The sequence below is a fragment of the Papaver somniferum genome, chromosome 1, assembly GCF_003573695.1.
Source record: "Papaver somniferum cultivar HN1 chromosome 1, ASM357369v1, whole genome shotgun sequence".
Lineage (NCBI taxonomy): Eukaryota > Viridiplantae > Streptophyta > Magnoliopsida > Ranunculales > Papaveraceae > Papaver > Papaver somniferum.
In genome coordinates, this window is record NC_039358.1 from 243,757,804 (window position 1) to 243,829,892 (window position 72,089).

At 37.3% G+C, this 72,089-nt stretch overlaps 4 protein-coding genes across 6 annotated transcripts; 3 read left to right on the plus strand and 1 right to left on the minus strand.

Moving 5' to 3' along the window:
- The first annotated feature begins 10,921 nt into the window (after positions 1 to 10,921).
- LOC113322668 (importin subunit beta-1-like) lies at positions 10,922 to 15,606 on the plus strand. Its single transcript, XM_026570806.1, has 3 exons — positions 10,922 to 11,128; positions 11,632 to 14,058; positions 14,188 to 15,606. The coding sequence occupies exons 2-3, from the start codon at positions 11,639 to 11,641 to the stop codon at positions 14,384 to 14,386; spliced, it is 2,619 nt and encodes an 872-aa protein (XP_026426591.1). The 5' UTR covers positions 10,922 to 11,128; positions 11,632 to 11,638; the 3' UTR covers positions 14,387 to 15,606.
- Positions 15,607 to 16,116: 510 nt separating this feature from the next.
- Positions 16,117 to 21,950, minus strand: LOC113322676. 2 transcript variants are annotated; one of them, XM_026570818.1, is made up of 18 exons: positions 21,287 to 21,950; positions 21,030 to 21,088; positions 20,799 to 20,930; positions 20,391 to 20,531; positions 20,219 to 20,275; positions 19,848 to 19,942; positions 19,489 to 19,621; positions 19,176 to 19,355; positions 18,885 to 19,069; positions 18,735 to 18,801; positions 18,388 to 18,521; positions 18,067 to 18,133; positions 17,816 to 17,878; positions 17,446 to 17,699; positions 17,230 to 17,359; positions 16,927 to 17,019; positions 16,600 to 16,803; positions 16,117 to 16,497 (listed from the first exon to the last, which is right to left on the minus strand). In XM_026570818.1, exons 1-18 carry the CDS (start codon positions 21,672 to 21,674, stop codon positions 16,204 to 16,206), a joined length of 2,676 nt encoding a protein of 891 aa, XP_026426603.1. In that variant the 5' UTR covers positions 21,675 to 21,950; the 3' UTR covers positions 16,117 to 16,203. The 2 variants fall into 2 exon arrangements, with proteins under 2 accessions (XP_026426603.1, XP_026426609.1); XM_026570824.1 differs by having other exon boundaries at positions 20,799 to 20,934; positions 21,287 to 21,949.
- Positions 21,951 to 30,557: 8,607 nt separating this feature from the next.
- LOC113322692 (arabinosyltransferase XEG113-like) lies at positions 30,558 to 34,810 on the plus strand. The gene is made up of 12 exons (XM_026570834.1): positions 30,558 to 31,115; positions 31,314 to 31,783; positions 31,869 to 31,974; positions 32,057 to 32,313; positions 32,432 to 32,567; positions 33,000 to 33,094; positions 33,195 to 33,248; positions 33,374 to 33,487; positions 33,760 to 33,858; positions 33,946 to 34,065; positions 34,149 to 34,235; positions 34,335 to 34,810. Exons 1-12 carry the CDS (start codon positions 30,890 to 30,892, stop codon positions 34,500 to 34,502), a joined length of 1,932 nt encoding a protein of 643 aa, XP_026426619.1. The 5' UTR covers positions 30,558 to 30,889; the 3' UTR covers positions 34,503 to 34,810.
- Positions 34,811 to 35,729: 919 nt separating this feature from the next.
- Positions 35,730 to 40,479, plus strand: LOC113322701 (arabinosyltransferase XEG113-like). Of its 2 annotated transcripts, none has more exons than XM_026570852.1 (10): positions 35,730 to 36,041; positions 36,829 to 37,108; positions 37,230 to 37,302; positions 38,650 to 38,749; positions 38,859 to 39,074; positions 39,170 to 39,283; positions 39,542 to 39,643; positions 39,733 to 39,852; positions 39,937 to 40,023; positions 40,107 to 40,479. In XM_026570852.1, the coding sequence occupies exons 6-10, from the start codon at positions 39,173 to 39,175 to the stop codon at positions 40,167 to 40,169; spliced, it is 483 nt and encodes a 160-aa protein (XP_026426637.1). In that variant the 5' UTR covers positions 35,730 to 36,041; positions 36,829 to 37,108; positions 37,230 to 37,302; positions 38,650 to 38,749; positions 38,859 to 39,074; positions 39,170 to 39,172; the 3' UTR covers positions 40,170 to 40,479. The 2 variants fall into 2 exon arrangements, with proteins under 2 accessions (XP_026426637.1, XP_026426630.1); XM_026570845.1 differs by having other exon boundaries at positions 39,202 to 39,283.
- Positions 40,480 to 72,089: the final 31,610 nt, after the last annotated feature.

Consider the following 72,089-nt stretch of genomic DNA (forward strand, 5'->3'; position numbering starts at 1 on the left):
CTGAAACCAAGAACACGAAGAACACTTCGGTTATCATGAATTTAGTTTTTCGAATTCGCAAAAAATAGTTTTAACTGAACTCCTCACTGAAAACCAATATATTGTGTTCGGTTGGTCCCCAAAAAATTCTAAAACTAGTTAGTAACCGAACTCTACCCATAATACCCAACAGAAAAAAACAATCACTACGGGAAAAACAGTAATCTACAACTGTAACTTCACAACTCGTATATTTAAGGTTGTGAAAAGTGGTATGTTTGACAACTTTTGTCAAACAAAAGTTGTCAAAGTATAAAAACGTCCAACTCTTAGGAACAAAGAGTCCTGACGAGAATTAATATCACAACGTTTTTGTCAAAAGAGTAGTGACCACCTTTAGACTTTAACAACTCATCTTGTTAAGGTAGTGAATAACAGTACGACAACACTTATAAGGGTTGTTGAAGATAAAAAAAAATATCATTTGGAGAAATGGTGTTTGAGAGATTCGAACATCATTTGGAGAAATGGTGTTTGAGAGATTCGAACACAAGCCTACTAGGTGTTAGCACAAGCCATGAACCATCACGATAATGATCAGTGTATGATCACTCTCCTAAACTAAACATCAATCAAGATAGAACTATCATCACGACTTATCCTAAAATTCTGATTGAACTAATCGACAGTATACCAAAATACTTGATCCCACATAATATTTGGATTAATATGAGCTATAGGAAATAGTTTGTTTCCTTTATTGCTCCAACAACATGTTCATAATATTCAGAGTCTGTTGAAACTTTGGTGATTCAAGTTTCGAGTTACATGTGCAATTCTGCAATCTTTAAGAGTGCCAAAGGAAGATAATACGTACATCACTCTGTAGTGTTACAACCGGTGCCTCCTAAGGTATTGTAGATTCATATGTAGTTGGCTAAATAGTTGTTGTTGTTTTCTTGTAACAATCGACGTCTCTTAATCCCCATGCCGCGTCATCTCTTAAACCCCATGAATATGTATCAAACTGATTGCCATACTTCACAAACTGGTGAATGTCTTAACACGGTGGGTACACTGAGTCCACTATCCAATGCCCCTTATAAAAAGAACTTTACTTTAAGCTAGTCATTGTTATCTTGGTATTTTGGGAGCACCAGATACATATATAGTTGCGGCCTTTGTTCTGATAAGACCAACATTGAGTAGACCTCATAATGGCCTCGTACTCTCTGTGGATTCAACTGATAAATCCTCTCCGCGTGTCTGCGGTGTAAGAACATGAATCCGTCAATATCCTCATGCACTGGACAAAATAGCAATACGATAACAATGTTTAAACTTGACGAATAGCTCAAAAATCCTTCAGAAATGAAGACTTTTACATTTTCAACATCATGTAATTAAGGTTGTCTGCATCAATATACTTACAGTAACAATGCGATAACAATGTTTAAACTTGACGAATAACTCAAAAATCCTTCAGAAAGGAAGACTTTTACATTTTCAACATCATTTAATTAAGGTTGTCTGCATCAATATCTTACAGATCCCTTTTCATCATAGATTTGATTAAGAAGATAAATGACCTGTCTATCGTAGTGCCAGAGATAGGATCTAATTAAAAATGTCTTGATTAAAAACGAAGAGGTGCAGTAGTCACTATACCCGTGCTCTGTCGGATCAGATCAGAGCGAACCAAAAATCTTTTCTATTCGATCAATACCATAACCAAAACTTTGCGGTATTGTAGTTGTGAACAAAATCATTGAAAGGAGAACATGAAACGTAGTTGTGCAGTATGGGAAACAAAACCCTAAGAAGCATATATGTATTACCGAAGAGTGGTAGCAAATTTTAAATCTAACTTCACCTTTACAAACCTGTTTAGGTATTTTCCTTTTTATTCTTCAACTACAGAGCAGGAGCGGGTTCTTCTTCGCTCTCTTGCTTCGGTGTCTTTTATTTGTACTAACAACCTAAAAACCTTTTGGAGGGAAGAAAGCGTATGCGGCGATTCAAAATGTCTTTTCATCTTTTCCCAAAAGTATACTCATATATGAAAGGGAAGGAAAACTTAAACTAAAAGACATATCCTTTCGGATACCTGTTGAGTGAGGAATTTTTCCGAGGAACACATATATACCTATTGGCTAAAAGAAATGGCCACTGAAAATATTATGTGGCAATTAGTGTACGCTGATGTGGCACTATAGTAATTCAGAATTCTTGAAAGTGAATATGGTGTTGACACATCAGCCTCAACATCCACCTTTATATTAAAAAAAGTATTGATTGATTCTTCTGTTTTGATTAGAAATCGAAAATGTTAGTTGGAGAGGAGAATATGGAGATGGAGATTAGGGAATCAAATAGCATTGCTGATTAGAAATTCATTTTTGAGAAATTGTGGATATAAAAAAATGTGTGGCCAAAAATATGCGAGATTCCATAAAAAGCCATTTCTTGCCTCCACAGAATACTTTTTTCATGGAATTATGTTCTTTTCTTACTAGGAGGGACAGATTCGGGGTTGATTTTTTTTTTCAGGCCTAGATTAACCCTTTCGTAGGTCCATCCGCGCCTACTATATATCATGTACAACCTTAGGATTTCCGGTGTGCAGTGAAGAAAAACGGACCATATAAGCTTATAACTAGTAGAACCATAATAATACCTTTAGATATTATCAAAGGTTTAGATGTTTATAAAAGACAACATTTATGATGTAATAAAAATTGATCAAAGCAATAATGAGAGTGAATATTTTAAAATATATTTTATACTCCATGTAAAACAAGAAAACCAACCTTGATCGACTCCATTGGCGTTTCAATTTTCCTAAAAGACCTAGCACACGAATTTTGTTGCTCTTTGATATGAACATTCGCCCATATATTTAGTGCCCGTTATCTTTTTCATCAACTAAACTTTACAGCTTGGTCAAATTTCTATACAGTGGAAGCACCATTATTACATTGTAACGCCATATATCCACCACACATCTTTAGCGGCTATTTTCCCGGGTTTCATTTACGGCTTGTTAGTACTAACCAGTCTTCACTTCAGCTTTTCTTTCACAAAAACATTTCATCTCGCTAGTATTTGACCACATTTGCTTCTTCTTTTCTGACTGTGCACCCAATCTGACACGTATGATATAACTTCAAATAATAACTATAGCCGGACATGAGAAAAATTTACGATACGTTCATCATTCATTGATTATGATATTTTCATCAGTCACATGCTCATTGATTTGTACATCGCGTGTTTCATATATAAAACCAAGTATCCTACAAATTCTTTCGTAATTCCATCTCCCTTACAGTAATTGCATGTTATTAAATTTGTTTTTACTTGAAACACCTACCTGGATTTCTTCTTTTTTTTCCATTGAGTTTTGCTTTTTGCGATTTACTTGTCGTTTTCATGGGCATGTTAGCGGCTATGATCCCCGTGAGCAACTCCGGACAGCACAACGCTTATCATGATTGGTCGGAGGGAATGAATGGAACCGAGAAATTCCCCTTCTTTGTTTAATTTTATACGAATTGGAACCGGTATTCCTTTGTGGAGATGTGAGCTAGGATTGTTTTTCTGTTATCTGGTGTGCAGTCCATCAAAGTATGAGGAAATTACCGAGAGCTGTAGTAGTATTTATATATATATATATATATGCAAGCCGATGGAAACGCCTTGAATTCCTTCCGACGAAATTTTACATTTTAGCATCCACAATGGCGCTGCTATACATGCACCAATACTGGGGACTATCTTTCCCACTGGCCTTGTAGTGTCGATCCCCTTTCTCAATTTCCTGTTCTCAATTTCCTGGCATGAGGTGTTGCCTCTCTAATTTTATCTACGAGTGTAATTAAGAAGTGGCATCCAAAAATCCATCATACAACTTGACGGCTGTAGTTTTATCTAAGTACCTAGAAAAATCTTAGAGTCACCATCATTAGAGCAGTTCCTATGGATGTTCAAATCAACAAATCTATTGCTTTGAACATTGAGTCAGAACATTTAGCGCACGTCTGTGGTAAGGACGCGCGAGCCTAGATAATTCGCGCGAGCCAAGAAAAAACGCGGGCGTTCCTACCACAAACTCCGGCGTTTCTACCACGAAAGCTCACTGCAAATTCTGTTATTTTATTAATATTTATCTTACTTTATCCTATTTTATCTCACTTCATCCTACTTTATCTCACCAAAATATTATATTTTATATTTTAACTTTATCCTACAAAGCATTTTATATTAAAAAGACCAGGACTTAACCAGTACCGTAACGGCACGAAATGTTTTGTCTCTAATACGATATTGTTCAAACTCGTCTTGCTTCATTTTTTTGGTGGGTAACTATTTTGATATTCAAATAGCTTTTGAGCAGGAAAAGAATGGGTTACCTCATCTTTTCATTCTACTTAAGCATGTTATTATTTGGATGGAGTAACGATGTTGTTCCAACATGAAATTATTTTTAGGTATTTTCCCCATTTAAAATTCCACCCCACTGCATTTTTAAATTTCAAAAAGAATATTCCATCTAATAGTACATATACGCCCAAACCACCGATCCAACTCCATGACGTTTATGAATACATGGATTCCGAAGTTATTGATAACTAAGGTTCTACTGAGTGAAGCAAAAATCCATAATATTTTCCCTATTATAGACAAAAACTATTACTGTTTTTTTTTTTTGTAAATGTGAGAGTTATAAAAATGAAGAACTCTTGGCTATTGGAAGGCTGAGATATACATGTGTTAGCCCATAAACTCATAAAAGTAAATCAAAACATGTGTATCATATTGATAACATAAAATTGAAGAAATTTGTGGATTAAAAAATTTCACACCAACTATGCTAAGTAGTGCATGAGTGGCATTCTCACATCTAGTGTTACTCAAGTAATTTGGAGCAATAAAGAAAATAGTCATATTGATATTTGTATCTACATAAATTCAACTAACCTTATGAAGAAAAATTATTAGTTTCAAGGTAGAGCCGACACAAACTTCTGTCGCCTGCAATTCGTCAAACACACACTGAGTTTAATCGACCTTGAGATTAAACAAATACCCCATCATTAGTCAAATAATATCTGCAAATATGTGATCGAAACATGGTGTTATAACGGGAAAAAAATGAGAGACTAACATCAGTGTTACAAATAGAATACCCTATATGTATCAAATTCTGTTAACCAAGCATGTATTCAAATTAAAAAGTCATCTAACTTAACACAAAAATATAAAATAACCCAAGTTAAGTCAATACTTGCACAAACAAAACTTATAAGAGAATTTTGTAATTATTAAATACCTTTAAAAATCACTATTATAGATTAAATTGCATGCCTCGTCAAAGATTACGGTAGGACGAAACACCAAGTTAATCTGTAGAAATTTCACTGTACATGTAGCAATCAGAGAAGTGTATACTCGTGGTGATGCGCTCCATCTAAGTGTTGTTTGCTTGATTTTTTTTTTCTTTTTTTTTATAAGGTTTCGATTTGCATTGGAGAAACCGAGAGGGAGCGTTTCATTATATTCATTATCATTCAGAAATCCAAGAGCCAACCCGCTCTTTGCTTACGGGATCTTAATACAACCGTAGATTTATCCATTGGAGGGAGAAATCTTGATACTAAATATGTAATTTTTAGTGTTCATTATATAACGTGACATCCAAGTGTTTTTTTAAAATGTCGTGTACTTTAACCGAGTTTGTTTTAGCATTAAGACGATTAACCACATTTCTATTTCATAGTGTTACTCTTTTGTAGGCACATAATTAACATAGTCAATTGCTACTAATCAATACCTGCAAGCACCACAAAACCACCAGATATCACTTCTTTCTCTACCACCACCACTGCTCATCCCTCTTATAATATTGGGCGCACTTATAATTTTTAACCACAGACGTCATGTATGAAGTTTAGGTTGATCAAACTTAAGTCATCAATTAATTTATTCAACTATATGTTTTTTTGTTAAAACTGAAAACCATGCGTAAAAACGATGACCAAAGATAACAATGGTACCATTTGATCCAACGATCATGATCATTTTATCTTATATGATTCGGTATCATGCACTAAATATTTGTTACCCGCCTTTATTAATCATGTCAAAAACAACCAACTATATTTTTCACAATACAATGTTACCCGTCATGTAAAAATGTTTCTTTTATTATTTTTGATTCAAAAAGAAAAAGCCAATACCACCACCATTAAAACCATCCAGCGCCACTATTTCTTCCATCAAAACTAATGTTACCGCCTCCACCACTTAATAACACCCGTCACGGCTTCCACCACATACTACTTCTTCTACTACCACCACCACTAATATCTATTGAAATAATTTTTTGTCAAAATTATTTATTGATGGATATATGTATTAACACATTAATTAAGGGACATTTATGATGTAAAATTAATAAATCATTTACTTATAATGAGAAATTAATGAGACACCGATTAATAAAACACTTATGCTAATTAATATTTAAGTTGAACTAACCATGACCATAGATTTATCTTCTGTCTACACAAATCTGGACCACCACTTATATAGGAAAACTTAGCCAAACTGTGTTATGTATTCTTGAAATACTAGTGGGGCCCTAGAAAACCAAATCTGTTCATTTTGCCCTACTTTACCATAATGGGAAAACTTGTTTGACCATCCACGTGGCTCAACAAAATTTTGAGTTTGAACATTACCATAGGAACTGCTTTTATCCCATAGAAACAAGTTAAAAGCTATCCCCTCACATAAAGGCGGGACCCACCCTTCTGGGACTTAAGGGGAGTCCAGTTTTCGGGCGCATCATGGTAACAAAAGTGAGGGGACGATTTTTAGATTTTTTTTTCAAGCGGTACGTTTCGATTTACCAAAAAATCTTTTATCAATGTAAAAAGCAAGTGAGAGATGGGATCTCAATTCCTAATTCCCTGCAATTTATTCCATCGAATTGATTATCTTTTATAATTTTGTTTTCTTGTTTGATTAAAAATTGATTTGCAAGGAATTTTGGGCACATACTATAAAAAGTGTGGCCAAAAATTGGATTTGAACTTAATTCGTTAGAATTCATGGAAATCATCCTTGTCTCCCCTGAAGAAATTTCTTCATGCAAACAGCCTTACGATGTGTTTGGTACTAAGGAAAGAAAAAGATTCCATATATTTCGTAGAGACAGTTTCCAAGGATAGGTAAGGAAAAAGTTTCCATGGAATTCCTAGGAATTAAGTTAAAAACAAAATTCACACCATGCTTTTTACTAAATGCGCCCACGATACCATTGTAGTGAATTTGTTATCAAATAAGGGAAGACATGTTATTTATCTGGAAAGATGGCTGATTTTGGCGTGCAGGAAAACAAACAAACAATATAATTATAATTAGAGCTAGAAATGATACACTTACATAAGACAACATGACGAATCTCTGCAAAGCACAAGTTTTACATGTTTATATTACAACAACACATACAATTTAATGGAAACTTAGCAGAGTGACATCATAGCAATGAACATTTTGAATATACAGTATTTTTTAAATTTTGATACTACATATTTCTGAGGAGATAAAGTAAACAAACAAACAAACAAAAAAATCACTTTTTGTCATCTCGATCTACATACCAGTTTTTCTGTTATACGTATTGCACAACTTATATTTCTTATATGTCAACCTTCGCTCATGTAGTGCAAAGCCTATAATCAAATTCACTGAACTAAGCTCAACCATAACATTAGAGTTTCAGTACAAGAACCTTTCTTATAGTGCAACCATCACATATCGATCTGCTCCATATTCATAGTTCATATTTCGATTAGTTTCCTCCAACATTTCAGTTATCCACGAAATAAGAAAACATTTGATCTATTGATATTTGACCACATTTTTCTTCTCTTTTTAAATTGTGCACCAAATCCGACAACTTTCCTAATATTAATTTTTTTCTATAACTGCTTCCCAAAGTAAGTGGGTTTTTATTTGTCCTCTTGGTTGCACATAAAAATGGCTTAAAAACTAAATAACTACCTTGACATGAAAATGGTTAACCATTTATTTTTCACAAGTCATTGAAAATGAATTGGTTTTCTTTGTAACTCAAACAATGACTTTGATCGGCAAGTCACATATACATATTCGAACAAAATCGGTATGAACTCAACAGAAATCATGTGTATTGAAACTAACAAAAGTAACATATGTATGGTGTTTTATAAGTTTTTGGTTTTTTTCCCATGGGAAAAAGGGAGTTATTAACAATTGTGCTTGCTATGATATATCATATAGACAAATGTTATCACGCAAGACTTTGCGGGAGGACTTCCCGTTCAAGCGGCTTCTAAGGCGTTGGATGATCAAATAAACGATTGGATTTGCATTCAGTCTAGGACACACCACTTTCAGTTCAGGACCCACCATTTTCTCTAAAGGGTTCAAGGTATCCAGATTTTGGTTTTAGATGTGGGACACAATGACCTAACGTTCTAGAGGCCACTTGAGTAGGACGACATCCCGCAAAGTCGTGCGGGATAACACAGTTCTATCACGTAAACAACCTAGTGTACCATATACAGAAAGACAAAAACTAGGTCATATAGGTTGTTAAAAGGACGACCTTTTTGTCAACCCACAACCCTCTTAAAAAATTTAACTATCCTTTGAATTAGTTAAATTTTTTAACTGCCTTACTTTTTTTTTTGATAATTAATGAAACTTTTTCATTAATAGGAAATCAAGGTTGCAACGAGTTGAAGTACAAATTCAAGAAATGACAACGAAACATATTGTAATCGATCGATGCCGAGAATTCCGACTAGAGAAGGAGAAGGAATACGGAGATTATAAAATACAAATATGAAAGATATGATTGAATCGCAGAAATGATGGTTTTTTCGGAATATGATTATAAAATACAACCATTAGATTGTTTGTCTTCATGAAGAAGAGATGCTCCAAATGAGTGATTTCCCAATTTGTCTTCTTGAATTGATAGATGGAGACCAGAAATATTTGTCGACGAGCTTCAAACCCAACATAAATAACCAAGAACACTCGTTAAAAGCAACAAGAATCACCATAAAAGTGAAGATAAAAGCACCATAAAAATGCAGAGGCCTTGCAGAACGACAAATGAAAAACATAAACCCTAAATAAACTGTAAAAACTAAACCCTAACTTATCTACCAAGAACTAACTAAAAGATGGACTAAAATTATTGTTACTGCCAGATCTAGTAGGATCAATAAAAATCTAGCAGAACTGAGAAGTTTGATGGTTGCCGAAAGAGGTTTTCTTTTGATGGTACCCCCTTTATTTCTTTTTAATTTACTTGGGATACGGAAGAATTTGTCGATATTTCTGATTTAATGTTCTTGTTCCTGAATGCTTCATAGGAATAAATGGCTATTCTGTTCCTATACAGAAAAACATTTCTTCCGAGTCACAAAAACCGTCTATTTTGGAATATCTTTATGTGATTCCAATATTTCTATTATAAATCTACAATTACAATCTACATCAGATCGTGGTTTCATGTACCAAATATTTCCATATCAAGGCATCCGATCTTTTTGGTTCGACAATGGGATAGAGAACGGATGTGAGAAAAAAAGAGACTTTCATTTCCAGTTTACTATTGTATTTCATTCATTTAGGGACAGAGACAAAAAAAAAGGGGGATTTTCCCTTTTTTCGGGCAGATAAAGGGAAAAAAGGCAATGTCTTTTTCTTTTGGTCGGAAAAAATCGCCTCTAAAGTGGAGAGAAGAAAGAGAGAGAAAGTCTTACTTGATTAACCAATTCTTTAAGAGCAAGTCTTATCCATCTTCTATGAGATTGTTCATGAAATCTCAAGTCATAGGGTGAAATCATAGAAACACTAAGAATAGGGATTGACTTGGTCAATGTTATTTGACCAAACTATTTGTATGGTTGAAATTAAAAGTGTCTTTATGCATTTGACTTATGCCAAAAGACAAAAAAAACTATTTTGAATAACGTTTTTTTTAAAGCTATTGAGAATAACATTTTTCGTATTTTAGCACGCTATTTAGAATAACATTTTCTTTGGATGCCACACATCATTCCACAAAACCATGAAACATGGCTTGAAAAAAGTTTGGATGGAACCAACTTAAAATTCATTGGACTTGACATTCCAAATTTTTTCCAAGCTTAGAATATGTTAGATTCCACCGTAAGACTTGCTCTTATAACTTCCAAACCCATCATCTCGAACGACCAACTCCCACTAGCAAAACTTAGTTTGGAGGAAATGAAATAACTTTCAAGTAAATACAATTACATTCTTAGAAATAGATTTACAAGGTGAATGATAACGGGATTTTCTCCAGATTCAACCATCCAAACATGCTCTTCTTGTAGAAAAATGACTTCCCGTTTAATCCATTCCGAAAGGTGTTTCTCCGGGTGCGATCCATTGTTCCATGGAGCCATGTAACAAGCCATAAAATTAGTTTTTCCACGAATTTATGCAGCATGAATTGAATTATTATTGCAATAAATAATTCCCCCACATATTTGGTAGTAGTGGAATGACGGGCACATCCTATAATTCTCCCCCCAGGAGGACCCCAAATGGCAATAATGAACCACACACCCCTTGAACACAATATAATATCCTACTTACCTAAAAAGCATCATTATGATTACTCCTCCTCGACCGTCAGATCCCTCATCATCAAACTCGATCCCACTTCCAAATTTGATATGTACTTGAAACCGTCGATCCAGAGTGGTCCCGGTGATAAAGCTGGGTCCATCATAACGTGGCAAAATCGAAGAGGTTTTCACACCTGGTACAGGTATTAATGAGTCATAAGATAATGACTCCTTTTATATAACAAATTAGGTCATCAAATGGATGAAGAAAAATTCAGAAATCCAGCTCACTTCCCAAATTCTTTTTCTTTTTCTTTTTCTTCTTCTTCTTCTTCTTCTTCCTTTTCTCTCTTAGGGTTTCACAGAAGAAGAACAAAACCTTCTGTGACCACCACCTCCACCACCGCTACAGCCACCACCGCCGGTGTTTCATCACTGATTACAGACCATAAACCAACCAGTTTGAAGAGATCTCTCTTCTATTTTATGTAAGTTTTCGATTTCTTTTTCTTCAGATTTTGTTATTTTTCCGTTATTTTTCCGATCTAGTTGTATTTTTGTAATGAGCGATACATCAATCTTGATTTGATCTCAGTATTTGTTAATCTGTTTGTTAAACTAGTTGGTTTTGATGTAGGTTTTACTGTAATTAGTGATGATTTTTTATTAACTAGGTTATTGTTTGTGGATAGAGAAGACCGACACTGTCTATTTTGATTGATTTTACTGGCATTAGTTGTTGATTTTGAATAAGTAACATCTTGATCTCCGATCCTTTGTTGTTCCATTGATGTAACTTCTGTTGAATTGATTTTGTTCTGTGAAATTTTGTTTTTATTGCCCTGATTAAAGGATTGTTTGTTTAAGGTTGACTGTAGATTTCTCTGATAATTTTGGTTGAATTTTTATGTATTGATTTTGAGGTTTCGAGTTTTTACTTAGTTGTGAAGTAATCATGTGATCTAACGGTTAGATCTGTATGTTTTTGTAGACAGAAGATGGCGATGGAAGTCACACAAGTGCTTCTCAATGCACAAGCAGTAGATGGTGCAGTGCGTAAACATGCTGAGGAAAGTCTTATGCAGTTTCAGGAGCAGAACCTACTTAGTTTCTTGCTATCGCTTTCAAGTGAATTAGCGAACGATGAAAAGCCTATTGAAAGTCGTAAACTAGCAGGTTTGATATTAAAGAATGCTTTGGATGCTAAGGAACAGCATAGGAAGTTTGAACTGGTACAGAGATGGTTGTCGCTTGATAATGCTGCTAAAGCTCAGATTAAAGCGTCTTTGTTAAAGACTCTTACTTCTACTGTACATGATGCACGGTCAACTGCGTCTCAAGTCATTGCAAAGGTTGCTGGAATCGAGATGCCACATAATCAGTGGCCAGAGCTTGTGAGTTCGCTCTTGGGTAATATTCACCAGCTCCCTGCTCATGTCAAGCAGGCTACTCTTGAGACTCTTGGTTATTTGTGCGAAGAGGTATCTCCAGACGTCGTAGATCAAGATCAAGTAAACAAGATACTTACAGCAGTTGTTCAGGGTATGAACTCTACAGAAACAAACAATGAAGTCAGGCTTGCTGCTACACGAGCATTATATAATGCCTTGGGTTTTGCTCAGGCTAACTTCACCAATGATATGGAGCGGGACTACATCATGAGGGTTGTTTGTGAAGCAACTTTATCACCTGAGGTGAAGATACGCCAGGCGGCTTTTGAGTGTCTGGTTTCCATCTCGTCAACCTACTACGACAAGCTAGCCATGTACATGCAAGACATCTTTAATATTACTGCAAAGGCTGTGAGGGAAGATGAGGAGCCTGTTGCCCTTCAGGCTATTGAGTTTTGGAGCTCTATTTGTGATGAAGAGATAGATATCCTAGAAGAATATGGAGGTGATTTCAGTGGTGACTCAGATATTCCCTGCTCTTACTTTATCAAGAAGGCTCTTCCTGCTCTTGTTCCTATGCTATTGGAGACTCTTCTTAAACAGGAGGAGGATCAGGATCAGGACGAAGGGGCTTGGAATCTTGCAATGGCTGGGGGTACATGCTTGGGTTTGGTTGCTCGTACAGTAGGAGACGACATTGTTCCACTTGTCATGCCTTTCATTGAAGAGAACATAACAAAAGCAGATTGGAGGCAGAGAGAGGCAGCCACATATGCCTTTGGTTCCATCCTGGAGGGCCCCGCTCCAGACAAGCTTATTTCCATTGTTAATATTGCTCTAAACTTCATGCTCAGTGCCTTGACAACAGATCCAAACAACCATGTGAAGGACACCACTGCATGGACCCTTGGAAGAATATTTGAATTCCTTCATGGATCGACTACAGATACACCCATCATTACCAATGCAAACTGTCAACAAATTATAACTGTTCTACTTCAGAGCATGAGAGACGTTCCTAATGTTGCTGAGAAGGCATGTGGGGCTCTCTATTTCTTGGCTCAGGGTTTTGAAGATGTTGACACGATGTCCTCTCCTTTGACTCCTTTCTTTCAGGAGATTGTAAAGGCCCTTCTTGCAGTTACCCATAGAGAAGATGCTACAGAATCTCGCCTACGTACTGCTGCATATGAGACTTTGAATGAAGTTGTTAGGTGTTCAACAGATGAGACGGCTCCACTGGTGGTGCAATTGGTTCCCGTGATAATGATGGAGCTCCACCAAACACTTGAAGCACAGAAGCTCTCATCCGATGAGAGAGAGAAGCAGGCTGAGTTTCAAGGACTTCTTTGTGGGTGCTTGCAGGTCATCATTCAGAAGTTGGGTGCATCTGAAACAACCAAACATCCATTCATGCAGTTTGCTGATCAGATGATGGGTCTTTTCTTGAGAGTATTTGCTTGCAGAAGTGCAACGGTGCATGAGGAGGCGATGCTTGCAATTGGAGCTCTTGCGTACTCTACTGGGCCAGATTTTGCCAAGTATATGCCAGAGTTTTACAAGTATTTGGAAATGGGTCTTCAGAATTTTGAGGAGTATCAGGTGTGTACCATCACAGTTGGCGTGGTCGGAGATATATGCAGGGCACTGGAAGAAAAGATTCTTCCTTATTGCGATGGCATAATGACACAACTTCTGAAGAACTTGTCGAGCAACCAATTACATCGATCCGTGAAACCACCCATTTTTTCATGCTTCGGTGACATCGCCCTGGCAATCGGAGAGAACTTTGAGAAGTACTTGGCCTATGCCATGCCAATGCTTAAAAGTGCAGCAGAGGTTTCAGCCCATGCATCTGGCTCTGATGATGAGATAATTGAGTACACCAACCTCCTAAGAAATGGAATCTTGGAGGCATTTTCAGGAATTTTCCAAGGCTTTAAGGGATCTCCAAAGACTCATCTTTTGCTGCCGTACTCCCCTCACATTCTTCAGTTCTTGGATAGCTTGTACTTGGTGAAAGACATGTGAGTTTTCTTACCAGAACATATCCCTAACTTTATGTTTATTTCTGAGTATAAACTACTTGCTACCACTGTGTAAGGCAAAGTTTATTTAGTTGCTGACCTTGTCTATGTGTTGTTATGTTTGAGCAGGGATGATGTTGTTATGAAGACTGCGATTGGGGTACTTGGAGATCTAGCTGACACTCTGGGTAGTAATGCTAGTCCTTTGATTCAGCAGTCTGTGTCAAGTAAAGACTTTTTAAATGAATGCTTGTCATCTGATGACCATTTGATTAAGGAATCTGCTGAATGGGCTAAGTTGGCTATTAGTCGAGCTGTTTCTGGTTGAGGGGCAGATGATGCTCTCTTGGCCTCACCTCGATCTATCTTTACAGTTTTAGAAGTCTGTCCCTGCATGCATTGCATTGCATTGGGGGTGTGTCGTCATGCAAAGGTTCAGGATTGGATTTCTGCATACCACCATCATGTGTCACGCTGCTAATCATCATTTTCATCGCCACAACAGTGAGTCAGGGTTGTCAGTTAGTCGGTCAGTCACTAACTCTGGTGTCAGTACACACCACGGAGGAGTCAGGGTTCTTCTCAGGGGGGGAAGCAGGTTGATGAACTCACATAACCACACACCAAAGGAGATGGAAACAAAGTGTGGAGGAGTGAGGCAAAGTTGAAACTGTGTTCTATTGGGTTAATCTCAGCTGTGTCCAGTTTCTCGTCGCCACAGCCTAGGTCTTTGCCAGGGTGGGTCTTTTGCATTTCATATCTTACTATCACCACCCCCATCAAGTGTTGCTTCCACTGGGTGTAATTATTCGATCACGGTTCCAAGTTCGCTTGGATGGGAAGGATGACACCCTATAGAGTCAGTTGAGGCGTTGCAGATCTTAAGACCACCTCCTGCGGCAGCTACACATTCACCATTCTCATTCCTATTAACTTTTTTTTTTTTCTTTTTCACTCCATTTCTTTTTTGGTCCCCAAAAAGATTATGTATTGTGTCTTGCATTATTAGAGTCAAGTCAGTCAGTCAGTCGGTTGCATTTCACCTCTTTCACACACACAAACACAAGTCTTTATATTTTTATAAATATACTTGCTCATACAATGTGGTGGATTATTGTATTTTTTTTTTACCCACATCCAGGTTTGAGCTCTGTCAAGTTTCATTCAGGTTGTTACTTTAGTAGGTTGTCTCTGTTTGAAAGTCAAGTGTTAAATATCATGCATTCATTTCATCAAATCATATGCTTTATTGTTCCAGTCTTTGTTGCAATTATTATTTCTATATTTTTGTTTCTTTTAAAAGGATGTGTAATCATCATCAGACTTGTGATCATTTCTCTAGAGTGTTTTTTTGTCAGAAGTTTCAAGAGGAATGAAGAAAGGCAAAACCAAACATAAAAAAGGAAAGAAGATTTTCTGTCCGGTCTGTTTTTTTCTTTTGTTATAATACGTCAGTCATCTTTGAGGATGGGAACTTTTGTCCATCTCTTGCAAGTTTGGCTTAGCTTGTTCGGATTCCAAAGTGAAATATAATTTCAATATTTTTTTTTGCATTTTATGATTTTACTTCACTTTCTCTGAGAGCCAGACTAGAAACTATGTGCGCTAGAAAATGGAATGTCATGCTCAGTAGGTGAATTATATGGGGAACAGTTAGCTGGCTCTGTCTCTTTCTTTCTTAGGTTTCCCTAGATATTCATGGATATTTTTAACAACAGAACAGTATGATGCTTAGTTGTTATTGATTGAGAATCATATCTTTTAGCATATCACCAGCTGCCTAATCCTGTCTCTCTCATATATTGATGAAGTCATAGGGGATGGGTGAGATGACATGAGGAGAATGATTGAGGTTGATAGCAAACTCATTTTGTTATGGTCCAGCACCATCATGTCCATGTCCTAAAAACAAAACAAAAATTCCGACCTCCATTATTTCCTTCAGTGGAAGATGATGAAATTCTAAACACGTGATGAATGCGCTTCATTTTCTCCTTCTTTTCTGTTTTAGTACCATTTTAGCATCGGGTTTTATTTGTTCTGTGCATTGCTTTTCTGGGAATTTTATCGGTCGAGTCTCTTAGTGGGACTAATTTACAAGAATCCTTCTTCATTCATTTTGTACAAATATACATGAAACCAGTTTCAAGATTTCAAAGTCTTGACTTCAACAATGTCGCCATCCCTGAGCTCAGTATGTGGCAATGCAAGTTGACCATTTACAAGTACCAATTTGCCTTCCAGTCCTACTCTAATGGCTATATCAGCAGCAGTACTACCACTTCTCATCCTCATTATGTCACCATTGGGCCAGCATACAATTGCCACTTCACACAGCACAGCTGATTTTCCGCTGTCATTTTTTGTTCGAATAAGGCCGCCGCCTGCTTCAAACTTCACCTGCTCCTCCCACTGAAGCATTTCCCTCAGTAGTCTTACCTGATCATTTTCACCATAACAAAGGCAACAGCAATCAGTTACAAAAATCACTCGAACCTGACAGTAAATAAGAAACTAGGGAATGGTTGGGATATGGCCAACCTTGTTATTTACGCTGGTCTCAATGGGACTGGAAATAAGAGACTTGGAGGTTAGCCTCTCAGAGAAGCTTGAGCTCACTGGGATAGATGAAACCTGTTTGCCCTCTAAAACAGCTGAGACAACCGTCCAGTATTCCAACTCTTCTTTCTCCGTCAGATCGATAACTTGGATAAAAGTCGGGCGTAGTCTATCAAATTGATCTTGCTGCACATATTCAGAGCAGTGGTATGTGTCAATAGGAAGTTATTGCACAGAGAATTAAGCTTTTACGAAGTTGGTATGCTTCTTGGACTCTCACTGAAATGGACTATTTGTATACTGACATACCTTGTGATATATACCGTCTTTACATAGTACGTACTTTTCTAGACAAGTACACAAATCACCATGTCCTGGAGCAAACCACCATTGATCAGAAACCTGAAATACCCGTTTGAATGGAACAGATCAGATAACAATTACTTTCGCGCGCCATATACGAACTATCGTGCACAAAAAGATTTTTCCTAATAGTGGATTATGGAGGTTTTCGGTCTTTCTATGGCATCTGAATCTAAGTTATGTGAATAAAGAAATGCCATGCTAGAACAGGCTAGTAACTTTGATAGATAAAACTACTGAAATGGGAACCTTTTTGTGGAGATTTGCATATGCTTCCCATCGTTTTATCTGGAAAGAGGATCTCCTATCAGCTACCGCTTCTGAAGCCCCCAATCCAAAGCTCACAGCCACAAGCAGTTCTCTACCACCGTTGTCTACACTGCAGAACTTAAGCTTCATTCCCTGATTTCTTATGAAGACTCATTACACACAAAAAATAAAAATGAATAGAAGGGATTACGAAACCTGACAATAACTGAAGCAAGAAGGTGACTTCCTTCAATCCTGAGAACTGGATGCCCTTTTTTCAAGGACCTATACTTGCAAAGTTCATCATCATTATCGTCATTCGTTTCTGTTTCATCCTCTACCCGTTTGGACTGGAATGGAGATGTGTCAGCCTTGGGTACATGGATAGGTGCTGACTGTGGCACTTTGTTCTCGGATTCTTTATAAAGCCAATGTGCTGCAAGACCATATTCGGCATGCTCGTGCATCGTCTGCAAAGACAGAGAAAATTCTACAACCAAGTTTAAACTTTTCCTATTAGGAAAAACAACAGTAACTTGGATTCTTTTTAATTTTAATGTACACGTAAAACTGGAAAGTGCAGCACCTGTGTCCTTATCTGCACTTCCAACGGTGATCTATCAGGACCTTGTATCGCTGTGTGGAGAGACTGCATTGGTAAGAACAACAGAAACAAAATGAGAACCGAATGATGGTCTTCATAATAATCTCAGTAAGTTGAAACTTGAACGAAAGAGAATATACCCAATAAGTATCCATTCTCCATTTTTTGTTCATCTCAACTTCTTATTTTAAATATGCAATCAAAACATTTAAGAATGGAAGAAAGAAATTCACCTGATAGCCACTATTTTTCGGATTCACAATGTAATCATCAAACTCACCATCAATTGGGGTCCAAAGTCTACAAGAGGAAAAGCCATTGGATGACAATTAGTTTTATCTGTATAACATAAGTTGCAAAAGTGTCGCTTCATCTATGCTAAGTAAGTATATTTTCCTGATACATATGCCAAAGACTTTCAAGTTCTTTAAGGAAAGAAAAACGGAACAACAGTTCAACATCAAAGTAGAATATGTAAACTCACTCTATGTTTTGGTACTTAAAGATTTTATATATGGATAGACATAAGGACAGAAATTTCAAGTTTTTATTACCCGTGTACAATGTCAAGAATATTGTAGCAACATGTTACAGCAGCTCCATGCAGCCTTCCATTCTTATCCCCAACTACGACCCTCAATGCCCGTGCATCGTAAATTTTCTTAATGTCCACATCTTTACGTTTCATCTGTGAAAAATTTGCAAACATATAAAGAAAAATGGAGCATTCAGTTGACTTCAAAATCATTTCCCAACAATATACACAAAAGACCAATTCTAAGAGACTCGAAGTATCAAGACATTACATGAGAGTGATTTTTGGAATCGAAAGTTGGAATTTCTCGAGCAATCTCTCAAACATGAGGAGGTAACAAGAAATTAGAGGATAACTCAAGCATACCTTGGAATAGATGCTATACAAGCTTTTTAAGCGACTTGACAAAGTTACTTCCATTCCTGGAACATAACTACATTCGACAATAACAAATTAAATTTAGTTGGTACAAGATCATGTACAGAAACAACTTTAGAATTACGATATGGAACTTACGAAGTTGATATAAGTAATTCTTGTTCAAGTGCTTCCTCACAAAGGGCTAGAGATGCCAAGGCAACGCTAGCATCACTCACAACTTTTGGTTTTGTCTGAGAACCCTTGCTGACATCATAAAGAAATTTTGTGCGCTTTTCTCGATTTTGTAACAGATCAAAAGGTAATACAGCTTCCAAAAGATCCTAGAAAACAGTATATGGGGATATGAGCTTTCTGAACTCTTTTGATCTTGAACAAACATCGCTACACATGTAGTAGATTAGATATCAATAGGAGAATATGCCCCACCTTCATAGATGCCAGATCTTCCTCGCTAGCCACTGACACATCCAAGTCAGTAACTATTACACTTTTATCCAAGGGTTCAACCAAATCAGATTTTGCAAGCACTCTCCGCAAATTTCTTGGTCTATTGCCAGGCTTCCACATGGAAGCCAGCTCAGCTCTCATTTGACGAAATGTTTGAGGCTGTAGTGATAGTAAGTAATAGTGTCAAAATTAAACATGATAATCACCCGCTGTCTCACATAATAACTGAATTTCTTTCAGATGATCAACATGTGGTTAAAAGACTAAAATTAACGTTTTCAGGATCAGCGACCTGAAGAACAGCGAAGCACAAATCCTCGAGTTCAGCTTTTAAAGCCCATACACCTAATCTGGAAGCAAGTGAGCACCATACAGCTAACGTTTCTTGTGCGACAGCTTGGGCTTTTGGTGATGACAAAGCATGACTGTAAAAGACGCAATTAGGAGCTAGCCGTATGATAACATAGTTTTGTAAAACTGGGTTGGCAAACAATAGCATAGCATAGCACGAAACAATCTGTTAACATTAATCCCATATAACATCCCTAGCTATGAATTGTTGAATGATGTAACTTGCACAAAGTAATGCTTGGCTAAATACAGGAATGTGCTAGTTATAAGAAAAATATTGAAGTAGGACATAAATATTACATGGTTCTCATGTTATGCAGACGGTCCGCAAGCTTGATAAGAACCACTCGAGGATCGTCAACCATCCCCAAAAGCATCACTCGTAAACTGTTCGCCTGTAAGGAGATGGAGAACGCTTCATGTGTAAAGGCTATTTACCAATTGAAATACAAATAAGTACAACGAACTCTGTTCCATGCATTTGTTGAATAAATTGAATAGCCACGTAAAATATTTAACATTTCTATCAAATACTTTGTTTAGTTTCAGAATTAAATATTCTTATCATAGCATCCTAAACATTTCATTCAGCAGTGGTCATATTTTACAAACCGGTAATGTCTAATCTAATATACTAGCAAAACCAAAATGGAACTATGAAAATAATTTACCTCTCCAGGACCCAGAACACCCTGATTTAAGTTGTTCCTGCGACGTCTTCGTAGCAGCTGCAAAAGAATAATGAATTGTATATTTACAGGAAACTCAACCAGCTGGAGAACAAATTGAAAAATAATAAATATTCTTTTTCATGCTGCTATCAATGCCAATTTAGAGCAATACCTGATTTATATAGCTTAGCTTTGAAACACTAGAAACCAACTTGGCTACATCAGCGCCAAACTCCTCTTCAATGGTGTGAATGCTTTCACATGTATCGTCAATTACATCATGAAGAATCCCAGCTACAACCGTATCTATGGCCTGCCATAGAGCGGAGACATGGGTAAGAGAAATATAGACAAGAATCCTTGTGTGAATTCAAAATTAATGTAATCCATTTTGTAACTGTTGCTGTCATGTATGCTACCAGCACGCCTAAGCATCAGTCTAGATAGTAATGGACTCGAAAGAAAAATCTGATTTCCCATGATATCTTGAACCATCCTTTTCAGAAAATTCAATCCATTTGAATATAGAAGTTATTACATAAGGAGCAAGAGAGTATAAATCAAGAAAGAGAATACATACACGTTTTCCATGTGATGGAATCAAAGCCGCCAAGATTCTTCCTGTATGAATGCAGTGAGTTAGATAAGGATCACCTGTCTTCCTCATCTGACCCAGGTGAGCCTTTCTTGCGAACTCTATAGCTTTTCGCACCTGCCTTCACAAGAGGTATCGGCTAAATTACGTGCAAAAGACAATCAACTGTGACAGTCTAGCACAGAGAAACGAAAATTATGTTGTAAACTTGTAAACCTTTTCATCCATGAAAATTGGATATCCAGTTACGTCAACTCCATCCAATATGAGAACATCTGCAGAACATGACCAGGTTGTTTTAGGTGTATGCTCATCGACTAGTATTAGCAATTCAATTGATTTTTCATTTTGAAACTCAAAGGTTATGTGATGATCATTCTCATTTAAGCCTAACAAGATACACAACAGTTCTAGCTAGAAACCCCCAAACCCATTTGAATGAACCTGAAATTAGTTGTTAGATAGTAGCATACCTGGTTGATCTTGCAATTTGGGCCATAAGAAATCAACTTTAGTAGAAAGACAAGCACCAGAAAGACAAGCCACAGCAGTAACAGCAACCTGAGCCATAGCTGAGCCAACAGCAGCATGAGCAGCAGAAGCAACGGCGGAACTACTAGTACCAGTTGCAGCAGCAGCAGCAATAAGATTACCAGTTGATGAAGTAAACAACAAAGGATTCAAAGCTGAAGATACAATAAGAGAAGAATTTCTCCTCCTCCTCCTCATCCTCCTTCCTCCAATTACAAAATTACCATGATCATGTGGTAGTGATAAAGGTAGAGGTGGGTTCTTGGGTAGGAACAGAATCATCTTGATTCTTGAAGGGTTTGTGTTTTGGCGCAGCAACGGTGAAAACATCTTCTTGGTAACACTCAATTTTTCTAAGCAATAACAGCATCCTCCTCTCTCTGGGTCATTCTAATAAACAGGTTGTGATCATGATAATAATAAAAATTCGTTGTTGTTGTTTTCAGACTGAAAATGGTGGTGGTTGTACTTGCATGATGATGATCATTGATTGATTCATAATAACAATAATAATAATAGATACATGTGGGTTGGAAATCTGGAATTTGTTTTTGTGAAAGAACAGAAGTACCAAATGTGTGGTGGGTGGGTATCAATCCATTTGTTGAGATAAAGTTTGTTTCTTTTCTTTACTTAAAAAAGATAATAATGTATTACACTCATTATTATTCTGATAAGTCACATCTCAGAGATGACTAATCACAATTCTTTCTTTGCACACATCACTCAAGACTTTGAGCACTATATGGTCCACACCCTGCACTCAGTCTAGACAATGGGCAACCACTAGGTGTAAAAAATGGCCCTCACCATAGTTATTCAAAAAAAAAGAAGAAAAAAAACATCCTCCCTAGGAGTTTCATTCCCTCACCATAGTGCTTACTTAGACTAAGTCCTATGGTCTTATAATCTAGCATCTAGATTGGCAGCTAGGACAACCTCCAAAGTCCAATAACACTGTTAGTTTATCATGCTACTCGCAGAATCAAACAGTGAGGCTACGTTGAATAGTTCAACACAATAATTTTTTGCATTTTTCGTTAAACGGAACAGTGCATGACCAGTCAAACTGGTTGATTGTGCTAAACCATTCTGCGGTCTGCGCTGAAACAAACAGCGCAGCCAAAAACCCCATTTCACCAACAGAAGTCAACCTTCTCTTCATTTCTTTCTCCGCTAAGAACTTCATTTGTTCTTCAATCTAGATTTTTTCGTCGTTTCTTCAATTCTCTCTGTGGATTTGATCAGCATCAAAATTGGAATTGTTTGAGAGTAGTTTGGTGCGATTCCATCCACAAAATCCATCGGGGTAAGAATTTTAAATTTTAAGTTTTGAGTTTTTTGAGTTTTGATTATGATGATATTTAGATGAAATTGATGATTGATATTAGATAAGTTAGATGATTTTGATTGAGATTGATTTTTAGAATTTTAGGGGTTTCATTTGATAATTTGTGATAAAAAAAAATTGAAATTTTGATTATTTGTGATGAAAATGAATGAAAATTTGTATGATTAGTGTGTAGGTAAATTTGTATGATTATTCATGATGAAATTTGTATGATTATCTGTGATGAAAATGAATGAAATTTGTATGAAATTTAGTTAGTCTTGTGATTGATTTTTTTTACTTTCGTTATTGATTGTAGTATGAGTATGGACGATTTTCTAGATGGTTTGGAAATAGTATCGACAAAGAATATAGATAGCCATGTATGTAACGATGTAATGGGTGATCCTCGGAGTGTAAACTTTAGAAGTAGCTTGAAAGAGGTTGAAGTGTTTTATAAAATTGTAGTGAAAGATAATCCGTCAGCACAATGATACTGTGATAGTTGTGGGTTTTCTTCTGTTTTTGTGTTTAATTTCGCCAATGCGGATAGAGGCTTAGTAGAAGCCGTAGCTGGGAGATGGTGGGGAAAAACAAGATCATTCATTTTAAGGAGTTTGAGCTTGGCATCCTTCCTTTAGATTGGTACACCGTACATGTTAACAGGAGTTCCCACTAGTGATCCTGAAAAAGCGGGGGTCTAACAACCACATCCAATATTTCGCTCAGCAATCTGAATAGACAAACTCCAATATACTTTCAAGAGAATCAACTAGACAGTCAGACTCAATCTAGAGAAAACTATATCAAAGAGTTTATATCTAAATTCCTCAATTCAATCTACAATCAGCAAATAGGAATTTGCGAGCCCGATTGAATAAGAAAAATAACTTGGACGGTATCACAAACCAATATCCAAGTGTCAATCAATTCAATTAACAACCCAAAGGTCGGATTCAAGAACTGATTGATCTTAACGCACATCTTGTGATATTTCTATCATATAACAAAATATAATGCGGAAAAATAATAATATAGACACCAGAATTTTGTTAACGAGGAAAACCGCAAATGCAGGAAAACCCCGGGACCTAGTCCAGCTTTGAACACCACACTGTATTAAGCCGCTATAGACACTAGGATACTACCAATGAACTTCGGACTAGAATGTAGTTGAGCCCTAATCAATCTCACACTGATCAAGGTACAGTTGCGCTCCTTACGTCTCTGAACCCCAACAAGATTCTACGCACTTGATTCCCTTAGTTGATCTCACCTACAACCAAGAGTTGCTACGACCCAAAGTCAAAGACTTGATAAACAAATCTGTCTCACACAGAAAAGTCTATTGGAATAGATAAATCTAAGGTTAAAGGAAAATCGACTCTAGTGGCAACTAGTATCACACAGGATGGTGTGGGGATTAGGTTTCCTAGTTGCTAGAGTTCTCCCTTATATAGTCTTCAAATCAGGGTTTGCAATCAATGTTACCTTGGTAACAAAGCATTCAATATTCACCGTTAGATGAAAACCTGATTAGATTCAAGCTAATATCTTTCAACCGTTAGATCGAACTTAGCTTGTTATACACAAATGAAATGTACCTTCATTTAGGTTTGAGTAACCGTACCTAAACGTGTACACTAGGTTGTCTCAACAGTAGTTAACCGAAGTTAGCAATATGAACACTCTCATATCAACCTTATTCATCTTAACCACAACTAATTCAAATAACTCAAATGAAACTAGTTAAAGAGTTGTTCAATTGCTATATTCTCATAGAAGTATAAAAGAACACAATTGAAGCAAAATCGGTTTGATTCACTCGAATCAATTCATGAACATTATAGCCACGGTTTGCAAAGACTGCATTCCTTATAATATAAATGTATAAGTTCATAAACAAACCGATTTTAGAACTTTAACCACTCAAGTATGCAAACGGTTACGCATACTTAAAGTCGCCGGTTTGAGTATGGGTTCGCCAGTATGCAAACAGGTACGCATACTTCCAAACACATCAGAAATTTCCGGACCCAAACCCTTCGCCAGTACGCGTACGGGTATGTGTACTTAGGTACTCGGAATTTCACAACTAACAGGTACGCATACGGGTATGCATACTATAGTTCCGGTCATGGATCACATACATGCAAGAATGCATACTATGTTTATAATCCAATGATGGTTAAGTGTTCTAAACTCTATTTTAATCATTGAAACTTTCTTAGAGGATGACAATAGCCGTTTTCACACACTATTAGCATCAAAACAATTTTCAATTTATTGAAATAATCATAACGAAATATTCCAAGTCTACACCAAATGATTGTATCACACAAACCATGTAAGATGATTTTCACATGATCATCTTTTGACTTTCGTCAAGAATATAAGATGAACTTGGTTGAATCGAAAGCTTACCAACACATATATCGAGAAATATGTAAGCGAGTTAAACTCAACTCGAAATCTCAAATGTGCATAATCAAATACTATATAGTAATACGACTTTTGTCTCAATATAGGAGATAGAGTAGAAATGGACTTTCCAAGTGATAGATAGATGAGTTTTAGTCTCCACATACCTTTTGTTGATGAAGTTCCACAATCTATCCTTAGTAGTTCTTCGTCTTCAATTGATGAATGTCGTGAAGTCTAATGCTCAACTACACATTCTATCCTAGTCCGAGACATCACTATAAGTAGACTGGAAATCAAGACTTATAGTTTTGATCACTAACATTGACAAACAAGCTTGAGATAGCAACTCTTACGAGTTCGACCGAGCAGTGCTCTAACAATCTCCCCATTTGTCAATTTTAGTGATAAAACTATCAATACATATGGATTACAAAATAAATAAACTTTGTAGCTTCTCATCCAAATGCTTGATCTCCTTGGTTCTTCAACATTACTCGAAATATTTGTCACTTCCAAGTACTCCAATGATTCTAAATGTGTTCAACTCAGCATCGTAGTTGTTGAAGATCCGTAACTATAACAATGAGAAAACAGTTGCTCTCAATCATTATTATACAGTGTCACATTATTATTACACATCATCAAAGTCCAATTGTATCACAACTTTGACAACAATACTATGGTGATATGTATCACTCCCCCTTAGTCAATACTTCATCTCACAATGAAAACCACTCGCCCTTACATAACGATCCGTAAACCATATGTATTTGTAGTGTGAACTACACATTTTTTCTCCCCCTTTTTGTCAATATAAATTGACAAAGGTACGAAAACTAGTGGGATCCTCATGAAATTTTCATAGAGATACTTCATGACCAAAAGAGAACAACATACCAACTTGTTTCGATGATTTCACATAGTCGAACTTAGTGTATTCATCAAGGAGTTTATAAAGATACAAAAAAACTCCTACAATATTCCACAGTCGCACTCCCCACAAAGATTTCGCAACTAAGCACAAGTTCAATTAAGAACTCTCCCTCATAAAATGTCATTCCCGAAAGAACAACAAGAACGACCTTACTTTTACAAGAAAAGAAGGATTTCTTTGGACATTAACAACTCACATGAAACATGAATTTGTATCCAAAAACTCAATTAAATTAACCACAAGAGAACCCATGATTAATTTAATCGAAAATGCTCACATAAGAGAACTTATGGAGCCGCACAGTACATACACAAAGATGTGGATCAGGGAAAGACCAATTCTGCGGAATAATCAAAGATTCATTCTATTTTTCATCAATATTTGCACAATGACATATAATAGACTTAATCTTTGTAAACATAAGTTCATCCTATCTTCCATCAATATTTGCATAATGACATAATAGGCTTAACTTTTGTAAAAGTTCATTCTATCTTTATCAATATTTTCATACCGACATGTAATAGAGTTAACTTTTGAGCATATATGGGATAGTCAAGGTTCACGGATGTAAACAACATATCCCATGATAATTTGCAATATATAAAACCATAAAAATTAATACTGCAAAAATCATCTTCCAAATAACTTAGGATTTAAATAAATAAATCTAAAAACATTGCAAGATGAAAACATTGACAATAAATATGTGTAATCACAATAATGGCTATTCCAAACCCTACTTATCCTTCTTAGAAACACAAGAATAAATTCTCATAAGAAGTTTCATAGAGAATAATCAAAAGCAACTCTAAAAGAAAAAAAAGATCACAAGCTAAAATCAGTGTTCATGAACGGAAGCTTCATGGGTTTCAAGACCTTCAATCTTGTGACAGATGGTATCGACTGCATCTTCGCATACGATACACTTCTTGAGACGATCCTTAACATGTGTCTTCATGATATCAAGGTCAGAGTTAACCTTTTTCAACTCAGTTCTTAACATATCAAGGTTTTTTAAGGTATCAACAAGAAGCAGTTTTGCATCGTTAAACTGACTGATAAAATCTTGAACAACTTCAGCAGAAATCTCTTCATCATCCTCAAAGTCTGAAAGATTATTAGAAGATTGAGTAGAGGTGTCATTGACTTCCACAAGAGAGCTTTTCTTCTCTTCTTTGAAACAAAAACCATTATCAGAAAACCTTTTGCAAAGTTACAAGATCCCGAAGGAGATGCCATTCTTGACAAGAAAAATAACCTGGAGTACACGTACTCTTCAAAAGTTGTTATTTAAATGGTTTCTTAGGAAAACGAATTTTAGGGTTTCCAAAGTTGGTTCGTGATATGTACCATGGGTACCCGTACGAACGAAAACTTGGCCCATAGGAGAAAAGAACCAATGCAACGAAGGATGAAATCCAAGGAGACTGTTTGAAAGACAATATTTTGCCGAGTGAAAACTTTCACAAGTTTTAGCTCGATAAATTTTACGTTCTTACAAGAGAAAAATTTAGAGCATAAGAATAACAATTTTTAACAAAATAAAATTTCAAAAACATAATACAAATACTTATACAAACATGTTTGTGAATGATAGTCCGACTATGGACGATAAGAAAATAGCTAGAGCATCAGAAAACACATTGCCATCAAGTATACCTGATTATATCCCACTCAACCAGGATTTTTTTTGTGAGTGAGATTTCAACCTTGTGATTAATTAGCACAAGTATGAGCCTTGAGCTCATCAAATGAACGTTTTTTTCGGTTAAACCTCTTTCTCCTTATCTTTGGAGGAAAACCGTTATGATGCAAAAAGTTATCATAAAATTTACTATCAAATCCTCCACATTTGCAATCATTTGTGGACAGGGAGATTATAGGTGTAGGCGCCGGTCACTATCATGCAGTCACTGAGGATTAATATAACAACTGGTGGAAGAAGAAGAGTGTTGGACCTTATCTCACTGAGTCATACCATTCGCAGAACGTCAATGAGATAACATTGGGTAGCACAACTCTTCCTCTCTATTTTTTCCTAATCATCCCCCTCCTAATCTGATGTCACAGAACTATACTTATGTGACACAGAATGAGCCACTATCACAGCTGCCAGAGATAGATTTCACTTTACCATTTTTCCAATGCAGTCGGCGAAGAAGAGCCAGTACAAGTTCCAAGGCTTCCTTGTCCGTACGACTTTTCTACAATGAGTTTGACATTGTAGCTCGTGAAGTCGTATGGATGAGTCACTGCATCGAGCTACAACTTCATGTTCCTCATCTGGTAGATCTTTTTCATCTTCAATGCCAACTGTCTTGGGAGAAACCCTCTATAAAAAAGGAAGAACGAGATATTGGTCCGTAGTGGGCTTGATCCTATCCCCTAAAATAAAGTGATTTGTGAGTAATAATTTAAGTTATTAAGAATGTACTTTTTTAATTTCTAGAAGTAGAATTTTAATTTCAATGTATTTTTTTAATTTCTTCAAAAAAACATTGTAACCTTGTTTTGCAATGTAACGAAAGAATTCCTTAGTTTACTAAAATTTTCAAATTTTGAAACAAACAACCGTTGGAACAAATTGTCAAACATTTCAAAATTCAGGTGTAACGATATAGTGTGAGAAAACATGGTTCATAAACATTTATTTACTGATGGTGTAAACTAGGTGTAGGAAAAAAAGGTCAAACTCTGTTGGCGCTGTATGGTTCAGCGTTGAGGAGCTCCGCGTTTCCATTCAGCGCAGACATCCAACGCGTTTCCATACATCAAAAATACCCTATAATATTCTCCCCTGCGCTGAACCATTCCGTGAAAAGATGATTTTGGCTGCACTGAACCATTCAACGAAACTATCTCGCTACTAGTTCAGCTGCGAGATATATCTAGAGAGAGAAGTAGTGTTAAAAAAATAGACAACGCTTTTTTTCTATTATGCAACGCTTTTTGGCTAATCTAGTAGCCAAATCTAGCCCATAGGACTTAGTCTTAGTTGAGGGTGTTTGGGAGCACAAGTTCAGAATGACTTCTATAGTAAAAATGTTTAACGTGTTTGGATGCATGCTGAGAAATAGCTTTTGACTTCTAGAAGTCAAAAAATAAGAAGTTGTTTGGCGATATTATTTCAAAACAATTTTAGAAGCAAAAAAGTTAGATTTGTTGCTTCTGAAAATCATTCCGAAATTGCGTAACCAAACTAACTTTTGACTTTTTTTCTTTCTTTCTAGAAATAAAAAATCAGCTTCTGCAATGGTATCCAAACAAGTTATAATTTATTTTTTCTACCTTCATTTCACAAAAATACTTTTTTCTTCAAGTAAAAGGTGTTCAAATATACCTTATGAAGTAGTTTTTCTACTTAATTAAATCAAAAAGTCAAGATTTAGGCTAAGAACGATATTTCATAACGATTACTAGAAGCAAAACAATATACTTTCTTTTTTGGAGAAATATATTTTTACTTCTGACTTCTAAAAGCTACTTTTATGTTTACTTCCGACTTCTGGACAAATTATTACATACAAGAAATAACCCGTGCCATAACGTCACGACATGAGACTGAATAATTATTGGTCATAATATCATTAATGACGATTGAAATTTTGATGAATCGTGTTCGTGAATCTAATGATGTTGTGAACTTATGTTAGTTATCCATACCAATTTTATTTTTCAATGCATCTGATATGGTGCTTTATCGCTAAATAAATAAGAATACCCATGCAGTTCTAAAATGTAGTGTTTCTTCAACTGCTATTTTTTTAAGAAATAACCCGTGTCGTAACGAAACTACTTATGGCTGATGTAAATATTTTTTCCAGCCTTTGAATCGTTCAATTCCGAGAGAGTTCTCTATTTTGTTTCGAGACAAAATAATGTCCTTGTGAACCTATTAAAATTAGACATATACATCACCAAAAATCCAACAACCAATTAATAGTATAAATATGTATATCACTTCTCATCGTATTCACCTTGCCACCACTAAATTCAACTAATATATTGCGTTGGTCTAGGAATTGACTGAAATATTGTAAATTTTTATACTTTGAACCATTAACCTCTTTAGAATTTAATATTTCAATTAATCTTTTGAGTTATGAGATGATCAATTAATTAAATGTCAATAAATTTAGATTCATAATGGGAGGAGGTTACAAACATCATGGCCGCTAGATGTCTTTGGGTAGGATGAGACTGGATGGTCGGATCACCTATTTGTCTCTCAAAATGCTATCCGTCGATCCAAGCTCAAAAACCCATTCTGTTTTGTATTATAGATTATTGTTTACTACCTCACCATGGTAAAATTAATTTACCCCACAAAAAAATGGATATTTACTTGGGATTAACATTGTGTTACAATGTTGCAGTGTGCAAAACTAGTATGGCAGTGGTCTAAAGAAAGATAGACATGACTCACTCTACTCATAGAGTTTCAGGAGATGTGTTTTTTTACCGAGGATTGAGATGTTGGCAGCAGGAATGTGGCTTTTTTCACCACCACCAACCCACAAACAAAACAAACGTGCCTTAACTTTCCCATTTCCTCGCCACCACCACCACCACCCCAATCTCAGATTCTTACATTTTCCCATTCTTTTGTCTTTATTACCGAATTAAAAAAAGGAAAATTCAATGAAAATAATAATCCGAAAAAAGCCACCACCAACTTATTCCAGTCATGGAAGAAGGAGTTGACCTTCATATTTCCCAAAATCAAAACCCCAATCAAATCTCACTACTACATCACCTCTTTCAAACTCTATTCATTCATTCAATAAAGGAAAGGTCTCTCCTTTGAAACCCAGACCATGAATTAAGATTTCATCATTCATAATAATCTTAATCATGTACATATTGGGTCCTGGTGGTGGTGGAGATGATTCATCATCATCAACATCAAATGCAAAGAAACCATTGTTTCTAACGATCTATGCAACACTTGTTATTGGGTTTCTTCTTTCATCCTTTTATGTCTTCTCTACCCTTTACTCTTCTGGTGGTGCTAACACCCCCACCCTTTTCACTTCTACACCACCTTCCGCCACCACCACCATCGCCACTTCAATTTCAGGTAACTACAAATTAAAATTCTCTCCTTTTATTCCAATTTCTGTTTAATTGTGTAATTACAATGGTTTACTAATCTGGGTTTGACTTTAATTTCATCCATCAGTCCTAATTTGTGAATGAATTTAGACAAGTGTGGTATGATGATCATCATTATGAACTTCAATTTGATTAGACCTAACTAATTTGGATACGCATTTAGATACGAACGCTACTAGGACGGCGGCTCCGCGGTCCTCCAATGGTGGTGGACATACAAACATATGGACTAAGCCTATATGGGAAGTACCAGAACCAGGTAGCGAGATGCCACCACACCACACATTTCAACTCAGCAAAGAACTAGTTGAGAGTAGAGTGAAAGATAATGTCATTGTTGTAACATTTGGTAACTACGCATTCGAAGATTTTGTGCTGAATTGGGTTAGACACTTGACGGATCTTGGAGTTACTAATCTTCTTGTTGGTGCAATGGATATCAAACTGTTGGAGTCATTGTATTGGCAAGGTGTGCCAGTGTTTGATATGGGTAGTAATATGAGTACGATCGATGTCGGTTGGGGTACACCGACGTTTCACAAAATGGGGAGAGAAAAAGTTATTCTCATCGATGCTATGTTGCCGTTTGGCTATGAGATATTGATGTGTGACACCGACATGGTTTGGTTAAAGGTAACTAAGTCAACGGTTTGCAGTGTTTTCCCGATTCATCTTGTTATGTTGTTAAACCACATTTGCTGTTTTCTTTCTGGAGCAGAATCCGCTGCCGTACATGGCTCGTTTTCCCGAGGCAGATATCTTAACTTCAACTGATCAAGTAGTTCCAACAGTTGTTGATGACAGTTTGGAAGCTTGGCGAGAAGGTGAATATCTGCCTGCAATCGTTTTGGCTTCCCTCTACTGTGTTTGTGTTATGTTGCTTAAATTTTAATCTACTTTCTTCAGAGAGTGGTGCCTACAATATTGGAATATTTCATTGGCGGTCAACAGCGACTACAATCAAGTTAGCAAGAGAATGGAAAGACATGCTTCTAGCTGATGATAAGATATGGGACCAGAATGGCTTCAATGAGCTTGTCCATAAACAGCTGGGGCCTCCAGTTGATGAAGAAAGTGGTCTTGTGTTTGCCTACGACGGGAAACTCAAGTTGGGAATGCTTCCCGCAAGTATATTTTGCAGTGGACATACTTACTTCGTCCAGGTATTGCATCCCTCAGTCAGTTCCTTTTGTTGCTTCTCTTCCAGTCAATCTTGATGTGTTGTTATTAGCCGCCTTCATATGTAGTTTTTCTTTACTTACTCCACAAGTACAATGGCAGGCTATATATCAGCAGCTGAGATTGGAACCGTATGCCGTGCATACTACCTTCCAGTATGCAGGTACTGAAGGAAAGCGTCATCGTCTGAGGGAAGGCATGGTTTTCTACGACAAGCCTGAATACTATGATTCACCAGGTATTTTTTGAACTGATACACATCTCATCTCATAGTATTTTTTGAATACTATGTTTCATCCATGGTTCAGTCCTCCTCCTTAAAGAGGAAATACAAGAGCATTGAACTCTATCCCTCTTTGTAAACCGCAAAATAAGGAGACTGATTGTCTTTAATTGAGAATGCTATGCGACTAATTAGCTAATAGGTGGTAAGAATGCTATGTGACTAATTAGCTAATAAGTGGTAAGAAGTGCATGAGAAAACTTCCCGTTCTACAGTTCTGTTTGTAGCCATGAAGATTTCTTACTATATCTTCATACATGATGTGGCAGCCAATAAATATCTTCACCTTTAGACAAGACCTTTCACTCTCATTGTGCATTTAAGTGTAAACCTTAATTCTGACATGTTCAAGTTCTGTAATATAACTCGCTTATGGAATTTTTGCAGGAGGTTTCTTGTCATTTAAACCAGCGATTCCAAAGAGCCTTTTGCTAGGTGGGGAACATAGTATTGAGTCGCACTTTGTTCTTGTTAATTACCAAGTAAGCATGTTTAACCAAATACTAAAACTGGTACACAGCTTTGGTTTGGAAGCAATCTTGATTGGACTTTGTTGATTTTATTGAATCTGTTTCTCATCAGATGAAGCAAATAAGGACGGCTCTTGCTATTGCTTCATTGTTGAACCGTACCCTTGTGAGTATTTTCAAACTCAATTGGAAACTAGCTTCATCGTCTATTGACAACCATTCATACTCTAACAATCTTTGGTTAGACACATAAGAATGTATCTAACTGATTTTTGACACACCAACTTTTAGGTGATGCCTCCACTTTGGTGCCGTGTGGACAGAATGTGGTTTCCACATCCAGGAATTATGCCTGGGACAATGACAAGGCAACCTTTTCTCTGCCCTCTGGATCATGTATTTGAGGTATTTCTGAATTGGTTGAGACATTTTCTGTTTCTACTTGGCATGCCATAACCATGTCTCAGACTTTGTTGATGTGCTTTGGCAATGAAAATATAAAGATTATTCTCAGTATCGATTTTTCTCCGTCATATAAAGCACACAATGGTTTTGAGCCTTGTCTACAGTCACCCTTAATTCAGAAAATATATACAAAAAGAGTAATGGAAAATGAAAAAAATATGGACATTTTCTAAAAAACCGGTCAAATAAAAGTAAGTTTTTCTGTAATGCAGGTTAATATTATGTTGAAAGACCAATCAGAGGAAGTTTTTGGCCCGAAAATCGACATCAGAGAGTATTCTTTCTTGGATAACCCATTGGTTCCGAAGCAGGTATTGCATTCAATTTGATCTGAATCCGAAATTGGTTACCCTTTCTTGCTTTTGTTCAAGACAAGTAGCTCTATGTTGTTTTTCCAGGTAAAGGAGTCGTGGCTTGATGTTCAACTCTGTCAAGAAGGATCTCCAAATTGTCATGCAGTTACCAACACAAGTAGACCAGGAACTCTCAGATTTCCTAAGAATAGCAACGAAGAAACGGTATATAGAAATTACATGTATTATTTATTCCATTTCTTTCCTGAAGACCAATATAATCATATATGCAGTTCACTTGATTACAGTTCATTAGCGTGTTCTCCTCATTTAAGGACGTGAAAGTGTTACAGTTCTCTTCAATGCAAGACGCCTTCACTGGTTTCTCTGACAAGGCAAGTCTTTTTCTTCGTAAATTTCTTATTGCTTCGATTATCCGTGAACACGTTTTCCCCTCTGTTTATTTGTCTGAGATGCGGAATATCTGTGAACAGGCAAGGGAAGACAAGTTCAGGAACCGGGTGAAGCGATACACAAGCATATGGTGTTGTGTGGAGAACAAACAACCAGGCCATATATACTATGACATGTACTGGGATGAGAAACCCGCTTGGAAGCCTCTCCCACCAGCAACCCCAGCAGATGACCATCCACCTTTCTAAGCGCTACTGACTTTTCCACAACAAGAATAATCGGGTATGTATGGGAATGAAAGTGCAAACAGAAACGAAAAGTTATCAACTTGTAGCTGCAGGTTCACTCCCCTACGAACCATATATACTGTTAACCCAAAAGAGAAGACCATCACATGTTTTTATATCATTTAGGCAGAATAGCGGGTTTGTTATATAACAGCAGAAGAGGTCATGTAGAAAACGTATTCCATATTTTTGTTGTGGATAGATTTTAATGGTTTTCCAGATTGCAAAATTTGGTTAAATATAATGGGATGATTGCAGTTTTGATTTCGTATTTTGTCATTGTTCTAATAACACATGATAGAATAATAAGCTGTAGAAAATTCAAGCAAAGAGGGTAAGTTTCTGGTCATTGGGGACAAATATTGAGCCACAATGCAGATTTTGCTGCAGGGCCTAGTTTATTGCATGCTCAAGGCAAAAGTATTTAGACCAATATTCTAGTGTAGCTAGTGCAACTCCTATAACCTTAAGAATCCAAGAACATAACGTAATTGCCTCGCACTTCAGGTATCATCACTAAGTGCATCTATATATTACATACTCTGTTTTTTTGGTGGCACTGGCGGACTAAAAGATGAGCTTCCTTGGAAAATATCTGTATGTGCACATCCTGGAGCTTAGGTGTTCACTAGTAGAAACTGGAAACTGCTTATGCTGAACAGTCTGTCCACAAATTCTCCAGAATGTAAACTTGTATGTCGTTGCTTCATTTAATTTCTTCTGTAAAAAAAAAAATACTTGGCCGGATCTATTCTTCAACAAATGGTCAAAACAGTAGTACCAAAGTCAAACGAAAATGTCTACTTGGGGGTATTCCAGTAGTATGCCTTGAGTGTCAAAATTTCAGTCAGTCAGTCAATCAGACTAACATCTTGTTTGTTTGCAGCTGACTCCGCGTCAGGATCTGAGTCAATCTCTGACTCGGGCCGAGTCAACAGTCAGACCGTTTGTTTTGCATTTTGAGTCAGATCTGACTCGACCTATGACTCAGACATAATTCCTGACTCGGACCCGTTTGAGTCAGGCAACAAAATATCCCTGACTCACGGGATCAAACCACTGACTCACGTTTTTTGAGTCAAATGAATCAGATCTGACTCAAAACAAACATATTGAGTCAGATCCAGATGAGTCAGGTGATTTTACTCAGATCCAGACGACTCAGATGAGTCAGGATTAAACAAACATAGTGTTAGAGTTTCTCTCTCTATGAATTCCAAATTTATGTTGGGTTCCACAATCTCCCGCTCAAAGACAACTCCCTCTCTCTCTCTATTTAGGTCTTCTCTATCTCTCTTTTGTCTTAGATTCATTCCATAAATTACTCCCTCTCTCTCTCTATCTCACTACAAATTTTCGATTTCAACAACAAAATGAGGAGGGTTCCTTTCTTCAACTCAAAACAGTTTTCTGGATCTATGGAGTTCACTGAGTCATTTAAACAAACAAGGTCCATGTTGTTTCAACATCTATGGAGTCATCTTGCTGCTGTTGATAAGGGTATGATTTCATTACTAAAGCTTTTTTGTTTCCTTTTGGTAGAATTATGATAGTTTCAAGATTTGATGTTAAGCTCAAATGCTTGGTTCAGTATTAATTGATTTGCTAATTTCTACTACTTCAGATCATCTTCTAATTTCATATTTCAGCTCAGGGATTGATAATGAATGGTTTTCGCTGAAATACTTTTCTCCTCCTACCATGTGTTTAGCATCATCGTAGAGAAACTATGGTACTCATCTAGGATCCATCACTTAGCTTTAGTGAATACCAGCTGCAAATGAGTTTGAGTTGCCGTTCAAGTAGTTGTAGTTATTCTAATAACTCTTTCTGTTTGTACCCTTATGTTCCTGCCACCAAACTGGTAAACAAAAGAAGAAGAGAAATTAAGGGATTACTCAACATAATTTACAAGTATCACGATTGATTTGTTACCATCACTTTTCTTTAGCACTTGTGTCAATCACTAATCCCTTTGCGAATGCCACGTTCAGTTGTTTAGATGTCAATGTTGATCTTATATGAATTCTATCTATGTCATCATTGAATGATAATTTGCACACCCAATATGCTTGTAAAGTCAGAGGTTGTCAACTTGTCATCCCTGATTTGCTGTTAGGGTAACCATATTTTAGCTAATTTTTACAATGTGAGTGTTTCATATGCTCTAATTTATGATTCAACTTGTTCTTGTGTTTTAAAATTTATCAAAAGTAGTATTTATAATCTCTTTTTAATCGAATTTTGAAGCCTTCCTTACGGTTTCCATGATTTCTTTTATTTTTAGATAAAGCAAGCAACTAGGAGTTCAGAGAGTTGGTATACAGGTAATGGTGCTCAACCATCGATGCATAACCATTAGACCCACAGCGATCGATGCACACCGATAGCCACACAGTGATCGATGCACTGCCAAACAGTGAACCAAAATTTTGTGAGGCTGCTGTGAACCGAAACACCGCGAGGCCGATTGTTGTGAACCGAAACACTGTGAGGTCAAATGCTGTGAACCGAAGCGCTGCAAGCCAATAGCCATATGCCAAAGCGGGGATCTAGCCGATGCTGAAGTATGTTTATATACTAATAATCTTCTTTTGAATAGGATTTTGTATGTCTTTATCCATTATCTTTGTGTCTATCAAATAATCAACTGAAATTAAACTTAAATTTGCTACTTCTCATTTCTAGGCTGGTTGGTGAGACCCTGTGCATGAATCTTGCTTCTCCAATGATTGACTGATGACAATGCTCTTGTTGCTAGGTATTTCTGTCCTTTCTCTTCAATTAACTTGATGATGCTTTGAGTGCATGTTTCTTTGAACAGTTAAATTCAGAATCTCTCTCTCTTTTTTTTTTTTTAATGTTGTGACAACCCTTAAAAACAACCTTACCATTTCGTTCTTGTATGACTTTATCGTTTAGCATGATCATAGAGAAACTTTGTTGGAATTCGTCTAGGATCTACCACTTTTTATTTTAAAAATGTTAGCGTTATACCTTGCAAATAAGGTTATCAGTTACTCCCTATCTACATTTTCGATTTCAGTAAAAATCATCCCCAAATTTCTCACAAGGGTTTCAATAAACACACTTCTCATTTCCAGATCTACAGAGTTCACCGAGTCATTTATACAAATAAGGTCCACATTGTTTCTCTCACGGGTTATCTTGCTGTTGATTATCGTCAGCGATTCTTGATGTTTCTGTTCATCTAAGTAGTTCATTGAGTCATATGAACGTCTTACCCGTAGTAAGGTTATAAGCATTCACGATTTTTTGATTCGTTTAAATAGAATTATCAACTCAATCCTCCTTGCTCATTATTTTTTGAGGATTTAATGTTAAAGTTCATTAAAGACACATGATTCGATGCTTGGTGAACCTAGTTCAGTATTAGTTAAATTTGCTAATTTCTTCTACAGCTTCTAATTTCCTATTTCAGCTCAGGGCTTGATAATGATTTTCGCTGAAATAGTTTTCTCCATTCATATGTTGTACGACTTGAGCATTTAGCATCATCTTAGAGAAACAATGTTGGCAGTTGGTTGTACTCATCTAGGATCCGTCGTTGAGCTTTTATGAATGCCAGCATTATAGCCTGCCAATGAACTTAAGTTCGATTTGAGTTGCTGCTGTAGTAGTTATTTTAGAAACTCTTTCTGTTGTGACCCTTGTGTACCCTTGTGTTCCCTTTGCGATTGCCTCGCTCAGTCATTCAGATTATATATGCAGATGTTGATCCGATATGAATTTTATGTCATCATTTAATTATCTTATGGATAAGCAATTGCAGGAAAAACAATGAGAGATCTTGAGGTACACATTATCTCAATGTTTACTTAATTTGCCCTATATCATTCTTGTTCTAGGTTGCTGCCTTTTTCTTGGCGAGTGCCAGGTTAACTCTATGTTTATTAACTCTAACTCCATGTTTATTATGTTTTGCATAGAATTGTTTCTAACTTGAGCGTCTGAGTATTTTTTTTTTCAGGTCTTTCCTTTGGCTAACTCTATGTTTATTAACTCTAGCTTTAACTCTATGTTTATTATGTTTTGTATAAAATTCTTTCTAACTTGAGCGTCCGAGTATCTTTTTTGCTTTTTGCAGGTCTTGCAAATTCAATTAGCTGAGTTGTTGAAACGGAATGCTGGGTGCCTCGTGGGAAATGTCATCTGTTTGGCTTTTGATCAGTTTGCCTCTAGGATATGTCGGACTAGACAATATATCTTTTTCTTTTCTATTTTTGGGTGTTTGAGAGTGTTGAATGATAGATGACTAATGGGGGTTTGTTTTACTTTGTGAATGTGGAGGTACAGCAAGGATTAGGACAGCAGCAACTAGATGTTGATTTGTGTTCGATGTTGATGAATGACAACAACAATGCTGAGCAGAAACTACAACATACAGTTAGACAGAGACAAGAATTACTATAGGTGGAGGTTGAGTTGAGACCACAGTTCATTGCTCGAACTACGCTCCAGAATTACAAAGCCCAGATCAATGACCATGCCAATGCTGCCTCCCAGCTTAAGGTAATAATATGTTTACTTTCACTTGTTTGACGGTTATCATTTTGAGTTTAGAGTTTTTGAATGGGTTATTGGGGTTTTGACACACCAACTTTTAGGTGATGCCTCCACTTTGGTACCGTGTGGACAGAATGTGGTTTCCACATCCAGGAATTATGCCTGGGACAATGACAAGGCAACCTTATCTCTGCCCTCTGGATCATGTTTTTGAGGTATTTTCTGAATCAGTTTAGATGTTTTATGTTTCTACTTGGCAATGTTTCGTACTTTGTTGATGTGCTTGAAAATTTATAAATTATTCAGTCTGATTTTCTCCAATCATATAAAGCATGTTATGGTTTTGAGCCTCGTCTCTACCATCACCCTTAATTCAGAAAAAATGTGAAAAAAAATGAGTAATGGAAAATGAAGAAGATAAGGAGATATTCTAAAGAAACAAGTTAAGTAACATCAAAATCTCTGTACTGCAGATTAATATTATGTTGAAAGAACAATCAGAGGAAACTTTTGGCCCGAAAATTGACATCAGAGAGTATTCATTCGTGGATAACCCATTGGTGGTTCCAAAACAGGTATTTGTATTCAGTTCGATCTACATCCTAAGAAGGGTGACCTTTCTTACTTTTTGTTTAAAACAAGAAATTCCACTTTCCTTTTCCAGGTAAAGGAGTCGTGGTTTGATGTTCAACAATGTCAAGAAGGATCTCCAAATTGTCATGCAGTCACCAACACAAGTAGACCAGGAACTTTCAGATTTCCTAAGAATAGAAATGAAGAAACGGTATACAAACTACCATTATTTACTTCATTTCTTTCATGAATCCTGAAGGGTGATATAACCATATATGCAATTTACTTGATACAGTGCATTTGGGTGTTCTCCTCATTTAAGGATGTGAAAGCGTTACAGTTCTCTTCCCTGCAAGATGCCTTCAGTGGTTTCTCTGACAAGGCAAGTTCTTTTCTTGAATTTCTCAATTAATTTTAATTTTTCCCTCTGTTGATTTGTCTGAGATGCGGAATATCTGTGAACAGGCAATGGAAGAGACGTTTAGGAACCGCTTGGAAGCCTCTCCCACCAGGCCATATATACTATGACGTACTGGGATGAGAAACCCGATTGGAAGCTTCTCCACCAGCAACCCCAGCAGATGACCTTCCCACCTTTCTAAGCGCTACTGACTTTTCCACAACAGTACTTACCAAGAATGATCATATATGGGAACTGTTACTCCAAAAAAGAGGACCATGGCATGTTTTTATATCATTTATAGGCAGAATTCCGTGTGTTATACAACAGCACAAGAGCTCATGTAGAAAACGTATACAATATTTTTGTTGTGGATAGATTTTGATGTTTTCCAAATTGCAAAATTGGATGATTGCAGTTTTGATTCCATATTAATACTCACCAACCAAGAAAATTCCATATTATTGCATGCTTCTGAAGGACAACAATATTCTAGTCTTGCGTTCTTGCAATTCATGTAACCTTAAGAATCGAAAAACATAATGAGTCTCCTAAATGAGCATGGTAAAAATCAAGAACAAATTAGATCGTGTGGGAGAAACTGATGAATGAGGGATTCTTATATTAAGAGTCGAGTCAGAATGAAGAAAAATTGTTATCATACTCCTAAGTGCTTAGACCATGCAATTAATTCTTAGCCGGATAATCTTCTAGAGAGTTTGCCATGATCAAACTCGATACATTGAAACACCATCTTCTTGTACCAAATATCTTTGAGGAAACTATCAAATATACCAGGGGCTCCTCGATGTTCTTATATATGTTGATACCGCAAAAACTGGAGTCTGAATCCCCCACTGTTTAGCCAGCATAACACCATCACCAACTGCCTAAGCCTCTTCCGCACTGTTTGAGTTTTAAAAATATGCTTCCCTTAGAGAGCCACGAAACCACCGGTGAATGTTTCCTGCAAAACAATTGGAATATGATGCTGACTATAATTGTTCTAACTTTTAAGCAATAGACCCTTTATGAAGATATCTTCTGACAGACCGGGTAATACTAGAAGAGGCGCAACCTTTTGGTCCGAGATGCACAACTCCCCACATAATTACCAGAGTTGAGTGAAACCAAGCTTTCGACATAATTCTCTGCTCCACGTGTCACTGACGAACTACGAATTTTTAATTTTGTTACGGTATCTCGCTTGGGATCATATAAAACCAACTGTCTTTCACCGTTACTCTTTAATAGAATCTTACCATCTTTGAAAGACCAAATCACTCTTAGAGTACTAAGTTGTTCAGCCAGATTCTTCTGGCGAATGACGAAGTGTTTAGTCCAGGATTCTCGAACACCATAATCCTGCATCACCCATATCTCAAGTTTAGAACCAGACTGAAAATCATTATTAACTACACATAGGCACTCTTCCCACACTCCCAGGGTCCAAAGATAACGGAAATTAGTCTCCAGAAATGCTTTTGGCAAGTGCATTTGTTTAAATCGCTCCTCCCCGAAATCAAAAGAGACTATAAATTCCTCCCCTAGCTCCCAGGGTCCGGAGATCCTGCTTTTGGCAAGTGCATTTGATAACCAGTGACGAAGTCCATTAACAAGAACCCCAGAGACACTATTATGGGGATATCCTTGAGCATATGATTAGGAATGGTTTCAGAGCTTCTCCATGAATTTGACTCTAACGAATATATCTCAGCAGCTACATGATGACCATCCTCCTGATCACTTGGTGGCAACTTGAAAAAAGTAGTCGGAATTTTTAGGACCTTGTAGTCATCATTCTTATGATCGTAACCAAATGAATATACAGAAAGAAAGCCTTTAGCTTGTGATGAATCGGGTAATATCTTGTATTCTCTAGTTGTTGGGTTCCAAATAGCCATACTAGTGTGAAACATGATGCAAATCAAACCATCCAACCAATCTGTGAATTGGTGATATATCATCTTTTAATGGGGGGTCGATTTCATCCCAATTATCCTCGGTAAATGATGATATGAAAGAAGAAGAATCTAGTGTATCATCATAACTTACGGTGCTAACTAGAGAATAATAAAATGATTCAGTGTCTTCTTGAATCATAAACATAAACTTAGATTGTTTGTTTTTGTTGTGGATAGTAAGATGAAGATGTTTCTTCACAAAACTAGGGTTAGAAATCAAGGAAAACCATGTTTTGCAAACACACTTACAGTTGAGTATTGATTTCGCAGGTAGCATCAGGTAGCATCATGCCTTTGACATGTATTTAGCTGCGGTTGTTGAGAATATGTGTTTGCGATCAATTTAGGTTAGGTTAAAAAATGCAAAGCCCCTCTCTCTCTCTCTCTCTATATATATATATAGGGAAAGTTGGATCTTGGCCTATGACGTCCCATATAGTGTTGAGGGCAGGTGTATAGCGAAAATGTTTGCTGATAGGCCGTCAAATGGGAAATAACTGTAGAACCACTTACTAGTCACTATATTGAAAACCGGAACAGGTATTATTTTGGAACGGCTTTTAAACTATAAACACACCGTAATTCATACGATGACAAAGTCCGTAGTGTTTCTTTATGATGGTTCATTTCCTTGGGTGTTGAAAGGTCTGGATGGTAATCATAAGAACTACGTACTGCCATATTTCTTCGTATAGACAACATGTGTGTTTCGAGTAAAATCTTTTCTTTAATTACCCAAAATGTTTTTTTTTTTTTTTTTTAATTTATTTATCATTGGTCACTAACTGAGCAACTCGCTGGACTATATCTCAAGCGGTGTCGACATTTTTGTGTCAGCCAGTACCAACAATCTACAGACCCATAAATTTTCAGCCGGAAAAACTGGACGGTCAACGAAACCCCCTATTAGAATTTTCAGCCTGTGAATAAAAATCCAATAATTCTTTTCAGCCCACCTAAAATCCCACGGTCAATTCCACCGGTGGTGTGGCGGTGACTTTTTCCAATTTTTGGTTTTCTCTTTCCTTCTGACGTGGTTAACTATTTTCTGTTTTATTATTCTTTTGGTTTTCTTCTTTTTGTTTTAAATCTGAAAAGTAAGAAAAAAAATACGAAAAGAAGAGGAAAAAAAAAAACCAAATCTCTCTCAGCACCATTACCAACCCATATATCAGAACTTGAAACCAACAAAGAAGAAGTAGCCAACAGGTAACTTGTATCCAACTTCTTATAAGATTAACGAAAGCTTAAACATGATTTTGTTTATCACGAATCTTAAAAAAAAATTAGGGTTTAAAAACAGAATTATGGTAATCTTAAATCATATAGGGTTTGAAAAAGTATTATCCATAGTAATCTTTTCTATGTTTGATTATTTTGGGACGACACCTCAATGAAATGTTCACGGTTTTGAAGTTATGCGGAATCTGTGCTACATCCTACCAAGACTAGGGTCTATGGTTACATATCCAAATATCCTTGGTTTTAATTGCCATTTCAGCTGTAGCTAAGTTAATTTAAAAAGAAGTTTACCGACCAGTTGATAGCTTACTCAAGTTACTTAGTATATATATATAGCTTAAATTTTTGAATCTAACTTAACTATATATATGTTTATTGTACATGCAGTCATGAATGGAAACAAATTGGAGATTGAGGAACCTGAAAAGTCTGGCAGTGTATTGGATGATGATAGTAACCATGGTGATCAAACAGTCGAGCCGAAACTTGGAATGAGGTTTGAAAATGCTGATGAGTTATTTGAATTTTATAATAACTATGCATACAAGACTGGATTTTCTGTTAAGAAACGAACATGTAAAAAGGAAAACGGAGTACTAGTACATGTAAGTTATACTTGTTCCAAAGAGGGGAAGAATATTACAGCTTCAAACACTCCGTTAAATCTCCCTCCAACACAAAGAACTGGTTGCAAAGAAAAAATATCAGCGAGATTGTGTGCAGATGATAAATGGATGATTAGCGTTGTTTCTCTTCAACATAACCATTTGAACAGTCCATCAAAAGCTCGACATTTGAGAGGCCACAAAAGAATCAACACGGCAACAAAGAAAAGAGTCTTATTAAACGACAAAGCAGGAATCAGGATGTGTAGGACCTATGGTGCATTAGCGGTTGAAGGTGGTGGCTATGAAAACCTCCCATATGACGAAAAAACTCTAAGGAACATGATTGCTACAACACTTCTGGATCTTTACAGACATGCAAAACAAGGATCCAAATTTCTTCTACAGGCTGGACACAGACGGAGAAGGCCGTTTGAAAAATGTGTTTTTGGCTGATAACAGATGTAGAGAAGCTTATAAAGAATTTGGTGAAGTTGTCACCTTCGACACCACATACTTGACAAACAAGTATGACATGCCTTTTGCTCCATTTGTTGGAGTTAATCATAACGGACAATCAAGTTTACTTGGTTGTGGGTTGCTTTCTAATGAGGAGAAAGAAACTTTTGCTTGGTTATTCAAAGCGTGGCTCGATTGTATGAATGGAATTGCTCTAGGTGGTATAATTACAGACCAAGCTGGTGCTATGAAAATTGCCATTGAGATAGTTTTCAAGGATACCAAGCATCGATAGTGTCTGTGGCATATAAGTTTACTATGCTAAACCACCAGAAAACGAAGATGAGGATGATGATGACGATGAATTAGCTTCACCAAATGATATTACACCAACCGAAAAATCTGACTCAGGATCTGAATCCGAACCCGAACTAGAAGTTGATGACGATATGTTGATGAAAAAAGTCAACTTTAAGGTATGGTTTCAAAAAGATGAATGCAAAATTGAGTGTAGTTGTCATAGATTTGAATTTCAGGGTACACTTTGCACGCACACGATTTGTGTGTTACTTCGTAATGAAATATATCTAATCCCAAACAATTACATACTAAGAAGATGGAGAAAAGATGTAAGGTTACTACACACAAAGGTGCCAATGAATTCTGATAGTTGGCATTTGACTCCTGAAGATAAACGCTTCAAAGAGTTATGTGATTACTTTGCGGAACTTGCTGACGTAGTTTCCAGGGATAATGATAAGTGCAATGATATCAAGAAATGGATACGTGAACAATTGATAGCAGTTGGAAAGGGATCAGGTGTCGAAATGGAAATAAACAAATCTAAACAAAATGATGTGAATGAAGTTGAAAAATTAGGTAACCCACCTCAAATAAAGAGAAAAGGTGCTCCCAATAAGAATCGTTTGAAGCCTAAACAATACAAAAAAAGAGCGACCAAAGGAAAAGAAAGCACAACGGTAAGTTGTTGTTTATTTTCGTACTATTTTTATTTAAATTCTGTTTAGTTGATTTAAGTTTTGATATCTATTTTTTTAGGTCGACAAAGCAAACCTTACTGAACAAAGCATGATAGGTAATGTCCAGTCATCCAATGGAGCTGGAAATACCAACTTTACCAGAGGACAAAATATGGCCAGTTGTTGGTAAGTTTATTTTTTAAGCTTAAATATGCATGATTTCTTTTAATTCACTACTGTAATACAATATTTTTATTTAGTGTTTAGTTCCTTATAATTAGGCGTTGCACTTATCTTACAGTAGGGTGGTCACACATATATTTGTTAAAGTTCTTTGAGGTAGTACATGGAAATACAGTAGTAAAGATAAACATAATGCAAGAAACTAATGAAACATGTCAAAATAAGGTCTTACTCATCTTCTTTATGATTACAACACTTTGCTGAACTCCAAAGAATCGGAAACATAAGAAATACTGGGGAACAGTTTCGGGCACACCAAATATCTTTATATGGAAGCATTGGCAACGCCACAACTTCATACGGAATACCATATAACCATTCTGAGAATGTTGCACATACACATGGAGTATTTTCTGGGAATGTTGATAACGTTGCGCCTGCTTTTGGACATGGAGTATTTTCTGGGCATGTTGATAGCTTTGTGCCTGTGTTTGGAGGAGCTCAACCATGGAGAAGTGCACATTTACCCAATGTCGCACCTACATACGACGAGTCTGCCATTTCTTGGCAAACAAATTTGAGTGGCTGGTTTACTCAAAAGAAAAATTAGTTATGTTTGAAAATCTGAAATTTGACGTTTTTATGTTGTCTGACAATAAGTTTAATCACATACCAGTTTAAATTTGACGTTTTTATGTTTTCTGACAATGGGTTTAATCACATACCTATTTTAATTTTCATTAGGTATTCATAATGTGGTACCAGAATCATTCCCAAAGTGGACGTTCTCTAATGAACAATAAGAATCCTCACCAAAAATGGAGTAATAATTTCGCACGAATAGAGGCAATACTTATTATTCAAGGACATATATTTCTTATTTACTTCGCAGAGTTCTTCTTATATTTCGAGGATTAAGTACTTTTTATACTTCATCAAGGATACTTCATACTTCGCATACTTCAAGGCTTGATACTTCTTATTTACTTTGCAACGTTCCAGAACTTCACAAAAGAATAGAGGCAAGTACGTACTTTTCAAGTCCGATATTCTTTCGCTCGTTCCTCCAACAACTAATACAAGGTGGATTTTTTTCTTAAAGATCGCTTTTCAAGCGATGTTGAAGAAAAAACAGGCAAGATGTAGGATTATAATCTCGCACAAAAGAATATGCTTCCGAAATTATTAACAACACATCGCGAAGACATCGCAGGAGGATTTCAGAAACGACATAACAGATGACATCAACTTAAACATGAGAAAAGTGTGATGATCTTGCGAAAATTAGGAATGTTGCGAATGTTACATTTGTAAGCTTGCGAAAATACCGCAAGCCAGATCCGAAATTAGGGGAAATGTTAGCTGTACATTAGCTATCATCCACTATGTAAACACCTATATAAAGAGAAAGGCAAGAGAGAGAAAAGATATAGATAATCAGAAAGAGAGACACACTTTAGGAGAGGATACATTCTGTAGAGAGAGAAAGTAGAATTGGTTGTACTATTATTATCTCCTTCTTCTTCCTCCTTCAAGAACCTAGAGCTCAAAATACTCATTAATGGAGTCTCCATGTAATCAAGATGTAATTACAAATAATCATAGTAAAACCTAACCCCGTGGATGTAGATCAAATTAATCGAAACACGTAAACCTTGTGTCTCTTTACAATTTTAGCATTCTTATCATCATTTTTATGCTTAGATCTACAAATTATTACAAGGGGTGTGTTGTAGGATTTCCTGCAACTACACAGGGAAAGTTGGATCTTGGCATATGACGTCCCATATAGTGTTGAGGGCGGTTTATAGCGAAAATGTTTTCCGATATGCCGTCATTAGTCGTGGACTAGGGTGGTTATTTTGGAATGGAATGGTGAGTCGCTGTAAATAGTGCCTCAACCATTAGCTGAGGCACATGTTGTTTTGAGCATGGAAGAAATCATGAACCCACTAGAATTATGTTGTAAAACATGCATTGGGCAAAGAAAAACATATATCATGTTAGACATATTGTTGGAAAATTGAACCCGATTTTCATATATTTGAATGGAAAATTCATGTAATTAGTACCATGTGGATTTGGGTGTTGGGATGTATTAGTTGTTATGGGCTTAATCTTAATTTAGCTTATTAGTTAAGTCAGTTTCAAGTTTGAAGCTAACAGAGACCTAAAACTACATAAGGAAGGGATATAACCCTTGGGAATTCATATTGGAATTCACAAGTCACAACCCTTGAGAAATCCTCGAAGCATCATGATTCTTCATTGAAGAGGTATTTGAAGCATCATGATTCTTCATTGAAGAGGTACTAGTAATTTCTATAAATACCCTGCACATACTTAGAAAATATTATTAAGAAGAAACCTAATTCTTTACACGAAATCAGGGAATTTGTAACGTCAAAAAAACGTTACTATCTATATATTGTAAAGTTAAAAAAACGTTGGAAAAGTGCCGTTATTATTAGTGTTACAATAATTTATCAACAGTTGGTTTCGTTATAATAAAAATTTATTAAATAACGGTTTCATTCTTTGGAATAAATACACCAACGGTTATCTAGTCAGCACAAGATTTATCTGATGTCATTTTGTTGTAACGGATAACCGTTATTGTGCAGATCGTAACGGTTGGTATGTAACAGTTCGGTGTAACAAATACTGTAACGACGACATTGCGTGTAGCGGTTGACTTATTGCCACCTGTCCTTCATTGTAACAAATACATCAACGATTTTAATTGTTGTTTAGTTTATTGTAACAGATTGGGTTTAACGATTCCCAACCGTGATAGCTCAGTGTAACGGCTTCCGTACGACACGTGTCAATTTATTCTAATGTTTAAAGTAATGGCTTCAAATGTTGATGATTGATTGTAACATTTTGCATGTAACAACTTGTTGTAACGATTCCATTCGTAACAGCTGACTGTAACGTTTGCCGTCTGCCACGTGTCTATCGCTTGTAACATATAGACTAACGGCTTGAAGACGTTGACAATTCATTGTAACAGTAATGGCCAGGTGTGCTAATTACTAACAAATATTCTAACATTGATTCGACGTTGGTAAAAAAAATAGTTCTAAAAAAAAACAACATTTTTTTACTATTATAAATAAGCTCCCATAATTGGACCCTGCAATGCAATCCATTTATGAAGCTGCAATACAATTAGTTTCTGAAGCTGCATTGCAATTCATTTCTGAACCTGCAATACTGAATCTGAAACCCATAATTCTATCTTATTCCGCAGTACATACATTCTCATTCTAGCACAAGGATTTCATTCAGTTATTCTGGAATTCAATCTCATTCCACAATACATACATTCTCATTCTAGAATCATAAGGAATTCATTCATTCAATTATTCTGGAATACATACTCCTCAATCATTCACATATGTAAAGTATATACGAGTATCATCTTTACATTGGAAGAACTGCTTAAGCCTAAAAAATACATGGTTCCCTATGTAAGAGCATAGCTCGGTCGACCTCGCATGCGTTTCTATATCAAGCATGTTTGTCAATGTTAGTGATCAAAACTATGAGTATTGATTTCTAGTCTACATAGCTAAGTCTCGGACTAGGATAGAAAAGTGTAGTTGAGCTCAAGGAATTCATGGCGATTCATCATACAACGACGAAGATCTATAAAAGGAACCGTGGAACTTCATCAACAAAAAGGTGTGTGGAGACTTGAACTTATCTATCACTCAAAAGTCTATCTATTCTATCTCCTACTTCTTATGAGACAAAAAGTCGTATGCTATATAGACTGGATCATACACATTTGACATTTCGAGCTGAGTATTCACTACTTATCTTTTTCTCGAAATCGTGTGTTGGTAAAGCGTTTCGCTTTGATCAAGTTTATCTTCACCTAGTGACGAACGTCATGAAAAGTTTCAATTACTTTGAGAATTGCTCTGACGTGAAATGGTCTGTGAATAACAGATATATAACGTCCTCTGAGAATGTCTCAATGATTGGAATGAGAGTTTAGATTACATAACCATGTATTCCTTAATCCGAAGTTTTCGAACTTTGTTGATTGAGAGAAACCGGAGGAATTGGCTTTGCCAAGTTCGCGAACCCAGTCCGCGAACTGACGGAAGTTCTCTTACCGAGAATTTCTGCTGGGATTTTCCAAAAACTCGTTTGCGTCTTTAGTCCGCGAACCTAGTTCGCGAACTGGCGGAAGTCTCCTTGCCGAGATTTTTTGCTGAGTTTGGAAAACTCTGTCGGTTTCCTTAAGTCCGCGAAATTTTTTGTGATCTTAAGTGGTTATGATCTAAAGGTGTGCTCTAAACATGAAACTTAAATTACTAAGGAATGCTTTATGCAAACCGTGGCTATAAAGTTCATGAGCCGATTCATCGAATCGAATCATCTTTGTTTCAATTGTGTCTTGTGTAGTTACATAAGATCTCATATCAATTGAACAACTCTCTAACTAGTTCATTTGAGTCAATTGAACTAGTTATGGTGAAGAAGATCGGTTAATATGAAATGCTCATATGGTTAACCTTTTGGGTTACTATGTTGAACCAACATACACGTACACGTTTGGGCATGGTTTTCACAAACCCAGTAAACGTATAGCCAAGTATGTGTGACAAGCTAAGTTTTCGATCTAACGATTGAGAAATATTAGCTTGAATCTAAATCAGGTTTTCATCTAACGGTGAATATGGATTGCTTTGTAACTAAGAAAAAACCCTGATTTGAAGGCTATATAAAGGAGACATCTAGCATTGGGAAAAACTAATCCCCACACGTCTGTGTGATACTAGTGCGCTCGCTAGAGTCGATTCTCCTTTAACCTTTGGTTTTCTTCTCTAAAACCAGGTTAACTACTTAAAGACTTCATTGGGATTGTGAATCCAGACCGATACTACTTTTATCGTAGTTGTGTGATCTGATCTTGCATCTTCTATCGTACGAGTACAATCTTTGATTGTCTTGAGATCTTGAGAGTTCTCCGATAGGCAAGATAAAGAAGTCACAAACATCTTCGTCTCACTGTTTGTGATTCCTCGACAAACCGCTTGTGTAGTCAAGAAGGATTGTTGAGAGGTGATTGATTAATCTAGGTTGTTCTTAGGGAATATAAGACCGGATTATCAATTGGTTTCTGTTCACCTTGATTTTATATCTTAAGACGGAACAAAACCTAGGGTTTTTCTGTGGGAGACAGATTTATCCTTTTGATAGACTTTACCGCGTGAGACAGATTTGTTTATTATCAAGTCTGCGATTTTAGGTTGCAGCAACTCTTGGTTGTGGGTGAGATCAGCTAAGGGAATCAAGTGCGCAGTATCCTGCTGGGATCAGAGGCGTAGGAGTACAACTGTACCTCGGATCGGTGGGAGAATGATTGGGGTTCAACTATAGTCCAGTCCGAAGTTAGCTTGGAGTAGGTTAGTGTCTGTAGCGGCTTAATACATTTTGTATTCAATCTGGACTAGGTCCCGGGGTTTTTCTGCATTTTCGGTTTCCTCATTAACAAAACTTTTGGTGTCCGTGTTATTTCTTTTCCGCATTATATTTAATATAATTGAAATAATACAGGTTGTGCGTTAAAGATCATCAATTGGAAATCCAACCTTTGGTTGTTGATTGATATTGATTGATCCTTGGACATTGGTCTTTGGTACCGTCCAAGTTATCTCTCTTTGATAAAGACTCGCAGATTTCTATTTGCTTGAGTAAAGATCAAATCGAGAGATTGAGATATAAACTCTTTGATATATATTTTTATTGATTGAGTCTAACTGTCTAGTTGATTCTAATAAAAAGTATATTGGAGTTTGTCCATACAGATTGCTAAGCGAAATATTGGGGGGTGTTGTTAGACCCCCGCTTTTTCAATTGGTATCAGAGTAGGCAAACACTTTTAAAGACTTCAAAAGTCTGTGTTTGTGGCGATCTGACTATATGGACTATAAAGTCTCAATAGACGCTTCACCAGGTTTAAGAAACAACCGCAAGAAAAGGTCTGACAAACTGGTGTCTCTTCAAAAAGGGTTGGATGAACAAATCCGGATAAACTATGGTCTTGTTGCAGAAATTGCAGTTCTTAAGGATTTGGTATCTGGAAATACTCCCCTTGAGAAGCTGAAAAATCTCAGTTTTTCCTCTTTCAAGAAAAGTCATAAATCAGATAGTAATCAACAACAGAATGTTGAGAGAACTGATATGACAAGGAACCAGTCAGACAATCTTCAAAGCATAGGCTCATGTTGTGATCCATCCGATCATATACATCAAGCTTGTATGTCCTTTCAAAAGAGTCTTAACGTTGCAAGTAATCTTTGTAAGAAAGCTAAACAACTGTATGATTCTCTAAAAGTTCATACAACACTACTAGAAAACTCTAATTTGAGAAGTACTAGTACTATGGGTGCCTTTGTTTTAAGATCCACTTGTCCCTTTCAATGGTTTCTTGATAGTGATGCAGTCGACATATGACATGTGATCTCACTTGGTTTGTTTCGTCTGTTGACTATGAAGGAGGTCCTGTAACATTCGGAGATGGAAGTTGTTGCTACATTAGCAAAAAGGGAACGATCAAGCTACCCGGTGTTCCAGAAATCCATGATGTGGTATACGTTAAAGGTATGACTTCTAATCTTCTTTCTATCAGTCAAATTTGCGACAAGGGCCATCGAGTTGTATTCAATACGAATGGATGTGACATTGTTGACAAATATGGGAAAGTGATTTTTCAAGGAACTCGTGGTAAAAACAACTGTTATCTTCTTGATACTCAGTTTAGCAACCGTTGAAATTTGACTAAGGTGGAATCTACACATCTTTGGCATGAGCGTTTTGGTCACATCAATTATCGCCTTCTAACTAAGATCATTAACAAAGAACTTGTTAGAGGCATTCCAAAAATCAATGCAAAGATTGAAGGTGTATGTTGTGCCTGTCAAAAGGGTAATCAAACGAAATTTCACCACAAATCATCTCGAGATATTCTCACTAAAGCTCCACTTGATTTAATTCATATGGACCTCTTCGGACCAATTCATCAACCCACTGTCGCCGGTAAGAAGTATGCTTTAGTTATGGTAGATGATTACACCATATTCACTTGGGTTGCATTCTTATCCCATAAGAATGAAACCCTTAGTGAATTCAAGATTATTGTTAAAAGGATCCAGAACAAACAAGGTCGCAAACTAAAGAAAATTAGAAGCGATCGTGGCACTGAATTCAAATACACCAAGGTATTTGAGTTCTGTGACGAACTGGGTATCATTAAACAATAGTCACCACCAATTACTCATCAAGCTAATGGAGTTGCTGAGAGAAAAAATAGGAACATACATGAAATGGCCAGGGTAATGCTCCACAACAAAAACTTACCTTTAAGATTTTGGGGAGAAGCTGTCTTTACAGCATGTTACTTGATCAACCGTGTGCATTTACGGTCTAAAACCCTTAACACTCCTTATGAGTTATGGTATGGAAGGAAACCCAACCTACACTATCTCAGGGTATTTGGAAGTAGATGCTATATTCTGAAGGATCGAGAACAGAAAGGGAAGTTCGACACCAGAAGTGACGAAGGTATCTTTCTTGGCTATGCTTCTGATAGTCGTGGTTTTCGAGTTTTTAATCTCAGAACACAAGTTATGATGGAATCTTCTAATGTTATCATCGACGACATTAGTAATTTTCGTCAAGATAGTTCTCCTACTGAGTTGCCTCCAACTGAGACAATTGAGAAGGTCAAAGAAATTCCAGAATCAGTTGAAGTTATCCCAACTGTTACTGATCCTGACATTTCTAGTGACGAGGAGAAGAGCACTGATCAAGCCATTCCTTATGAACAAGAACGTGTCCCTCCACGACATCTTTGGTTCAAAGGAATCATGACCCCAATAGTATCATTGGGGGAAGGGATTTTATAGACAAAACAAGGGGTCAACTTCAAAATATATGCAATTTTGGTTGTTATCTTTCGCAGGTGGAACCAAGGAATATTGATGAAGCTCTGAAAGATCCCTTTTGGGTAAATGCGATGCATGAAGAGTTAAATCAATTTGAAATACAAGATGTCTGGGAACGTGTACCTTGTCCTCCAAATGTCAATATTGTTGGTACCAAATGGGTATTCAAAAACAAGTCTGATGAATTTGGCACAATTGTCAGAAATAAAGCTAGACTTGTCGCTCAAGGATATTCACAGATTGAAGGAATCTATTTTGACGAAACTTTTGCACCTGTGGCACGTCTTGAGTCCATTCGACTTTTATTGGCCCATGCCTGCTTTCTCAAGATTAAGTTATTTCAGATGGACATAAAATCAGCATTCCTGAATGGAATTTTAAAAGAGGAAGTCCATGTCGCTCAACCTAAGGGGTTCGAAGACCCTGATTTCCCAGATCATGTGCTAAATCTCAAAAAGGCGTTATACGGATTGAAGCAAGCACCAAGAGCCTGGTTTGAGAAACTTACTACTTCTCTTATTAGAAAAGGTTTTTCAAGAGGAGGAGCTGATACAACATTGTTTACCAAATGGAGTGGGAAAGGTGTGGTCATTGCTCAAATATATGTAGATGATATCATCTGTGGATCAACTTCTGAAAAATTCGCACAAGATTTCTAAGTCTCTCTTGATAAAGAATTTGAAATGAGCAATGTTGGTGAATTGAAATTCTTCTTAAGATTACCGATTCAACAACATAAGGAGGGTATTTACTTATCCCAAGAGAAGTACGCACATAATCTTGTGTCAAGATTTGGTCTGGATAAGTCGTTTCTAAGTTAACTCCTATGCCTACTACTGGTAAATTGCACAGGGATGAGAAAGGAGCAAAAGTGGATCAAAAATTATATCGATCCATTATAGGTAGCCTTTTGTATCTTACAACTACTAGAACTGACATTTCTTTCAGTGTTGGTTGTTGTGCCATGTTTCAGGCGGATCCAAAAGAATCTCATCTTGCAGCTGCAAAGAGAATCATACGATATATAAATCACACTGTTGGGTATGGTCTCTCGTACACTTTTGATACTAATGCTGACCTTTCTGCTTATTCTGATGCTGATTGGGCAGGATGTAGAAGACAAGAAAATTACATCAGGGGGATTCTACTATGTAGGTCTCAATCTTGTAGCATGGAATATCAAGAAGCAAAACTATCAATCCCCGTCCACATGTGAAGCAGAATATATTGCTGCCGGATCTTGTTCTACTCAACTCCTATGGATGAAACAGATGTTTGCTGATTATGGAATTGATACTGGAATAATGAAGATCTTTTGTGATAACTCCAGTGTGATTCGAATTACTGAGAATCCTGTTGAGCACTCAAGAATAAAGCACATTGACATAAAGTACCATTTTATTCGTGATTTTTATGAAAATGGTATCATCAGTATGGAGTTTGTGCCTTCCGAACAACAATTGGATGATATTCTCACAAAGCCCTTAGACACTGCAACGTTTTAACACTTGCGACAGTCTATTGGTGTTGTTTCGGTTCATTAAAACGTTTCATTGACTCTTGCCCCTATGCTTATCTTTTGGGTAATTGAGTCTGAAACTCCAGTAGGTACTTTCCAGTTCAGTTTCTGTAGGATTGTTGTTATTGTCTTTTTAGTATCTCTTTAGTGCTTCAAAATCCTTCTATTCTTTCGAAATTAAGGTCTCTCTTGTTGTTCTTTCGGGAATGACATCAAATGGGGGAGAGTTCTTTTGAACTTGTGCTTAATGGTAATATCTTGCGGGGTGTGCGGCTGTGGAATTTTATAGGGTTATCTTGTATCTTAAAACTCCTTGATGAATGCATTTAGCTTCGGCTTTATGATTGCATCTAAATTAAGATGGTATGTATTTTTCTTTTAGTCTATGAAATATCTCTTGTAGAAATTTCATTATGAACCCGTTCTTTTACCTTTGCCAATTTTATTGACAAAAAGGGGGAGAAATAATGTAGTTCACACTACAAATCTATAGGGTTTTCGGATCATTGTGTAAGGGGGAGTGGTTTCCATGATCGAGATGGAGTATTGACTAAGGGGGAGTGATACATATCACCACAGTATTGTTGTTAAAGTCGTGATAGAATTGGACTTTGATGTTACATAATGATACTATGACACTGTGTAATAATGATCGAGAATCTCGATTTCTCTCATTGTTATATCTACGGATCTTCAACAGTGGTGCTAAACTTACAACCTTTGGGATCATTGGAGTACTTGGAAGGACGAAGATTTCAAGGAACATTGAAGATTAGACAACGGAATAGGAGCCACTAAAGTTTATCTTTTTTTTGTATTCCATATGTATTAATAGTTTTGTCACTAAAATTGACAAAGTGGGAGATTGTTAGAGCATAGCTCGGTCGACCTCGCATGGGTTGCTATATCAAGCATGTTTGTCAATGTTAGTGATCAAAACTATGAGTCTTGATTTCTAGTCTACATAGCTAAGTCTCGGACTAGGATAGAAAAGTGTAGTTGAGCTCAAGGACTTCATGGTGATTCATCATACAACGACGAAGATTTATACAAGGAACCGTGGAACTTCATCAACAAAAAGTTATGTGGAGACTTGAACTTATATATCACTCAAAAGTCTATCTATTATATATCCTACTTCTTATGAGACAAAAATTCGTACGCTATATAGACTGGATCATACACATTTGACATTTCGAGCTGAGTATTCACTACTTATCTTTTTCTCGAAATCGTGTGATGGTAAAGCGTTTCGCTTTGAACAAGTTTATCTTCACCTAGTGACGAAAGTCATGAAAAGTTCAATTACTTTGAGAATTGCTCTGACGTGAAACAGTCTGTGAATAACGGCTATATAACGTCCTCTGAGAATGTGTCAATGATTGGAATGAAAGTTTAGATTACATAACCATGTATCCCTTAATCCGAAGTTTTCGATCTTTGTTGATTGAGATAAACCGGAGGAATTGGCTTTGCCAAGTCCACGAACCCAGTCCGTGAACTCATTCCGCGAAATGACGGAAGTTCTCTTACCGAGAATTTATGCTGGGATTTTCCAAAAACTCGTTTGCGTATTTAGTCCGCGAACTCAGTCCACGAACCTAGTCCGAGAACTGGTGGAAGTATCCTTTCCGAGATTTTCTGCTGAGTTAGGAAAACTCTGCCGGTTGCCTTAAGTCCGCGAACTTGTTTGTGAGCTTAAGTGGTTATGATTTAAAGATGTGCTCTGAACATGAAACTTAAATTACCAAGGAATGCTTTATGCAAACCGTACGTGGCTATAAAGTTCATGAGCCGATTCATCGAATCAAATCATCTTTGTTTTAATTGTGTCTTGTGTAGTTACATAAGATCTCATAGAAATTGAACAACACTCTAACTAGTTACATAAGAGCTAGGTTAATATGAAATGCTCATATGGTTAACCTTTTGGGTTACTATGTTGAACCAACACACAGGTACACGTTTGGGCATGGTTTTCACAAACCCAGTAAACATCTACCCAAGTGTGTCTGACAAGCTAAGTTTTCTATCTAACGGTTGAGAAATATTAGCTTGAATCTAAATCAGGTTTTCATCTAACGGTGAATATGGATTTCTTTGTAACTAAGGCAAAACCCTGATTTGAAGGCTTTATAAAGGAGACATCTAGCATTGGGCAAAACTAATTCCCACACGTCTGTGTGATACTAGTGCGCTCGCTAGAGTTGATTCTCCTTTAACCTTTGGTTTTCTTCTCTAAAACCAGGTTAACGACTTAAATACTTCATTTGGATTGTGAATCCAGACCGATACTATTTTTATCGTAGTTGTGTGATCTGATCTTACATCTTCTATCGTACGAGTACAATCTTTGATTGGCTTGAGATCGTAATAGTTCTCCGATAGGAAAGATAAAGAAGTCACAAACATCTTCCTCTCACTGTTTGTGATTCCTCGAGAAACCGCTTGTGTAGTCAAGATGGATTGTTGAGAGGCGATTGATTAATCTAGGTTGTTCTTCGGGAATATAAGACCGGATTATCAATTGGTTCCTGTTCACCTTGCTTTTATATCTTAAGACGGAACAAAACCTAGGGTTTTTCTGTGGGAGACAGATTAACCTTTTGATAGACTTTTCTGTGTGAGACGGATTTGTTTATTATCAAGTCTGTGATTTTGGGTTGCAGCTTAAGGGAATCAAGTGCGCAGTATCCTGTTGGGAACAGAGGCGTAGGAGTACAACTGTACCTTGGATCGGTGAGAGACTGATTGGGGTTCAACTATAGTCCAGTCCGAAGTTAGCTTGGAGTAGGCTAGTGTCTGTAGCGGCTTAATACAGTGTGTATTCAATCTGGACTAGGTCCCGGGGTTTTTCTGCATTTGCGGTTTCCTCGTTAACAAAACTTCTGGTGTCTGTGTTATTTCTTTTCCGCATTATATTTTATATAATTGAAATAATACAGGTTGTGCGTTAAAGATCATCAATTGGAAATCCAACCTTTGGTTGTTGATTGATAATGATTGATCCTTGGACATTGGTATTTGTTACCGTCCAAGTTATCTCTCTTTGATAAAGACTCACAGATTTCTATCTACTTGAGTAAAGATCAAATCGAGAGATTGAGATATAAACTCTTTGATATATCTTTTTATTGATTGAGTCTAACTGTCTAGTTGATTCTCATAAAAAGTATATTGGAGTTTGTCCATACAGATTGCTAAGCGAAATATTGGGTGGTGTTGTTAGACCCCCGCTTTTTCACCCTATATGGTTATAATCAAATGAGAAGGGTTGTGTTTTCAGTAGTTTCTAAATATAAGCAAGTGTTGTTCGGCACTATATATACCTTGGCTGAAAAAAGTTGTTAGCCGCCAAAAGAAGTTGTCCATTGACATCATAGTAGCCTTAACCAGCTCTTGCCATCAATTCTAGTATCGTGACAAAACAATAAACGAAACATAAACCGAAATTAAAAACAGATCTCATATGAGAGACAGATTCATTTAGTAATTTGGGAATTTCTTTTTACATGATTCTGCAAACAATAAAATTAGTGACAATCAAATTGAAAACAATGTTCGCGGGAGAGACAAAGAATCATTCAGTTACATGTGCATTGTCACTATGGATTTCATACATTTTCATTGTTGAATACCATTCAATCATAAGAATTTGAACATTGACAACCTAAGTATCAAAAGTTTATATTTATTTGACAGAATTGTAACTGGCAATTCACATACACGGTTCATATGAAAAAGTCTGAAAAGTTGTAGTAAGAGTTTACTCACCATAAGAATTAGAGACGAGAATGTGATCGCTGTCGTATGCGTCAAAAATAAATTACTTTCTCACTACTCAAAATATAAAATATAGCAAGGGTAAGAAAGGATCGTTCCCACAGAGAGGATCTAGGTTGTCAAGTTGTTTCGGTTTCCTATATAAACAAGGGGGATTCTGATTTTTAAGTAAAGGAAAATAAACTAAAAACAAATAATGAAATAAACAAGCAAATCAATAAGATGAAGATATTGGCCAAGGATTAGTTTTCATTCAAAAACATGAATTTGTAACAATAACTGGAATTGATATTTAATCTCAAATTTTATCAAAGGCCCTAGGATACCTTGATCGCAAGAATATCCCGCTAATTTCCTCTTGTCATCAACAAACACATTAGAAGATGCGAAAGTGAATTCTTCCTAGAAAGCAACCTAAAGTGTAAAAGCACAATTAAGTTTAACTCCCTAAGAGCACTAAGTTCTATGAAATAAGACTAATCAATGTAAACGAACGTGTAAAAGCACTAATCCGTTTTAACAAAGATTATGATCCACATGTGACTACTAGGATGTATCACTACAAGCAATAATCACAATTATGCTACGTGTATTCAAGGTGTATCACGTTTACGTATAATAAACCCTAAACTAGCAATAGATATGATTACGAGTTCTATCAATTTGCAACTTGACAAAACTAACAATCAATCATACATGGCGATATTTCTAGCGAATCATAATCGATAATTGTGAGACAAAACTAATTTATTGAATGAAAACCCATATTTGGAAATCCAACTTATTCCTTAACCAATAATAAAATCTAGGTACTCATGGCATAGGAGTTCATCACAAGAAGAAAAATAATAGTTTCCATCTTTCTAAACCCTAGGCTAAAAGTAGAGAGAAGATCCCTTAACTTGTTTTTAGGCTTCTCTATATATAGAGTTTTGTAACCTCTCCTTGAAGAAACTAGGAAACCTAATAAAAATAGGAAAGTTCACCTCCTTAAAATTGTGTCCGTGCATCACACCCCGTGCAAGGTGACTTGCCAAACTCTGGCCAAAAACACACGTCCTAAGGCTGGTCGACAAAAGGAATGCTTAGTATAGCCTGAATGGGTGGCACAACAGCTGTGGAAGCCCAGCCCATTTTGCAAATGGCTTATCAGTTTCAGCAATCTAACAGCCTAACTCTCCTTTGCTTTTCTTCGCTACCACCAGACTCCTTGAGAACTCAAACTCTATTCCTCCACTTCTCGTTCTCCCGTAGTAACAAGCTTTCGTGTCCTCCATCACTTGAGCTCGACATTAATCTCCCCAGCTCCGACCACAGTTCAAAATCCTGTCATTGTCGAGCTCTTTCCATCTACGACCAGTCTTCATCGATCACCAACTGCCATGCAATCGAATCTTCTCCATTCATTTCCGAGCTTAATAACAGTTCCATTCCGACCAATGGCGGGTGTAAACGCCGTCATCACTGCCATCTCTCTAAGCCATCCATCATAGCTTCATCGTCTACGACTGCAGCCTGCCGATGATAAATACCACAGCAAGCTCGTGTTCTTCTCAAGTTTACTCAAAACCCATTATCATCGACTCGTGTTTTACCATCTCCACAGCGTCATCTGCAGCTCATCATTACTGCTCAATCACCATCGACTACCAAGGCTCATTCAATCACCGTTTTCCTGGAAGCTTGAACGAGCCACCTTCCATTAATCCCGAGCATTTCTCCATCTCGTCATTATACTGCCAAACCACGAGCTCAGCTCTTTCTTCACTAATCACTTCCAATGGCCATCTCAATCATCTGAAGCAACATATATCACCAGCCAACAGTATTATTCTTTTGTCGCTGCCACGTATATACACAGCTGTTCCACCTTCCATTAACGCGAGCTCAACTTCACCACTGCCATCAGTCACAACAGCTCAGCTCCATTTCAGTCTGTATCACCATTACCAATTCAATCGATCCATTAAACTCGAGCAGTCGAGCTAAGCTCATATGCTCTCGACCTTTCTCCATCTCCGCAAACCTTTAATCTTCATCGCCATTCATTGCAAGTGGCAGAAAACATCTTCATAAACCATCAGTGCATCACAACAATGACCACAGACAGCTCCATCGATACCCATGTCTTCTCTCGAGATAACTCCATCCCATTTTCGAACTGCATCTCTGCCCTAACTTCCAGCATCGCCACCTCTGTCCGTTCAGGACTTTCGTCAAGCACTCAATGCGCGTTTTTTCTGCTGATACAGACATGAAGTTCCCATCGATTTCTATGGCCCTTTAATCTCCTTCCCTACACAGTATTCCGATTCACACACAACCCACATTAATTTCATTCATTCTTCCCTGTATTCTCGGTTCCAAAACTCGTGACAAAAGCCTCAGGCAGTTCAGGACTCAATCAACGGCGTCATCTCATCTTATTCCCTTGTTGGCTTCAGAAGAACCCCTTTTGATCCCTGACAAACACCGATCAAACAATCATTGAATCTTTACCATCATACTCGCCATTATTAAGTTACTGCCAACAATGGCATCAATCCAAAACTCAGTTCCTTGTTCAACTCTGGATCTCAATCTCAACCACATCTCCATTAGCTCGAGTTATCGAAACAACCTGCAGTGTCTTCCTTCACGGCAACAGCATGCCATCACCACCACTGCCAACATTCGTTCTTCTCAGGTGAAAACAACAGTAGCAGCCAAACTCCGTCGATCTCCGACAGCCATTAACTTCATCACCAGTTCAATAGCACTGGCGTACATGATAGAAATTGCAGGTGCCTTTTATCCGTTCCATTCAACTGTCAGTCTCATGAGACTGACAGTTCCCGTTATGCTTTGTGGCTGCCTTGAGTAGAAGTGGCGTCCGCCTTTAACAATTCTGTGCTGTCTCACTTTTGCGGCAACTTTCACTTGCCTCAACCGCTTCCAGATTCTTCATACGACGTCGGTTTGACTCCATTCTTTCGTCATTGCCTTCGTCTTTTCGTCCTCTTCAAGTTGATGCGAATAAACTTCGGATTTGAGCTAGTTCCACTTCCTTTCATCAAATCTGATATGTTTGACACTTCAAACCTCGCCTGGACGAGAACATCGGGTCTGTATATGGTAATCTTGCAACCTGAGTTCAGTAATAGGTTGCAGTTTCATCCAATCTGATATATTTGACACCTCAAACCTCGTCCGGACGAGAAAATCGGGTCTGTATATGGAAATCTTGCAGCCTGAGTTCAGTAAAATGTTGCAGTGTCATCCAATCTGATATATTTGACACCTCAAATCTCTCCTGGATATAGACACTAGAAAGGGACAACCAATAGACCTTATAAAATGTTTGTAGAATTTAGTAGAACATTTCTGAACAAGAGTACTATACCGATTAGTCTAGTCCAACACAGCACATTAAACTACCATGTTACGTCGTGCTGGACTAAGTCACGTACTGGGAAGGGCGCAAATTTTAGTGTGTCGTGCTGGCACAGCCCAATTTATACTGATATAGCCATGCAACAACATCTATCTAAGCTCGACGTTGGAGGGCTTTTTTTTTTTCCTTTTGAGATTTTTAGGGACACCGTTGTGGCCCTCCAGCAACATCTAGCCAATAGTATTATAAAGGCCCTGTTGTCGTCTCATATCACTACAAAAAAAATCTATCTATTGCTACACTATACATTGTCACATCTTCAATAAATATGTTGCAAAATAAAAAAATTAGTCGCAATAGTTTTCAAGTGCAGCTAAAAGCTAGTATAATTTACTGTTGCAAAATGAAACTGTTGTCATAGAAATGTAACAACAACATGAAAAGAGTGGCAAAAAAATATAATCTCTTGTTGCAGTGTTAGAAGTGGGTGCAACAATAGACTTCTTGCTACATAAGTTATCGCGGCACCAGTAGGGATTTATACCATAACCATTAGGTGTTACGATAGGTTAAGTTTCTTGTAGTGTATGGAAATTGCTTGTATCAAAATTAGTAAAAGAAAAGACACTCATTGATTAACAAGACTCTGTCCATTTTACCATATACAACACCAATGGTTAAACCCATGCTTAATCAAAAGGGAGACAAACTAATTTAGAAAACTTATCATACACCAATACTTATTCTTTAATTTTGATATGCCGCTTTTGTATTGCAGCAGCACTAATCGGATAAAATAAAGAATAAATACTGGCATTAGTGAAAACTTATCCTATATAAATACCTGCATAAGCAAGATAATTTTTACAAAAGTAGTAATAGGTTGCAGTTTCATCCAATCTGATATATTTGACACCTCAAACCTCGCCTGGACGAGAACATCGGGTCTGTATATGGTAATCTTGCAACCTGAGTTCAATAATAGGTTGCAGTTTCATCCAATATTATATATTTGACACCTCAAACCTCGTCTGGACGAGAAAATCGGGTCTGTATATGGTAAACTAGCAACCTGAAGTTTCATTCAATCTTATATATCCAACACCTCAAACCTCGCCTGGACGAGAACGTCGGGTTTGTATATGGTAATCTTGCAACCCAAGTTCAGTAATAGGTTGCAGTTTCATCCAATCTGATATATTTGACACCTCAAACCTCGCTGGACGAGATCATCGGGTCTGTATAGGTAATCTTGCAACCGGAGTTCAGTAATAGTGTTGCAGTTATAGTTGCAGTTTCACCTAATCTGATATATTTGACACCTCAAAAACCTCGCCGGACGAGATCATCGGGTCTGTATATGTAATCTTGCAACCCGGAGTTCAGTAATAGGTTGCAGTTTCATCCAATCTGATATATTTGACACCTCAAACCTCGCCTGGACGAGAACATCGGGTCTGTATATGGTAATCTTGCAACCCGAGTTTCGTAATAGGTTGCAGTTCATCCAATCTGATATATTTGACACCTCAAACCCCGGGACGAGAACATCGGTCTGTATATGGTAAGTTTTGCAAACTGAGTTCGTAATAGGTTGCAGTTTCATCCAATCTGATATATTTGACACCTCAAACCACTCCCGGACGAGAACATCGGGTCTTATATGGTAATCTTGGAACTGAGTTCAGTAAAATGTTGCAGTTTCATCCAATCTGATATATTTGACACCTCAAACCTACCTGGAGAGAACATCGGGTTGTAATGGTAATCTTGCAACGAGTTCAGTAATAGTTGCAGTTTTCAATAAAATCTGATATTTTGACACCTCAAACCTCGCCTGGACGAGAACATCGGGTTATGGTAATCTTGCAAATGAGTTCAGTATAATAGGTTGCAGTATCAATCTGATATGTTTGACACCTCAAACTGAGTGCATAATAGGTTGCAGTTTCATCCAATCTTATATACTGACACACCCAAACACCTCGCCTGGACGAGAACATCGGGTTTGGATATGGTAATCTTGCAACCCTAGTTCAGTAAGGTTGAAGTTTCATCTAATTGATATATTTGACACCTTAAACCTTGCTTGGACGAGAACATCGGGTCTGTATATGGTAATCTTAACCTGAATTCAGTAATAGGTTCAGTTTCATCCAATAATCTGATATATTTGACACCTCAAACCTCGCCGGGACGAGAACATCGGGTCTGTATATGGTAATCTTGCAATCCGATTCAGTAATAGGTTGCAGTTTCATCCAATCTGATATATTTGACACCTCAAACCTCGCGCGGGTCGAGAACATCGGGTCTATATATGGTAATCTTGCAACCCGAGTTCAGTAATAGGTTGTAGTTTCATCGAATCTGATATATTTGACACCTCAAACCTCGCCTGGACGAGAACATCGGGTTGTATATGGTAATCTTGCAACAAGAGTTCATATAGGTTGATGTTTCATCAAATCTGATATATTTGACACCTAAAACCTCGCCTGGAAGAGAACATCGGGTCTGTATATGTAATCTTGCAACCTGAGTTCAGTATAATAGGTTGCAGTTTCATCTAATCTGATATATTTGACACCTCACCTCGCCGAGAAGAGAACATCGGGTTTGTATATGGTAATTTTGCAACCTGAGTTTAGTTATAGGTTGCAGTTTCATCCAATCTGATATATTTGACCCTCAACCTCGCCTGGACGAGAACATCGGGTTTGTATATGGTAATCTTGCAACCTGAGTTCAGTAAAATGTTGAAGTTTCATCCAATCTGATATATTTTACACCTCAAACCTCGCCTGGAGAGAACATCGGGTCTGTATATGGTAATCTTACAACCTGAGTTCAATAATAGGTTGCGGTTTCATCCAATCTTATATATTTGACACCTCAAACCTCGTCTGGACGAGAAATCGGTTCTGTATATGGTAACTAGCAACCTGAGTTCATAATAGGTTGCAGTTTCATTCAATCTTATATATCAGACACCTCAAACCTCGCCTGGACGAGAACATCAGGTTTGTATATGGTAATCTTGCAACCCAAGTTCAGTAATAGGTTGCAGTTTCATCTAATCTGATATATTTGACACCTCAAACCTCGCTTGTAAGAGAACATCGGGTTTGTATATGGTAATCTTGCAACCTGAGTTCAGTAAAATGTTGAAGTTTCATCCAATCTGATATATTTGACACCTCAAACCTCGCCTGGAGGAGAACATCGGGTCTGTATATGGTAATCTTGCAACCCGAGTTCAGTAAAGTTTGAACTTTCATCAATCTGATATATTTGACACCTCAAACCTCGCCTGGACGAGAACATCGGGTATGTATGGTCTTACAACCTGAGTTCAATAATAGGTTGCAGTTTCATCCAATCTTATATATTTGAAACCTCAAACCTCGTCTGGACGAGAAAATCGGTTCTGTATATGGTAAACTAGCAACCTGAGTTCAATAATAGGTTGCAGTTTCATTCAATCTTATATATCTGACACCTCAAACCTCGCCTGGACGAGAACATCAGGTTTGTATATGGTAATCTTGCAACCCAAGTTCAGTAATAGGTTGCAGTTTCATCTAATCTGATATATTTGACACCTCAAACCTCCCTTGGAAGAGAACATCGGGTCTGTATATGGTAATCTTGCAACCTGAGTTCAGTAATAGGTTGCAGTTTCATCCAATAATATGATATATTTGACACCTCAAACCTCGCCGGGACGAGAACATCGGGTCTGTATATGGTAATCTTGCAACCCGAGTTCAGTAACAGGTTGCAGTTTCATCCAATCTGATATATTTGACACCTCAAACCTCGCCCGGACGAGAACATCGGGTCTGTATATGGTAATCTTGGAACCTGAGTTCAGTAAAATGTTGCAGTTTCATCCAATCTGAAATATTTGACACCTCAAACCTAGCCTGGAGGAGAACATCGGGTTTGTATATGGTAATCTTGCAACGTGAGTTCAGTAATAGGTTGCAGTTTCATAAAATCTGATATGTTTGACACCTCAAACCTCGCATGGACGAGAACATCGGGTCAGTATATGATAATCTTGCAACCTGAGTTCAGTATAATAGGTTGCAGTTTCATCCAATCTGATATATTTGACACCTCAAACTTGAGTGCAGTAATAGGTTGCAGTTTCATCCAATCTTATATATCTGACACCTCAAACCTCGCCTGGACGAGAACATCGGGTTTGTATATGGTAATCTTGCAACCCTAGTTCAGTAATAGGTTGCAGTTTCATCTAATCTGATATATTTGACACCTCAAACCTTGCTTGGACGAGAACATCGGGTCTGTATATGGTAATCTTGCAACCTGAATTCAGTAATAGGTTGCAGTTTCATCCAATAATCTGATATATTTGACACCTCAAACCTCGCCGGGACGAGAACATCGGGTCTGTATATGGTAATCTTGCAATCCGAGTTCAGTAATAGGTTGCAGTTTCATCCAATCTGATATATTTGACACCTCAAACCTCGCGCGGGTCGAGAACATCGGGTCTATATATGGTAATCTTGCAACCCGAGTTCAGTAATAGGTTGTAGTTTCATCGAATCTGATATATTTGACACCTCAAACCTCGCCTGGACGAGAACATCGGGTTTGTATATGGTAATCTTGCAACAAGAGTTCAGTAATAGGTTGATGTTTCATCAAATCTGATGTATTTGACACCTAAAACCTCGTCAGGAAGAGAACATCGGGTCTGTATATTGTAATCTTGCAACCTGAGTTCAGTATAATAGGTTGCAGTTTCATCTAATCTGATATATTTGACACCTCAAACCTCGCCGGGAAGAGAACATTGGGTTTGTATATGGTAATTTTGCAACCTGAGTTTAGTTATAGGTGGCAGTTTCATCCAATCTGATATATTTGACACCTCAAACCTCGCCTGGACGAGAACATCGGGTTTGTATATGGTAATCTTGCAACCTGAGTTCAGTAAAATATTGAAGTTTCATCCAATCTGATATATTTGACACCTCAAACCTCGCCTGGAGGAGAACATCGGGTCTGTATATGGTAATCTTGCAACCCGAGTTCAGTAATAGGTTGAACTTTCATCCAATCTGATATATTTGACACCTCAAACCTCGCCTGGACGAGAACATCGGGTCTGTATATGGTAATCTTACAACCTGGGTTCAATAATAGGTTGCAGTTTCATCCAATCTTATATATTTGAAACCTCAAACCTCGTCTGGACGAGAAAATCGGTTCTGTATATGGTAAACTAGCAACCTGAGTTCAATAATAGGTTGCAGTTTCATTCAATCTTATATATCTGACACCTCAAACCTCGCCTGGACGAGAACATCAGGTTTGTATATGGTAATCTTGCAACTCAAGTTCAGTAATAGGTTGCAGTTTCATCTAATCTGATATATTTGACACCTCAAACCTCGCTTGGAAGAGAACATCGGGTCTGTATATGGTAATCTTGCAACCTGAGTTCAGTAATAGGTTGCAGTTTCATCCAATAATATGGTATATTTGCACCTCAAACCTCGCCGGGACGAGAACATCGGGTCTGTACATGGTAATCTTGCAACCCGAGTTCAGTAATAGGTTGCAGTTTCATCCAATCTGATATATTTGACACCTCAAACCTCGCCCGGACGAGAACATCGGGTCTGTATATGGTAATCTTGGAACCTGAGTTCAGTAAAATGTTGCAGTTTCATCCAATCTGATATATTTGACACCTCAAACCTAGCCTGGAGGAGAACATCGGGTTTGTATATGGTAATCTTGCAACGTGAGTTCAGTAATAGGTTGCAGTTTCATAAAATCTGATATGTTTGACACCTCAAACCTCGCATGGACGAGAACATCGGGTCAGTATATGGTAATCTTGCAACATGAGTTCAGTATAATAGGTTGCAGTTTCATCCAATCTGATATATTTGACACCTCAAACTTGAGTGCAGTAATAGGTTGCAGTTTCATCCAATCTTATATATCTGACACCTCAAACCTCGCCTGGACGAGAACATCGGGTTTGTATATGGTAATCTTGCAACCCTAGTTCAGTAATAGGTTGAAGTTTCATCTAATCTGATATATTTGACACCTTAAACCTTGCTTGGACGAGAACATCGGGTCTGTATATGGTAATCTTGCAACCTGAATTCAGTAATAGGTTGCAGTTTCATCCAATAATCTGATATATTTGACACCTCAAACCTCGCCGGGACGAGAACATCGGGTCTGTATATGGTAATCTTGCAATCCGAGTTCAGTAATAGGTTGCAGTTTCATCCAATCTGATATATTTGACACCTCAAACCTCGCGCGGGTCGAGAACATCGGGTCTATATATGGTAATCTTGCAACCCGAGTTCAGTAATAGGTTGTAGTTTCATCGAATCTGATATATTTGACACCTCAAACCTCGCCTGGACGAGAACATCGGGTTTGTATATGGTAATCTTGCAACAAGAGTTCAGTAATAGGTTGATGTTTCATCAAATCTGATGTATTTGACACCTAAAACCTCGTCAGGAAGAGAACATCGGGTCTGTATATTGTAATCTTGCAACCTGAGTTCAGTATAATAGGTTGCAGTTTCATCTAATCTGATATATTTGACACCTCAAACCTCGCCGGGAAGAGAACATTGGGTTTGTATATGGTAATTTTGCAACCTGAGTTTAGTTATAGGTTGCAGTTTCATCCAATCTGATATATTTGACACCTCAAACCTCGCCTGGACGAGAACATCGGGTTTGTATATGGTAATCTTGCAACCTGAGTTCAGTAAAATATTGAAGTTTCATCCAATCTGATATATTTGACACCTCAAACCTCGCCTGGAGGAGAACATCGGGTCTGTATATGGTAATCTTGCAACCCGAGTTCAGTAATAGGTTGAACTTTCATCCAATCTGATATATTTGACACCTCAAACCTCGCCTGGACGAGAACATCGGGTCTGTATATGGTAATCTTACAACCTGAGTTCAATAAAAGGTTGCAGTTTCATCCAATCTTATATATTTGAAACCTCAAACCTCGTCTGGACGAGAAAATCGGTTCTGTATATGGTAAACTAGCAACCTGAGTTCAATAATAGGTTGCAGTTTCATTCAATCTTATATATCTGACACCTCAAACCTCGCCTGGACGAGAACATCAGGTTTGTATATGGTAATCTTGCAACTCAAGTTCAGTAATAGGTTGCAGTTTCATCTAATCTGATATATTTGACACCTCAAACCTCGCTTGGAAGAGAACATCGGGTCTGTATATGGTAATCTTGCAACCTGAGTTCAGTAATAGGTTGCAGTTTCATCCAATAATATGGTATATTTGACACCTCAAACCTCGCCGGGACGAGAACATCGGGTCTGTACATGGTAATCTTGCAACCCGAGTTCAGTAATAGGTTGCAGTTTCATCCAATCTGATATATTTGACACCTCAAACCTCGCCCGGACGAGAACATCGGGTCTGTATATGGTAATCTTGGAACCTGAGTTCAGTAAAATGTTGCAGTTTCATCCAATCTGATATATTTGACACCTCAAACCTAGCCTGGAGGAGAACATCGGGTTTGTATATGGTAATCTTGCAACGTGAGTTCAGTAATAGGTTACAGTTTCATAAAATCTGATATGTTTGACACCTCAAACCTCGCATGGACGAGAACATCGGGTCAGTATATGGTAATCTTGCAACCTGAGTTCAGTATAATAGGTTGCAGTTTCATCCAATCTGATATATTTGACACCTCAAACTTGAGTGCAGTAATAGGTTGCAGTTTCATCCAATCTTATATATCTGACACCTCAAACCTCGCCTGGACGAGAACATCGGGTTTGTATATGGTAATCTTGCAACCCTAGTTCAGTAATAGGTTGCAGTTTCATCTAATCTGATATATTTGACACCTTAAACCTTGCTTGGACGAGAACATCGGGTCTGTATATGGTAATCTTGCAACCTGAATTCAGTAATAGGTTGCAGTTTCATCCAATAATCTGATATATTTGACACCTCAAACCTCGCCGGGACGAGAACATCGGGTCTGTATATGGTAATCTTGCAATCCGAGTTCAGTAATAGGTTGCAGTTTCATCCAATCTGATATATTTGACACCTCAAACCTCGCGCGGGTCGAGAACATCGGGTCTATATATGGTAATCTTGCAACCCGAGTTCAGTAATAGGTTGTAGTTTCATCGAATCTGATATATTTGACACCTCAAACCTCGCCTGGACGAGAACATCGGGTTTGTATATGGTAATCTTGCAACAAGAGTTCAGTAATAGGTTGATGTTTCATCAAATCTGATGTATTTGACACCTAAAACCTCGTCAGGAAGAGAACATCGGGTCTGTATATTGTAATCTTGCAACCTGAGTTCAGTATAATAGGTTGCAGTTTCATCTAATCTGATATATTTGACACCTCAAACCTCGCCGGGAAGAGAACATTGGGTTTGTATATGGTAATTTTGCAACCTGAGTTTAGTTATAGGTTGCAGTTTCATCCAATCTGATATATTTGACACCTCAAACCTCGCCTGGACGAGAACATCGGGTTTGTATATGGTAATCTTGCAACCTGAGTTCAGTAAAATATTGAAGTTTCATCCAATCTGATATATTTGACACCTCAAACCTCGCCTGGAGGAGAACATCGGGTCTGTATATGGTAATCTTGCAACCCGAGTTCAGTAATAGGTTGAACTTTCATCCAATCTGATATATTTGACACCTCAAACCTCGCCTGGACGAGAACATCGGGTCTGTATATGGTAATCTTACAACCTGAGTTCAATAAAAGGTTGCAGTTTCATCCAATCTTATATATTTGAAACCTCAAACCTCGTCTGGACGAGAAAATCGGTTCTGTATATGGTAAACTAGCAACCTGAGTTCAATAATAGGTTGCAGTTTCATTCAATCTTATATATCTGACACCTCAAACCTCGCCTGGACGAGAACATCAGGTTTGTATATGGTAATCTTGCAACTCAAGTTCAGTAATAGGTTGCAGTTTCATCTAATCTGATATATTTGACACCTCAAACCTCGCTTGGAAGAGAACATCGGGTCTGTATATGGTAATCTTGCAACCTGAGTTCAGTAATAGGTTGCAGTTTCATCCAATAATATGGTATATTTGACACCTCAAACCTCGCCGGGACGAGAACATCGGGTCTGTACATGGTAATCTTGCAACCCGAGTTCAGTAATAGGTTGCAGTTTCATCCAATCTGATATATTTGACACACAACCTCAACCTCGCGCCGGACGAGAACACATCGGGTCTATATATGGTAATCTTGCAACTTGAGTTCAGTAATAGGTTGCAATTTCATAAATCTGATATGTTTGACACCTCAAACCTCGCATGGACGAGAACATCGGGTCAGTATATGGAATCTTGCAACTTGAGTTCAGTATAATAGGTTGCAGTTTCATCCGATCTGATATTTGACACCTCAAACTTGAGTGCAGTAATAGGTTGCAGTTTCATCCAATCTTATATATCTGACACCTCAAACCTCGCCTGGACGAGAACACGGGTTTGTATATGGTAATCTTGCAACCCTAGTTCAGTAATAGGTTGCAGTTTCATCTAATTTGATATATTTGATACCTCAAACCTTGCTTGGACGAGAACATCGGGTCTGTATATGGTAATCTGCAACCTGAGTTCATAATAGGTTGCAGTTTCATCCAATAATCTGATATATTTGACACCTCAAACCTCGCCGGGACGAGAACATCGGGTCTGTATATGGTAATCTTGCAATACGAGTTCAGTAATAGGTTGCAGTTTCATCCAATCTGATATATTTGACACCTCAAACCGCGCGCGGGTCGAGAACATCGGGTATATATATGGTAATCTTGCAACCCGAGTTCAGTAATAGGTTGTAGTTTCATCGAATCTGATATATTGACACCTCAAACCTCTCCTGGACGAGAA

Excerpts from the sequence above, each read along its gene's own strand:
- LOC113322668 (XM_026570806.1), top strand. The coding sequence starts at position 11,639 with ATGGCGATGGAAGTCACACAAGTGCTTCTCAATGCACAAGCAGTAGAT. Across the intron at positions 14,059-14,187 it reads TTGTACTTGGTGAAAGACAT|GGATGATGTTGTTATGAAGA; the intron begins GTGAGTTTTCTT and ends ATGTTTGAGCAG.
- LOC113322676 (XM_026570818.1), bottom strand. The coding sequence starts at position 21,674 with ATGTTTTCACCGTTGCTGCGCCAAAACACAAACCCTTCAAGAATCAAG. Across the intron at positions 21,089-21,286 it reads CAAATTGCAAGATCAACCAG|ATGTTCTCATATTGGATGGA; the intron begins GTATGCTACTAT and ends CATGTTCTGCAG. Across the intron at positions 17,360-17,445 it reads CTTGCTTCAGTTATTGTCAG|TGTAGACAACGGTGGTAGAG; the intron begins GTTTCGTAATCC and ends TAAGTTCTGCAG.
- LOC113322692 (XM_026570834.1), top strand. The coding sequence starts at position 30,890 with ATGTACATATTGGGTCCTGGTGGTGGTGGAGATGATTCATCATCATCA. Across the intron at positions 33,488-33,759 it reads CTCTGGATCATGTATTTGAG|GTTAATATTATGTTGAAAGA; the intron begins GTATTTCTGAAT and ends TCTGTAATGCAG. Across the intron at positions 33,859-33,945 it reads ACCCATTGGTTCCGAAGCAG|GTAAAGGAGTCGTGGCTTGA; the intron begins GTATTGCATTCA and ends TTGTTTTTCCAG.
- LOC113322701 (XM_026570845.1), top strand. The coding sequence starts at position 39,043 with ATGACCATGCCAATGCTGCCTCCCAGCTTAAG. Across the intron at positions 39,644-39,732 it reads CATTGGTGGTTCCAAAACAG|GTAAAGGAGTCGTGGTTTGA; the intron begins GTATTTGTATTC and ends TTCCTTTTCCAG. Across the intron at positions 40,024-40,106 it reads TCAGTGGTTTCTCTGACAAG|GCAATGGAAGAGACGTTTAG; the intron begins GCAAGTTCTTTT and ends ATCTGTGAACAG.